The sequence below is a fragment of the Aethalodelphis obliquidens genome, unplaced genomic scaffold (genome assembly GCF_003676395.1).
Source record: "Aethalodelphis obliquidens isolate GAN/ISIS:26980383/991018 unplaced genomic scaffold, ASM367639v1 scaffold5, whole genome shotgun sequence".
NCBI lineage: Eukaryota > Metazoa > Chordata > Mammalia > Artiodactyla > Delphinidae > Aethalodelphis > Aethalodelphis obliquidens.
The window spans coordinates 62,495,992-62,568,080 of record NW_020837949.1 but is presented as its reverse complement, the minus strand read 5'-3'; positions in this window follow the sequence as shown (position 1 = coordinate 62,568,080).

Here is a 72,089-nt window from a genome sequence, read left to right as displayed (position 1 = left end):
AAGTGAAGATTCCAGCAGAGCTAGCTCAGTTAATGACAGAAGAAGAAAAATGTAAAAGAGAAGAAGAAAAGAGATCTTTCAAGAGAGAATGATTTGAATATCAAAAGATGGAGAGCTTTTTGGAATTTTGATGAAGGAAGTCCTTGAAAATTCTTGCAAAAATGACCCTCTGCATCTTTACACTGTTAATTCCAAATATAGTGCTATCATTTAGTTTTGTCAGGAAAATTACTCCCTACAGTTAAAAGTTAGCTTATATTTATAATTATAACCAAAAATATAACAGATAATAGTTAACTAACCCATTTGTATAAATTTTAGTTTTATGCTTCAAATCAACCATTTGGAACAATCAGACATTCACAGTATGTATTATGAATTTTTGATCCCACCCTTGGAAACCTCTCTAAATGTGACTTTTTCTGTACCAACAAAGAGGAATGTCCTGAATCTCAGAAGGTATGAGAGACTCTACCTGCAAAGGCCATATGACTCTTCTGAGATTCAGTCCTACATTTATAAAATCACTGTGTTCTGTTTAATTACATTTATAAAGAAATGTAAGTAATAAACGTATGTATAAATATATATAAACTATAAATTTCCTACACACTCTACACATTTGTTATTGCACACTTCAATTTTTATAATGAATATCTTAGATCAGTTTCAGAAAACAAAAAAAGTGTCATTTTGGAAACTTTCCTTTGTTAGTGTATTTTCAATGCTTTAATGGTTAAAAATCAGCCATCTGGAAAAAAACAACTCATTTTATTGCCTCATTGTATCAGATGCATAATGTGAACATTTTTTTCTGCTTAAAAAATCCAAAAAAAACCCTGTTTTTACACTGTGGAAAGTTTGGAAAATGACAAATAGACAAAATGGAGAAAACCACCATTATCTTTATACCCAAAGATAAAGATGCTTAAAATTTTATCACTATTCCTCTAATCTTCCTTGTGTATTGATCAATTTAAATTATATCTGAGACATGTTCTCAAGACATTGAAAGCCTTTTGTAATCATTTTAATGTCACTGATGCATGTAACATACTAAATATTCTTGTCCTTGGCTATTTAAGTCTTATAAATATACTACTATAAAACAAAACTGTGCTATTGTTGTTGTTTTTAGAATCCCTAATGTGAATTTTAGATTATTCTCTAAGGACAGGTTTGTGGAAATAAAAAGTTTAAATGAAAGACTATGAAAATTTTAAAAATCTGTGTTTTGAATTTCCAGAATATTAAAAAAATAACCTTAGGGAAATACTTAAGAAAAAATGTGTAGGACTAACATAAAGAAAAACGTTAAACACTATTGAGGGATACAACAGTAATCCTGAATAAATAGAAACATATAACTTGTTTTTGAATTTAAAAAATCAAAATTATATGCTTAATTTTAAACCTGAAAGATCAAACACATATGTTTATCTCTGAACCATCCCAAAATTCTACTAAAATGACAGCAATGGAATAAAGCACATATACAGCCTCAAAGACAAAGAGAGGAAGAGTTGACAAAAGTGATTTTGTGGAATATGGAGAGTCAAGGTTTGCTGCTCCACAGACTATATGTGAATGTGGAAGGGAGCTGTGTTAGGGACCTCTGGGAATAACAAAAAGCAGGCTGGTTCTCCAATAAGGGCTCAGGAATTCAAGGCATCAGAGACTTTTGAAGGTAAAGGTACATGGTAGGGCTAAAACTGAGAGGATGTTTGGATGTCTATGGAACAGTTAGACCCTGAGATCTTCATCTGCCCAAGTATCCAGGTTTCTGTTCCTCTCTCATTCTTGCAGAAGACAAGAGGCTTTCATGCTGAAGTTTACGCTGGAGGCTTTGTACTCAGTAAAACCAGAAACAGGTTAGGGAGAGAGAAGACAATTTTCTTACAACAAGGGAATATTCTCCAAACCAAGTATGTTGATAGCTAAACTTAAACTCATGAGGCAGAAGAATCTGATTCATCTTGTGGGAAATGGACTATAAAAGGGGGCAAACCACCCCCCTCCAAAACAGTCAACAAGACCTCTACACCCTAATCCTGTACAAACACCAAGATTATAACATTCTTAATGGGTTGCTATTACATATAAACGGACAGCCAAGGGTCACCAGATGTCTGATAAAATCCTTTAACATGAGCAATAGAAACAAAAGTAATAAATGGAATGAAGTCAGAGGAAAGAGGAAACTCAATAAGCAGAAAAAACTTAGAGGAAAAGTCCTATATATAATGTTACAGATAAGAGAAGATATTGCATTATGAGACAAAACAAAGTACTGTTGAGGGGAAAAGAATATTAAAGCAATGTAGGTCAAGAGAATGTCCCTAGAAATTAAAGATATGAAATTCTAACTTAACAGCTAATAGTTTGCAATTCAAATTTGAGGAAATCTCACAGGAAAGAAATATAGAGGAGAGAGAGAATAAAAGTAGAGAAACATTCTAACAAACTTATCATCAATTTTGTAGAACTCCTCACCAAAAAAAAACAAAAACAGAAAAAACAGAGAGAAAGGATTTATCAAAGGAATAATACAAGAAATAATATAAATAATAATAATATAAAACATTTCCTGAAAACGAGTTTATAGAACAGGAAGTCTCTAGTACAATGCATGAAGAAAGACTAACACCACTACATTATCATGAAGTTAAAATACCATAAATAGAGAAATAATCCTGAAAGTTTATATCAAGAAAAGAGTAACTTCTATATAAAAATTCAGAATTCAGTATAGATTCCATAACAAAAACACTATTTATCAGAAGGAAATATTTCAACCTAGAATTTTAAACCCAACCAAATGATGAATCCAATGTAAGGTTAGAATAAAGATATTTCAGGCATATAAATTAAAACAACTGATTTGTCATAAGAACTTTCTCAGCAATCTACTATAAGGTATTTGTTCCTAAAATAAGACAGTCATCTTAGAAAGAAGATATAAGATCCCAGAAACAGGAGCTTAAACATCAGAAAGTGAAGGAGATTCCCAGGATAATATTGAAGGGAAGTCCCAGAATGCTAGCCACACTTAGGACCTAGAGATCTAGAAGTTCTAAGTGGGTCACAAGGCCAGGGCTCCTAATAAGATGATGAAAAGAGAGGACAGATAGGCAATCCAAGGAACTCAGAAACTACTTGATTTGTTTGTCCATACAGGGAGCTTTATATTTGGGAAATTATATTGTATCAAGCATTTTACGCAGGGATAGAAATAAGCAGAGAAAACCCAAGCAAATGCGAATAAAAGAAGCAATTAGCAGGCTTCCCTGGTGGCGCAGTGGTTGAGAGTCCACCTGCCAATGCAGGCGACACGGGTTTGTGCCCCTGTCCAGGAAGATCCCATGTGCCGCGAGGCGGCTAGGCCCATGAGCCGTGGCCGCTGAGCCTGTGTGTCCGGAGCCTGTGGTCCGCAACAGGAGAGGCCACAACAGTTAGAGGCCACAACAGTGAGAGGCCCGCGTACCGCAAAAAAAAAAAAAAAAAAAAAAAGAAGAAGAAGCAATTAGTAACGCCAGGGGAAACAAACATTTTTATAAGAAAAGTAATCTTAGTATGTTGTCAGTTGTGTGGGAAAAGGATGTTGCCAAACATTGCTAGAGGAAAAAGAAGACCTATTTATTTAGTAATAATCAAAACATAACATGTGAATAGCCTTTGTTCTAGCAATTCCTCTTCTAAGGAATATGACACATAGAAATATTCTTCAGAAATTTCTGGAGTATAGGCACAAAGATTTTTGTGGTAGCAAATCAATACTAGGGTAAGAGACAGAGGGAGAGAGAAAAAGAGAGAATTTAAATATTTAAATACATATTAGTAGTAGTATGGGATACTATATCAGAAAAAAAGAGAGAAAGTTTTATGTACTAACATGGAATTATGTCCATGCCATATTACAAGTGGAAAGGTTGTAAACAATTTTATTGTCTTATTCCATCCATATATATTTATGTAAATAAATACATATACACATGTACTGGTGTGTATATGTGTGTGTAAGAGCCAGCTTATATTCATGAGTGTGTGATCTAGATGTATACATACTAAAGTATTTTCAGTGATTATCTCTGGGACTTAGAAATGGGGAATGGGGCAACTTTCATTTGCACTACTTTTTATGAAGTGTGTGTTATTTTGCAATAAAAATTAAAATACAGAAAATAAAGACAAGTAGAATTCATACCACAATCTGTCTTTGCCTCTGTCAATCATTTATTCTACTTTTCTCCTTATGTAGTTGTCATCCACAAAGTAAGGAGGGTGCAGAGTGAAATATTTATGTCTAAGATCCATGCAATCTGTTATTTAAAAACTGCAGTTTTCTGGGTACATACAAATGTGTCTTTAGTATATACAGAAAGGATATAAAATTAAGGTCCCTGGTATTTCCACATATGTTAAAAAGGCACATTAAGATACTTAAAATAGCGTGATTGGCTATTTAGAGTCCAGATGATTATATGTTGGAAAACATGCGCACGTTCCACTTCCTAACTAATGGACGTTATCATCCAGATGGATCTGGCTATAGATAGAAATGTTCTCCTAAGTGGTAATCAGTGCCTTTTGATAAAACATAAAATTACTTCTTGGTTGAAATAGTTACCTCAATTCTGGGCAGCTTCAGTCTCTTTCCAAAATATCTTGGCAAAAGAGTAAGTAAGAAACATGTAGGAAAATTATGTATTTCTTTTAAGTGGAGCATCTTTGGAATGTAGAATCTAGTGGCAATAGAATTGGATAAGCTGATTGGAAAGCTAGTTGTCTGAGGCACCTCTGGAATGCTGCTTTCTATGATTCATAGGATGTTGGTTTTTCTCCAGATATACATATATATGTATATCTATATGTATATGTGTATATATATACACACACACATATACGTAAAATATATAAATTAGTAATGAGGAATACCACATTAGTAATGAGCAATACATATAACTTTAATTCTATTTTGTCGTAAAATTTCACACATTCACAGTTTCCGGGACTTAAAACATGGAAATCTTTGTGGAAACTTATCCAGTTTATCACAGAAGGCCTCTCTGATAATGTGATATTTGAATGATGAATAAGAGGAGGTAAGGCAGTAAGTCATGTAGTTTTTAACAGAAGAACATACCAGGCAAGAGGGAGAAGAAATACAAGAGTTCTGAGTAGGAGAGTGGCCTGTTCAAGGAATAGTAAGGATGTCAGTGTGGCTTGAGTGAGGGAACAAAGGGAGAGTTACAATTATAGACCCAGACAAATGAATTTGTGGAAGTGCAATCACTGGGGCTGTAAAACAAAGTAAGAACACTGAATTTTACTCCAAATGAGATGGGCAGTAATCCAAAATTTGTGAGCAGAAGAATATCATAAACTGATTTTTTTTACATGATATGAAAAAGTTTGTGAGACAAATCATTGTTAATATATATAAAAGAAAATGTAGCAAATTTTAAAAAGTAGAATTTAAGGAAAAATATGAACTATAACCAAAATAAAAGACTAAAGTATACTGATAAAATAAAACCCTTTAAGACAATTTAATAGACCTGATAATGTATATTTCATACATATACACACACACATCTATATGTATATATCATATATACATATTTCATAGAGTGAAAGGAAAATATACAATTTACAATAATTGTGAAAGACTGACATATTTTAGATATTGACAGAATACACTAAAAATTAAAGATACTTGGGTATTAAGTAATCAATGTAATTTTTAAAAACCTGTTAAAAAAGAAAATAGCATGTTGTAATCAATAAATAAGGAATTTACATTTATTTCAAACATACACACACATACACATATAGACTTGATAGAAAATAACATGTGTACCAAGATAAAAGTACATATATATATACTATATATATACTTTATATATATAAATCATATATCTAAATTATTCAGGATCCGTGTCTGTGGTCTGTCTACGTTCCAAGCGCACCTTTTCTGTCATATGGATAAGAACTGTTTTCAGAAGCAAGCCTCCTTAAAAACCCAAGGCCTTATTGTGCTTTGTGTAGTCTTAGTGAAGCCTGAAAAAAGCTACCCGATGAATTTTCCTCATTATGTGTAAGTAGGGCTTTTTCTTGAACAAAAAACACTATTAAGAAGCCTTTAAGATATTGGGAGCATAGACATCAATTATATTCTGATCTGCCACTTATACAACCAACCTTCTAGCTTCTTTATGAAGTCTATAAACAAGCAGGAAGACTTTGCCCTCAGGGAGACTATTATTTAGCTTGGTAGTCAAGACATAGTCATAAAGAACTAAGCAAACCACAGGGCACGTGAGTGTCCTATAGGAGTGATCAGATATCAGCACTTAGTGCTTCTTCAAGATGTACCACAGTGAAAATGCTTTAATAGATGAACCAACTATGCATCTCCACTTTCCCACCTCCAGGTTTTCATGAAGAATGATTGCTATCTATCTTCCCTCCCTTGTTGCTCTCAGTAGCCTCAATGAAGCATGAAGTCAGTAGTTTCTTCTCAGACACTGACCACCTGTATCTTTATAGTACCTCTTTGACCAATAATTCTCTTCAGATTCAATAAGTCACCTCAACGGTGGAAGTATCGATACCATAATATCTCTTGACAGTAATATATACTCTGTCTGAGCTTCATCTCTGAATATTAGAAGTAAGTCTCATATTCCCTTTTCTGTCATTATGTTTTGGTGAAAGACAAATCATAATGGGGAAATAATTTTAATGAAGAGGATGATTAAAATGATGTGGTAGATAAACCAGAAAGTGCCTGCGTATAATAAATCAATGTCTAACTACAAAGATTTGCCATTGTTGTAAAAATACTCACAGATTCTTCTAAAATAGACAACATCTTATACATTTGAGAAGCCCCAAATTGGTATAAGTCCTCAAAATTTCAACGAGGAGCAATACCTACTCAATATATTAATTATATTTTTTCAAGTTGCATTAATATAAATTAATATTTTCTGTACATTCTCTTTTCCTTCCTAACACATGGGTCCAGATGGCTCTGAAAGATTGTAGTTTTTAGGAATTTAAATAACATTTTTACCACATAACAGAATGTAGTAGGATAGAATCTCTACCTTAAAAAAGTTCTGAGAATATTTTGTGGCAAGCTAAAATAGTGGCTATTTTCAGATTTGATTTATATAATTATAGGCTGATTTAAATGACAGAGAAAGAATTTCAGTAAGGATAGAGTTTCCAGATTATAGTAGAAGCAAGATTTATTTTAAAAAACCCTATTGAAAAACAATAATTAAGAAAAATCAACTTAACACTATGATACCTCGTTATAAAAGTTAAAAAAAATTTTAAACACTGGTCTCTCTAGTAAACAATAAAATTAAAATGAGACATTTTCTCCTTATAAACGTGACTGCTATTAAAAATGTAATACTTAAACATGGTGAATACATGAGTAAATGTACCGTGTTTTATATCTAGTAGAATTATAGGCAGGTAAAATTCTCTATAGTAAAATTTGGCTAAGTATGTTGAACATCATAAATAATTCCAATTCTAGAAATTCATTAAAATGAATTAGTCAAACATTTTCAGTAAGAACTGGTAGAAAGATGTTAATGAAAAATGGGAAATAAACCCTCAACGGAGGGGCTGTTAAATTAAAGAACATTCATTGATGGAATTCTATGAAGCCATAAAAATTCTATTTTGGAAGGATATTTATTTCCAACGTACAGTTTTTATAAAATGTCTATAAATGTATGACTTATAGCATGTATATGATACACATAATATTAATGATGATGTAAACTTAATAGCCACAGTAGATTTCTCTATAGGAACATTTGATTTCCTTTTTAAAATATTTTTGTCCTTGCACATTTTGTAATAAATAATATATTAATTTATAATCAGGAAAATATCTTTAAGATATGCTTTGATTTTACAGACCTCTTGGTATTAATATCTTTTGACCTCATAACAAATGCAAACATACCTAAGTATTTTCTCCAGATCAGAATACATCTACAGTTTTGTATGAACATTTCTATACATTAGGATTATTGCTAGACTGTTTATTCTCCCCTATGATGTGCAGATAGTACGTAGATTTTTCTAACCATTTAAACTATATGTATAACAATTTTTTTCTTAAGGTTTAAGAAACAAAAACACTAGCAAGGTATATATGCTGCATCTTAACTTCCATATGGATAAACAGACCCTTTAAAATCAGTAGATAATAAAGCATTAGAAAAATAGTAACATGTTACAAATAATATAATATAATTTGCAATCTAAGTGAATACATTCAACAAAGCTCTGGATTCTTCAACTGATCTCTAATTTCCAAAAATCTTTTAAGGAACATTGTGCCACTGGAAGATATATCCCTATGCTACTTGATTTCACACCGTATAAATCTCCTTCTGCTTTCTCACAAGGAGCCACCTATATAAATTTGTTTCTCTTGGTAATAACAAAGGTGGGTTAATCCCATCTCAGAAGCAAACAAACCAATCAAAATACAGCAGTGAACAAGATGGTGGGTGAGCATTAGCAATCTTACTAAATAACTACTTTACCATCAAATGGTATTAACACTTTAAAAGAATTCAATTTTGATGGTAATTAGAATTATCAGAACATTTGTTAACGTACAGAAATATTGAATCACTGTGTTGTGCACTTGAAACTAACATAGTATTTTAGGTCAATTATACTTCAATTAAAAAAAAATTAAAAATCAGTTTCTTGTACTAAAGGCAGTCATATTTTTGAATATAAGCCATTTCTGAATATAAGCCATTTGAGCCTAAAATTCTCATTTTAATTAAAACCTGTTTTAAAATAAAATATTAACTTTAACATATAGAAACATAACTTTTCTTTGTCTTGTTTCTCCAATGTGCTAATCTGATTTTTCTTCTACTAAAAGGACTTCCTTTTAAAGAAAATATTAAACATTTTTGCCAATAATCTCTGTTTCTATGTCTCATTTACTCTTTTGTTTTATCGTCTGGCATAGACTCTGTTCTCCACATTTTGTTGACTGGAATTCTGTTTTGTTTTTGAAATTGAGAATGGACAAGGCCTTTTGCAAATGTTATGCCAATACACAGCAAACAGTAATATTGGGGGAGAAAAGAATAGAGCACCATTTGGTATTCTAATGATTATCATAAATGTGCATGTGTGACACAGCCCATTCCAAATCCAATCATTAAAATGAGTAACAGGATGAAATTCTATGGTGTTCTGGGCCAAAGTTGAAAGAATAACTGTTGTCAGCTGCAGTATCATTTGTCTTTTTTTTCTCAGAATTCTGGTGATAAATATACAAAATGAAAATGGAGTTATCACTTTTCTCTAGTAGTGGTTCTGCCACTTTCATCCCAAATGGTAAATGGAAGTTGGTTTATAACCTTGTAGTGATCCACTACTTAAAGTCTTCCTAAGAAGACGTATAACACTGGTACCAAAGAATACATAAGGAAAAGACTACAGGTAAATATAACCCTGAATATCAGGGAAAAAAATAAAATTAATTAAAAAAAACAGCAAGCTGAGTACAGATTTTTGTTAAAAGAATCATGCCCCATGAATAACTAAGACGCCCCCAACTATTCAACATTAAAAAATCATTAATAAAATTAATTGTATTCAATATGTTTTTCAGAAGAATATTAATATGGTCACCTCCACAAAGATAATAAAACACATAAAACTTTATTCTTAGTAAAAAAAATTAGTAAATATATTTTTAAAAACTTGACTAGATGGGTAATTCCTTTGTATTATGTTTAGAAATAGAAAAGAAGGAACAAATATGATAAAGGAATGACTATATAAAAAACATACTTGAAATAAATATTACAAGTAAAAAAGATTAACAATGTGGATATTATCAAAGGAAAGAACTAAAAAGAGAAGTTGCTAATGAAGATTAGGAGAATGAACTTTACATAATTAAAAAAATAGAGATATTAAATAATTAGTTACATAACACTTCAAATTTGCTAACAAGTTTTAAAATTTAAATAAAACTGATGATTGAAAATAAAATTATAGATATTGACTAAACTGAAAAAAAGATCTAAAAACATTAAATAAATTTAATCGGCATCAAAAATTTACCTAATTATAGGTTTACAGCAGATTTTATTCAAACTTCTAGTAATATTAGAGCCTATGTTTAAAATATTCTTACAGAGAAACAGGTTAAAAGGGAAATTTCTACAACTGTATTCCAGTATTAGTATAAATTTAGCAGAACAAGGCATAAATGGTTTAAAAGGAAAATTCATAGAACAACTGTTCTTACTAACAGAACTGCAAAAATCTTTATGTAAAAAAATCCACATAGACACTTAGAAACTTGTCACGGGATGTATATTTTACATGACAAGTTCATCAGCATTCATCTGGTGGACTGCTACACATCTCCTCACTCAGATTCAGGTCCCTGAAGCAACCATCTCAAATCTTTGCAATAACTACAGCAGAGGAAAAAGAGAGTTCTACAGAGTCTTATAAGTTAAGAGTGCCAATCATATCACATCTACTCACAACTGAATTCCTAGAAGAAACCATATGAATGTGCCCAAATACAAGTGGGTTCAGAAATATGGTTAGGAAACACAGATGCGTGCACACACACACACACACACACACACAGAGTTAACAACCCTCAATAAAATAAAAATGTTATTTCTTCTTCAATGAGATTCAATCCAATCACTTGCAGAGAATACTGAGGATAATTTAAAACAAAAAGATTTAAAAGAGTGAATTGCTCTTACTACCTATTTGAATATATTAGTAATCTCCAGAAATATCTAGTAAATAATATAGCATGATACAAAGTCAGATAAGCAGAAAAATAAGTGGACTGGAATAGAGAGTCCAGAAGTAGATATAAGCAAATAAAAGGAAATATATGAGAAAATAAAGTTGACATTTCAGAACAGTGGGAAAAAATAGGGACTTTTTAATAGTGATGAGATGATCAGCTTGCCATTTGAAAACAAAGATTAATGCTTTCTCACTCCTTAGAAAAATATACTTCAGATGGATCAGAAGTATATATTTAATTAAATGAAATCATAAAATCATAAAAAAGTAGAAAAGAAACATTCTTAATAAAAAGTCCTGCAGTGAGACATAATGGTTCAAGTTCCCATATAACCAGCAACTAGCCAAGTGATCTTGTGCTGCTGAGTCTCTCTAAACCTAGTTCTTATATCTGTAAAATGGACATATTAAAAACCACTAATTCATATAATTTTGAGAATAAGAATAGAAAACAATGTGCCTTTCATTTACCATAAGATCTGCCACAAAGTATTCAATAAAAATGATACTAATTATTATTAATATTATAATAATGATTGCATTATTAAAAAGGCACTTATCACATGTGGTTGAGACTTGATTTGGGAAGCTGAATTAGGCACAAGTTTCATGACACCTTTCTTGTCAAATAAAAGGTAATTGAGTGGAATTACTAGAAGTTTTTTAAAATGTAAAGAGCTTCATTTTGTCAATCAGGTTAATGTTCTAAATTAAGCAATTACACATCATTAAATTAGTACTTATGAGATCCAATTAATAATTCATCTCCAACACATTTACTTAAAGTTCTTTGGAATCACTGTATTTATTCAGTGAAGAGTGAAATAATTTAATTTGCTAAGCATTCACAATTAAGGGTACTATCACTCTCTTCATTAGAAAGAAGCATTACATGCAGGCAAATTGAGGTCACTTTGGAGGAAGGAACATCTTCTCTTGGAGATCTGTGAGATTTGGGGATTATTTTTTCTACTTCCTCAACCACATATTGTTTGCCTAAGATAAAGGGCATCAACCTGCCAGTTTTCCTAGAGAAAAACCAGAGGATGAAGCCTGAAATAGAAACCCTTAGACTTCAGTAACATTTTGAATATCTTTCCCTGATGAACGCCTTTCTCTGTGATTAACTATTAAAAAACATTAGAAGATTTATTTTATTGAAACCCTTTTTCATGAAGTTCTAAACATCAGTCAGATGCTTTTATACTAAAATAAACAGCTGTTTGCCATTGAATCACATGTTGCAGATTTAGGAACAGAAAATTACCAAACTCGTACATTATGATGTACTTAGATTGATCTTTATTCTGTTGTGTGAGAGGAACCTCAACAAACTGAAGATACAGAGTTGAAGACATGCCCTAAATCAGTGAGTGATTTTAGTAATCTCTTCAAGATTGGTCTTTGTAAACTGGGCAGAATGAAATTATGTTTTAATATTTCTTTCATGTAACTTTCAGAAAACATAACAATTGATGATAGGCCATGATTTCCTCCTAAGAAGAAAAGTACTCAAGAGAATTAAGGAAATTATATCTTGAGCAAGGTGGAATTTAGTATAGCAAGACTGGGTGGGAAGGATGTGCTGGAACATAGAACCAGCTCTCTCTAGAGGATTCAGTAGGCTTCTGGGGGAAAATATTAAGTCAGGCAGGCAAAACATGAGTAAAGTAACTATAAAGCAACAATGAACTCAGGAAGTAGACAGGGACACAGAACTCAGTTCCCACAGAGAGCCCAGCAGGTGTGAATTAGAGCTTCCCTCATGAAGGTCTAAGCTTAAGGTTTCCAGTGCAGAGATTTGGACAAGAGGAACTGTGAGGCCAAATTATTACAACCAGAATTCATCATAGTTAGTTGAGAAGCCCGAGAGACAGTGCAGAGAACTTTGAATCTCTCAGCCCCACATTTTTTTTAATTAGTTGTGTTTTTATGCATACCTATTACTTGGAATTTTTAGACACTTTGGGAAATGCATTGAGGTATGATTACTAAATTATAGCAGTAGGCTTTTATGGTATTTTCATATTTTTCTCATGCAAATGGGTGCAGAGACATGCAAGAAAAGATGGCTTCTTGCAACTAAAAAGAAAAGAAAAGAAAAGAAAAAAGCAGAGATAGAAAAGCAGGAGAAAAAAGCAAGACTAGACAATGACCAAAGAAGAAAAGCTAATTTTAAAAGAGAGACTCATTTTAGCCACATACACATCTTAATGTAATATTCAATGGTAAGATAGTTTACACGACTTGAAGACAGCTCTGAATATATTTTTGAGGGTAAAGAATGGAACTGTTCTCTTTTTAGTAGGTATCTAATTTGCCATCCCAGAAACGTACACATCTATTCAAGGAGAGAACATTTTCTTTAGGACACGTGCCCTTGATTTTCTTTCAAGGCCACTTTTATCTGAGAAGCAATTTACCTGAAGAAACTGGATTTCTCATATTCTCAATTTGGATTTTCTCTTTTCAGATCAAAGAGGCAATTTCTACTTTCACAAAGGTTTCTTGGTTTATCACCCTGATGGACTTTACATTTATTAAATGCTAATCCTCACAAGTTTACAAATAGCTGAACACATAATTACCACCATTACATTTCATTCAGCAGTCTGCACAGTTGGTGTTTGATGTAGCCAATGCTGCTCTGGGGTGGAGCAGTCAGCGCTTTTCAACAAGACTGAATCCAAAAGAGAGAGGCTGTGCCATACGGACTCCACTTTATAACCCTGCCTTACTAAGCAAACAATGGGAATCCTGATTCAAATATTAAAACTCTTGATTCCTGAGAAACAACACCAACCTCAAAGTGCACATACGGTCTAAGAAAAAAAGGGGGAGGGTAGCAGGTAACTTTGGTTGATATTTTGAAGTAAAGTAGTGGTTAAATAAATAAAAAATATGGAGATCTGAAGGCACTCCTTTTCTGACATGCCAGATAAATCTCTTTATTAGCTGAGTTGTGTGCTTCTACGCATAACCTATTTCCAGTCTATGTAAATTACATGATTCTTTCAAACCAGTACTGTCTCTTTCTGAAGAGAAGGAGAAGCAGAAGGGGAGAAGAGGTGCATAAGTTAATTTTTATTGCTTTCACTTGACTGAGAGTTAAGTTGGAGGCTTTAAAAAATCATGGTCTGGCTGAGTAATATTCCATTGTATATATGTGCCACATCTTTATCCATTAATCTGTTGATGGACACTGAGGTTGCTTCCATGTTCTGGCTATAGTAAATAGTGCTGCAATGAACACTGTGGTACATGACTCTTTTTGAATTATGGTTTTCTCAGGGTATATGCACAGTAGTGGGATTGCTGGGTCATATGGTAGCATGAAAAGAAATGAAATTGAGTTATTGGTAGTGAGGTGGATGGACCTAGAGTCTGTCATACAGAGTGAAGTAAGTCAGAAAGAGAAAAACAAATACCATACGCTAACACATATTTGCGGAATCTAAACAAAAAAAGGTTCTGGGCTTCCCTGGTGGCGCAGTGGTTGAGAGTCCGCCTGTCGATGCAGGGGACATGGGTTAATGCCCCGGTCCGGGAAGATCCCACATGCCGCGGAGCGGCTAGGCCCATGAGCCATGGCCGCTGGGCCTGTGCGTCCGGAGCCTGTGCTCCGCAATGGGAGAGGCCACAACAGTGAGAGGCCCACGTACCGCAAAAAAAAAAAAAAAAAAAAAGGTTCTGATGAACCTAGGGGCAGGACTGGAATAAAGACGCAGATGGAGAATGGAGTTGAGGACACAGCGAGGGGGAAGGGTAAGCTGGGACGAAGTGAAAGAGCAGCACTGACATATACACACTATCAAATGTAAAATAGCTAGCTAGTGGGAAGTAGCTGCATAGCACAGGGAGATCAGTTCAGTGGTTTGCAACCACCTAGAGGGGTGGGATAGGGAAGGTGGGAGGGAGACGCAAGAGGGAGGGGATATGGGGATATATGTATACGTATAGCTGATTCACTTTGTTATACGGCAGAAACTAACACAACACTGTAAAGCAATTATACTCCAATAAAGATGTTAAAAAAAAATCATGGCCTGGAAAATAAACCCACCGTCTTTCATTTAGCCTGTCTTTTATTCACTAAAATTAAACTATTTATTTAAAGAAAGATGTTGCTTCCTTTTTGACCTTCATATTAACTTTACAACCCAATTCCCACATATTCTTTGAAAGTTGCTGAAATAATTTTTTGTAAGTCAAAGTTCAGAAAGCAACCCATAAGTGGGTCTAAATTGCCAAAATAATCTTTAATTATCTGGAAGAATCTAGTTCAATATAAAAGGCTATATGCACGACTGAATGGATGTTCTCTTTCTTGCCCCATCTTACTCCTTTTTGACTGTCACATAATTTTAACCTCTGAAAGGTTTTTTAGTTATTTCTCTTTTTACAACATCTTTTAGTTATTGAAATCATAATTTAGTTTAACAAGTGAGGGAAAATATATATAAATTAGTAATCAGAAGTAGCCCCACCGACCTCCCACCTCCAGCTAGTGATAGGTTTGATAATATTTTGGTATATTTATAGATATTTTAATGGCTGCAAAATATTTTATCCTAGTATGAGCAAATAATTGTTTGCCCATTTTTGCCCTTAAGGATTTTAAGTTTTTACTAGTACATAAAATCAGTATCTTTAGTTTTTGCTATTTCTGTAGGATAGATTTCTTAGAGAATGATCACTAGGTCAAAGGCTGTGAACATTTTTTAAAACTGAAGTTTAAAAAAACTGCTGGTTAGGATGTCACCATATTAATGCAGGGTGACACAACTCAACCTGTAATACCTCTCCATCCAACTGCCCACACACACCACTCCCCACACTCCCCAAGCTGAGCCCTGCTTCAGACTAGCTTTCTGCTGTGAAGGGAGTGTTTGTGTCTTGATCTCTAGTTACTCACTTTGCACTTTTACTTACCCTCCTTTGCCACCCACTAACCTGCATATCCAGGATTGAAGGTGGCAGAGGAGGGAGAGGGGACAAGAGGCAAGAATGTTCCTACTTAACTACTCTCGTCCACAGTTGGCAGCTTCATCCTTGGGTTTGGCAGGTATTTAAAAACAATGACTTCTTTAATTGGATGCTTTTAAGGAACTCTTGGAGATCCACCATTTCCTCTCCACCCCACATTGTTATAAACCTTATCCCAACAGCAGTTTATACCAAGAGTGGAATGGTAGAAATGGTCAAGGGACACATTGTCTATAAACACAGTCAAACAATATTAAAGCCAATTAAAGCCAGTCTGCTTTTCATTATCATCATCATCCACCAGCCATTCTAAACAATGTGTTTGGTAGAGTATTTCTTTCCTTCCTCTCCATGTAAGTTCTAAACAGCTGTTGCCATTATTGTTGAATTTTAATAACATATATGAGAGCTTCAGATTAGCATAATTTTGTTAATTATGCTTTACTAAACATTGTAGTTTACATGGAAGTTTAATTTGGAGTACTCCCAATTATACAGTCATCCCTAACACACAGGCCCAGCTCCATGGATTCATTTGGAGAAAAAGTTCACAAAATTTAGAAATTACTCAAGTTCTCTTTGGGTACAATTTTTGTCTTCTACTCCTATAGTACTGCATTTCAACAGTAGATCCAAAATTAAAATAATACTGCAGTGATAGCAAACATGAGCTTTTATAATTTTGGCATTCTATGTGCCGACTTGGAATTTTCATCAACCTTTTGTCTGCAGAGATGTTTGAAAGCTGTTAGATTGGAACAATATTGCAATTTATGTTTTTCTGTTGTTGGTGTTGCTAACTCTAAATTTTTGGATTTGTCAAAGCTCTTTATTATCTTTCAGACTTTTCCTAACTATTGGCATATTGTTTCCTCATGTGAAAAACAATATTTGAGAATAAAATTAATGAAAAGTATCTTGAATTAATTATGAGTGAAGATAAATGGATATATTCTATTTAACATAGCATAAGAAGATACATTTTCTTGAAATCAATGACAAATTTTCAGAAGTTAAAGGTAAAAAACTACCATGTTCATATTTATATAATGACTGATAAGTCAATCTTTAAAAAATACATTAATGTAATTAAATGTATTCATCCATACAGTAATTAAAATGCATTAATTTATTACACTTTCCCTTTCCATTGTGTAATATTTCCTTTATGTCATTATGTTTTAATGTTTTTATAGGCATGAATACACACACAATTCAATAAATAAATTTTCACTGGCTATATTTCTTTTCTGAACATTATTTTAAATTTGTATAACTTCATGATTTTTCCTGAAAACATTTTTTTTCATACGGAGATTGGGATTTTAAAATATGATCTGTTCCAAGTGTCAAATGTACTAGGCAAATCACTGAACTACACTTTACTTGAAGCAGGCAATGCGCCTCTTTAATTTATTTATGACTTCACCACAGCTTCTAGATACCTGTGGCTTATATAATTTTTTCTTTTGTTTTGTTTTACTAGAGCAACATTATTCCTTCAGGTGATCTTTTTTGACAAGATCTGTAATAAAACCAGGATAATTTAATCTGTGTGTGTGTTTGTCTCATGATTACATTGGATCTACAGCAATATTCATGCATTTTTTGTCTCCCTTATTTTACCATAAAGAGTGTCCTGTTTTAAGGTGAGATCATGCAGGATCCTGTGTAAACCTATACACAGGATATATATAAATCCCAGTAAAAACAAAACACTCACTCTTTCAGTATGAAAGTGATCCTACATCATTCATCTGCTCCCCTCTAGTGGGTCATTTAATCAAAAATGGTACCATATTGAGATCTAAATGTTTATCTTTGTTATGGGTAGATCAGTAAAATGACTGGATCAGACTTAGTGTTGAGCCATAGGACCTATACATAACTTCCATCCCTGCACCCATACATAATCCAGTCAAGGGCTCATTGTGCAAGCACTGGGATGGCCAAGGAGAGAGATTAACTGTCAACAGCTGGATGAGAACCAAATGTAAATGCCTCATCTGTAATGATGATCTCTGGTGGAAAAGATTCTCACATTTTTTTGTTCACTCCCATAGGTCCATTTACATGCCTTTTCCTCAGAACTCCTTATAGTGGATCTTCTAATCCTGTTCCTTCAAGGTCCCTGAAAATATAGCTAGTCCATACTCTGCATCCCAAAAATCAATGTATATTCTCATCTCAGGCCATAACTCCCTCCAACTGAAATTAATTATCAGATGTATTGCTTGAAGTTTTGCTCACAGAGAGGATTTTCCCTCACCGCTCTTTCACTGTCACCCTGAATGCTGGGGGATAGAACATCTGCAGTCTATTTTTGCCTCACACAAACACATGGAGTTGCCCATCCATGAGCCAGGTCAAGTGTGATTCCTTTTTCACCAGCTGGCTATGGAGATTCTCCCACCAGGTCATAGGCATGAGCTGAATGAGAGGTGATAGTGCATTAGAGGCAGGTAACATGAGGATCTGGGCCATCTGTTTGTGAAAATTAATTGCAATCTCTGGACTGCTCAGACAACCTCAAATTTGCCATTCCATTGTGCGCTGGATTGCTGCTCTCATCTTATGACTATGTGGATCTGATGATATCCAGCTATTTGATGAGTACCTCCAGTCTCATGATTACTTAACTTTCTGTTGTATGTCACTTGGTCTCCACTAGTGCCCACTAGCATGCCAGGAGCTCCTTTATGCACAGTGGATAATTTTCTTCAAAAGATAGCACGGTTGTGCTCCAGCGCTCCAAGGATATGCACTAAGATTCTGGTATTATGGCTTTTCAGTTTCTGCATTTTATTTTTATCAACAATGAATACCTTTAGCAAGTGAGATCTGCCAGTTTATATGACTCAATGGTTAGGGCCATTTGCATGAAACCCTGAACCTGCTGCAAAGCTCTCTTTTGCATTGGGACCCACTGAAAACTGGAAAACTTAGTTGAAATGATATCCCCAAATATCTTACATATTTTATCTAAAATCCAAGAGACCTACTAAGAAATGTTGTTCCTCCTTTCTAGTAGTAGGAGGTGCAAGGTGCTATTAACTTGCTATTTTACTTGGAGGGCTTGTTCTGGAATACCCTAGATCACTGGACCTCTAAATTATCCCCATTATGGGAAGCCCTAAATCTTTATAGGGCTTATTTTCCACTATATGACACTCATATGTCTTACTAGAACAATCAGAAAAAGTAGACTTCCCTCTTACCAGGGTACAAGTAACATGATGACATTAACTTAATGTCCCCATTTGATGTTCTTGAGAATGTCCAGACAATCAAGCTCCCTGTGACTGTATTGTGAGAGAGACTAAGAAAATTAACTTAGCCCTGGGGTACACTTATTAATGTCTAATGCTGACTGCATTAAGTAAATGAGAATTTCTTCTGATCCTCTTTCCTGATAGGGATTGAAATGAGTACATTTACCAAATCAATAGTCACAAACCAAAGTAGAGGCTGTATTGGATTTGCTCAAGTGAACAAAAAATCTAGGACAGCAGCTGTAATGGGAGCTATAACTTTGTTAACTTTAAGAAAACTTACTGCCTTCTGCTATAATCTATCTGGTTTTGCAAGGACTGGACTGGTGATTTAAAGGTGGATATGCTAAGGACCCACTACTGCTGCATCTTCTAAATCTCTGAAGGTAGCACTAACTCTGCTATTTCTCTCATGATGAACTACTGCTTCTGATCTACTATCTTGGTCATGGCGTGGCATGTAGTCAGTCAGTAGATTTTCTGGTCTTAAGTTAGTAATCTACTTTAGCACACCCATATCTCTAAGCTCATTGAGTCTTCTCCAGAGCAAGGACATCTCATTTACTATGAGCCACTGCATTTTCCAGTTTCAGGGAGATATCCCAGAATCATGGCAAGAATGACTAAAGGTATCCTCACACGGATATTAACCCCCAAGAAACTAGAGAATGTTTTCGTATCAATAAACTAAGTCTTATATGTTGGAACCCCTCCCTTCCATCTACCACTCTCAAGATCCGTTCCTAAGCATGCTCACTAACGTGTTGTACATATTAGTCAGATCTGACAGCTCTTCTGATAATTAATTCCTTTCCTTCTAAAACAAGGATAGTACTTGTCTGGTTTGGTCAGGTTGAAATTTTATCAGTTTAAAAGTCAATAAAGGGAATAGGTGGAAACAAATCTTAAGACATGCAAGTATCATTTTGAAGGAAATTCACATGAAATAATCTGTGAATGTTTTTCAGGCAAGGGAGGCTACTACCTTCTTTCCTGGAGATACAGAGTCAAATCAGAACATTCAAAGGGTCCAGGTGTCCTATATCCAGTGTCAACATACCTCCCTGTCAGGACCCTGATTCTGCCACTGAAAACTTGCCGAAGCAGTGAAAAAAGCCTTCTCTGCAAGTTGATTATTCTTACAATCAGTTTCTTACCTCCAATTGCAGAAGATCAGGGTCACTTTAAACCCTGTTATAGAGGAATACTGGGTTCACACCATGCTCTAAGTTGGTGGTCAGCTGATTTCAGTATGCCATTTTCTTTCTTGAGCACAACTTCATAGTTCTTGTAATTACCATTGCAATCATATCTCTAAAATGCTAGAGGGACTGCATAAGCCAGTTCATGCCCTCCACTTTCTAATTTACCACATGCAGTAAAGTTGCCAACTGCTGGGCAATTATCCAATTCCAGAATCTCATCCTAAGTATCTGCTTCCTAGGAACTATTTTGACATCAACTTTCTTAGTTTACGTTTCCCCAGGAGATCATATGGAATGACTCTGAGTGCAGGTAGTTTATTTGGGAGATACAGGGTACAACAGTAGGAAAGTAGAGAAATGAGACAGAAAAGAGAATGCAGCCAATAATATGGATGTTATTAAGCCAGCTTCAGTGGTGGGACAGGAGCTTAATCCTAACAGGATATGGTGCAAAATACACTCCCCTGAATTATTCTATCCAAGGAGAGAGGAAGCCTGGATACTGATGTACCAACTCCTGAGAATCATTGGGTATAGTCTAATACTGGGGGTTGTCAACTTTCAAGCACTTTCGGCCTGTCACAGGTCTGCAAGAGGCACTTCCTTACACAATTGTGTAAAAGGTTTTCCCAACTGGCAGTTGAAAGTTGGCAAAAACACAAGAACATGGTAAGGTCTGAAGAAAATGATTGGGAGTATAATATTGTCTGCTACAAAAAGCTGTATAATTTGCCTTTCACAATTTGGATTTTAATCCACTTGGGATTGATTTTTTTTTTTTTTAATGTGACATTTGGAACCAATTGTATTGGTGGGTTTTTTGTTTATTTGTTTTATTTTCTTTTTCTTTCCTTTCCCCTTCCTTTTTTCCCTTCCTCCTTCCCTCCATCCCTTCCTTTCTTCTTAAATATTCTTTTACATTTTATTCGCAAATGGATAGCTAATTGTCTCAGCAACATGTATTGAGACCATCTTTTCCCACTCATCTGCAATACCACCTTGACCATATACCACATGTCCAACTAAGACATATATTTGATGCCGATATAAATAGTATCCTTTTTAAAACTTTCATTTTCTATTTGTTATAGGCTAACAAAACTTCAACTGGTTCTGTAAAATATTAAGTTAGTATCTGACAGATAAATTTTTGTAATTCATTTGTATATTCTCTTGATTGTTATGTATATAATGATGCTCTTCTTGAACTATGAGTTTGTTTTTTTTCTCTCTCTCTTTTCTACTCCTTATTCTCTTCACATGTTTTTCTTAGCTTACAGTGCTGACTAGAACTTTTAGTACTAATGTTGAATAGGAATAGTGGTAGTGACCATTATTTTCTTATTTCTGCTCTCAAAGAAAAAGCTTTCTGTGTTTCACATTAATTATGATATTTGTTATCTATTCCTCCTCCCTTAATATGGTTTTAACGAACATCTTTCTTACTATTTTTCTAAGAGTTTGCATTTGTTTAAATCATGAACACATGCTGCATATTATCAAGGATGTTTTCTGCATCATTAAGATGTTCATGTGATTTTTGTTCTTTATTTTGTGATTGTGATAAAATATAAGAAATGGAGTTTCTTGTGTTCATTCAGTCTATAGATCATGATGCATCATCTTCATTATCTTTTTGATATGTTATTGCCTTATTTTTCAGTGGAGGGAAGAGGGCTGCTCTCTATGTTCTGAGTGAGGATAACCTTTTGATACTGTTCTTTTTAGAGTTTGGAATCAAGGCAAAGAAAGATGAGAAGCCTGCTCTTTTTTTCCCTTCTTATCTGAAATTGTTTACATAAGACTGGAATTATTTGTTCTCTCAAATTGAGAATTCACTGAAGAAGTCATGTTGATTTGTGTGTTTGTGGAAATTTATTTATTTTTACTACTGATTGAATTTATTTTAAATTTACAGGGCTATTCAGGTTCTACTATTTCTTCTTGAGTTTGTAAATTATATTGTCTAAGAATTTATCATATCATAAATTTTTAATTTATGGCCATGTTTCTGATAAGTCTCATTTCTTTTTTAATAAAATTATTTCTTTTCACTTCAGGATTTTATTCTTTTGTTTTTTGGTGTTGATTTTATAACAGCTAGAGTGCAAGGTGTACTTAAAATTATCAATTAGTGAATTAATTTGATAAAACAGGCATTTGAGATTTATTAGTCCTGGTCTCTCTACTGACTGCTTAGGAGACGGGAAAATAGAGGGCTTTAAGTAAGAAGAAAATACTTCCATTATGTCAAGAAGGCCCAGGTTGTCTGAGCATTTTAGAACTGGAAAATAATGGTTAAATTTAAGAGGGTATTGGGACTTTAAAATGTCTGGCAATAAACATTGAAAAGCAGCTAAGATATAGAATTTGTTTCTAATAAGGGATGCACACCTAGTAGGGTGTGCTTACATGGAATAAGCAAGTGAAACATTAGGGAAGATTGCGCAGATACCCACTGAAAAGGAATTTGAAATGGATTTTATAGGCAATTTGGTGTCGTTAAAGCCAGTTGAGCAGTGTTGTGATTTATGAGGGTCCTTTTTTTTTTTTTTTTTTTTTCTGCAGTACGCGGGCCTCTCACTGTTGTGGCCTCTCCTGTTGCAGAGCACAGGCTCCGGACGTGCAGGCTCAGCGGCCACGGCTCACAGGCTCAGCCGCTCCGCGGCATGTGGGATCTTCCCGGACGGGGGCACGAACCCGCGTCCCCTGCATCGGCAGGCGGACTCTCAACCACTGCGCCACCAGGGAAGCCCCTTTTGTGAGTTTCTAATAGGCTTTTATTCATGGAAATATCATACAGTTCACCCAGACTATAAAATATATTAGAATGTAGTAAATTCCTTGGTAGTTGTAGGTATATCCACTTTATTTTCTTTAATTTTGTTACTTGGGGAAGAAAATGAATACTTTCAAGTTATTGGTTACAAAGCTTTCTCTCTCTGTCTCTCTGTGTCTCTCTGTCTCACTCTCTCTCCTCAGTTTAATGGTGAAATTCCATAGGGATAAAAGAATTTAAAGAAGTGAAGTAACACCTGTGGAGAGATAAGGCAGTTTTGATCTGTTGTATGGGAGGGCTGATGGCTGCCTTTGAAAGGAGAGTGGAGAGTCAAAGGAAATGTTTGAGGAAAAGCTGGAGAAAGCTTTGAGAGATGGGCCTCACTGCCCTAAACAGGTCATTGCAAGACACCTTGGAATTTCAGGGCAGGAAAGTCGAAGCACCAGTTCTCACTGAAGGGACCTGTGGAATAACCTGAGGAGAGTCTTGGAGTCCAGCCCATGTAACTACATTAGTCTTCTAATGTACTATTTTACATTTAGTACCTGAGCAATACACCAAGTGATATTTTATTTAGGTTTATTAAAAAATAGTTTACATTTGATAAGTTTAGCTGTGTATAACCTAGAATAGACTTTATCAGACTGGCAAGGAATTTGCGGCTATTAAATCTTTATTAAAATAATAGAATGTAGTGTTCAGTCTGTCTTTTGTGTTAGAAAACTGAACAGAGACCTTCCAAATGTTGCTAATGATCCTGTTCAATTATTTTTTTATTTAGTTAACATATATCACTTTCTGATACTGACAATCTATCTTAATTGTGGATGCCCTATTAATTCTAAGCAAAGAAATGTAATGATAATACCATGGTTGAGTTTATGAGATTATGAGAATGATATTAAAGCATATTTCATTAGTTGGTCACAAACATTCCTTCCTCTACATAGTTAGTTTAGGGGAGTGCAATGTCTATTATTTATTATACTATTTCAAATAACCAAGCAGGAGTCTACAGGCCTACCAGTTATATGGATAACACTAAAGTTCAATTGAACAGAAATTTATTAAGTGTGCTAGGAATTGAACTAGGCATTGTGGTACAAAGCAATCTGCACAAAGTCACTGTCTTTGATGTGTTAAACATAACTGATCAGATTTCCATTTCCTGTGACCTGAATGGAGAAATGGAGGAGATCAAATAAACAGCCCATGTGAAGAAAGGAGAAAAGTTATGTGCAACTATATTTATCAGACTATATGAAATCATTGCATAATTTGCACTGCCTTCTGTTTGATTCTAAAATGAGATTGCAGTGGGGAAAAGGAAAAGTTTTTTAAATGGCTGAGTCATTGTAGTTAAACAAGTATAATTGTCCTTTTCATCTCTAACTGCCTGAATAGGCACTCTTTCAAATCTTAATATTCTTTATAAATATGGGTGTATTTTCTTCCCCCCTTTACATTTGGATGTTTCTTACTGTGCTCTGATACAATATTTATATTTCTCTTTGCATATTCAAACTTAAAAACAACTATGTATATATTCCTGCATGCTTATGATTCCAGTCACCATAAACATGATAGTATATATTTATTGAAAATAAAGATTAAACCAGATCTTACTCTTAGGATGACTGTATTGAAATAATCATGTGTTTAAGAAAACAATTAAAAAATAAGTATTACAAAAGTCTATTTAAGTAACATCTAATTTTAGACAAAATAATCTGATACTGCAAACAATTGGCTTGTCGGTTAACATCTTATGATACCACATTGTGACTCAGTACCAATAAACTCAGCCTTGGAACAAAGAGGAAATTTAAATTCATTTAATTTTCACAGTCCAAACATAGATCTTTGGGGGCAGACTGCCAGCAGTTTCCTTCTGTCAAAAAAAATAAATATTGCATCACTCCTATCACAAAGACAAAAAACACAGCCAGCATTTTGAATACCGTATCTACTGGCTTTTATTCAAATATTCAAATAAGCAGTATCTTTTTCCTGTGGAGAACGAGTTCCCCCTCTAATTAGAGTATAAAAAATGTGATGGATATAATGCAAAATGTGACCATCTGCATTTCTCAGTCTTGTCTTTCCCAGTTAGAACTCGCAGGTGTCTCTTAAACAATGATGAATTAGAAGGAAGGCTCTTTTTTTACTCATTTGTCTGTTAACTACCTTTATGATAATAATGCATTTGCATTTTTAATTTCTTCAGCTGTAAATGAGCACCTCTGAACCACTTCCTAATTATTTTACAATTTTCTTGTATTGTTCATTATTCATGCTTTCTATTTACTAAATAAAAATGACTTTTCCTCTGAAGGACATTTGCAATTCTTATTATACCAAACATAGATCATTTGGCTTCGCATAAGAAATAAGGAGTAAGAGAAAATATAGAGACATGGCAGTAAACAAAAACAATTAAACGGGCATACCTGTTCACCTCTACATATAGAACAGAGTATAGGACAGGGTATATAATCTGGTGTATTATAAGTCATGCTTATTGATTTCTAATTGATGATGTAAAGGTTTCTACTCAACTCATTTCAGAGAGTGGTACTACAGAAATGTGAAGACATTGTTGACTAGTAGTCAATGAAGATAGGAACCTATGTAAATATTTTCCTGCAGACTATGTACATAATTCTTTTTTAAAAAGCAGAGTGATGTTGTAAATGATATGGTGAAAGAGCTTACCAGCTACCTGGTGTATGTAAAGATTTATTCTAAGATAATCTATAATGTGTTGGAGCCAGTTCCTACGGGCTTATGAGAACCATGGCTCACATCTCTTCCAGTTTTTTTTTTGCGGTACGTGGGCTTCTCACTGTTGTGGCCTCTCCCGTTGCGGAGCACAAGCTCTGGACGCGCAGGCTCAGCGGCCATGGCTCACAGGCCCAGCCGCTCTGCGGCATGCGGGATCTTCCCGGACCGGGGCACGAACCCGTGTCCCCTGCATCGGCGGGCGGACTCCCAACCACTGCGCCACCACGGAAGCCCTCTCTTCCAGTTTATACTTAGTGAAATCACTGGTGGCCTGAAATTGGCGAGGGTGAAAATATTTACACCATGGAACTAATTGAATGCTAAAAATTAGGACTAGTCGGTTTACTAGCACACAGCTAGTTATGAGGCTTTTAAATTCCTTCTGCTTAGTAAAAGAATATAAGCACAATAATAGCTGATGGTATCACTTTACCAAGACTGTGATGATACAATTGAAATCAGAAATTGAAGAGGTGGTAATTAGAATGAGGTTGAAGGAAAGGTGGATGGCATTGTCCCTAGTGATAGCTCTAATTGACTTGCTTTCTTTATATGTTGACATATACAACTGCTAAGAGGAATCCCATTGTCTCCTTCTTAGGGGACTAATATGATCAGATAAATTTATATTATAGAATGCAACTTTTTTTTTTTTTTTTTGCGGTACGTGGGCCTCTCACTGTTGTGGCCTCTCCCGCTGCAGAGCACAGGCTCCGGACCCGCAGGCTCAGTGGCCATGGCTCACGGGCCCAGCGGCTCCGCGGCATGTGGGATCTTCCCGGACCGGGGCACGAACCCGTGTCCCCTGCATCGGCAGGTGGACTCTCAACCACTGTGCCACCAGGGAAGCCCCGTATTTATATTATAAAATAATCCTGTTGCTCCTTTTTCTCTTACTTCCCATGGTATGTCCATGTAAGAGTAAATCCATCCTCTATAATGGTTATAATGCTTGTGTTATGGTGAAAGTTGGTAGCAGTTCCATTAAGCTCCTTGAATTAGAAGGAATGCTTATGTAGGAAATTAGCAACCAAAGGAAGATCAAAGAGTTGAGTGAACTGTTCTAAGGAGATATTTATTTATTTATCTATTTATCTATCTATTTAGCCTCTGGTGGGAGGAGGAGTTACTATTTGTGTGTAGTAGTTGTATGTACTTAACATATATATTCTCTGTGAAAACATTTTTTACTGAGCTTGTCACTTATCTCTCAAGAGCCTATTCTTATCAGCATCCATTTAGTACAGAGGGATGGATCCAGGTTTTGTGAAAACTGAAGCTTAAACAATTTGGGGATCTCTTCTTCAGGAAAATAATATAAAGCTATGAATATAAAATTAGGTGTAAACTTGAATATTCAATTAGAATACAAAAGGAAATTACAAAAAAATATACACTTTAAAAGTACTGACAAATACCAGCAAAATCACAAAAGCCAGAAAATTATGATAAAAAATTGAAAATAGTTTTTCCATAGAGGAAAAAAAGTAATAAATTTAGTCTTTTCTTAGGTTGATCAAAGAGTGTTTATTATCACTGGTATTTTGATGGGTTTTGATGATAACTGAAGCCTCCATTTCCAGGTTTACACATTGGATGATTTTAAGAATTTTTCAGACCATCTTCTGGTCCCACATATCTCAAACCTCAGTTCTTCTTTATCACCCTCATACTTCAGATACCAGACCCCATAGAACATGTTCATTCTCTAATGGCTCTTTATGAGTGACAAGATTTGAAACTTGTTTCATACTTAATGACAAATTTGCCTCTGGATATGGAGTAGGTAGGTGGAGTAGATTACAATTTAAATATCAAGCCACACTTCAAATAGCAAGTATACTAAAATGCTTTTAGCAATAAACAAGTACATAATTTGTACATTTAGCTCCTCACCATCCAGTAAAGAATTAAATGTTTGTGTGGTACGTGGTACATGGTCTAAGATCCCTCCCTTTCTCCCTCTTTCTCTCTCTCTCTAACTTTGCACCACTAGCGGTACACTGTAACTAGAAAATAGTTGGGACTATATGCAGACTCATCATGGGAACCTGTTTAATGTAATTTAAACTTGATTATATTTATGAACCAAGCCAATGATATACTTTTATTTTGCTGTATTGCATATTATCATTCTACTTATGTTAGCATACCTGACTAAGAAATAAAGATACGTGACATCTCTTTTTTCCTGAATATGGTAACATGATTTCTGAACATACTTTGAAATGTTTCTTTATCTACTAAATTTAAGTTATAATTTTTATATACTGTGTCAATTACATTTATTTTTTCGTGTGTGATCTCTCACATTCAAATTTCATGAGTTAACATTTCAGAGGTACTTATGTTATTTAAGAAGTGTATTAATTTTTTATTATTTAATTTCTTTGGTTTATACTATGCTTTTTTCCTAACAACTACTAAACTTCCATATTTATCTAAATAGTTTATATTTGCAACATATAATTATGAAGCCTTCACTATAAAATATGTACTCTGCTGGACCCTAAGAATACAATGATAAAAATAAATTTCTCATGCTTTTGATATTATTAAGATATATAGTTATATTAAAATAATTGGTCTTTGAACTTTTCTTTTCTATGATTCCTTACATGTGATAGGTTTTTCTCATTCAAAAGTGTCCACAGAACTTGAGGAATGAGTATTGTTTTAACGGGAATGTAAAATTTTAAAAGTAAATATTTAGTTTAGTTGGATTATGTTTAATTTAACTTCCAAAATAGGTTCTTGGAGCCCAGTCAGAAATTATAATTTCGTCTTTAATTTGTTTTGTTAAGAAAGGAAACAAACAAAAAATATCCCCCCAAAATTAAACGGCAAACTTGAGGCTTGCAAATAGTGTCCCTTGTCTCAGTTGAATCAGACAGAATAAGAGAATAGAGTGGGTACTACCATAAAGGAAGTTTTAAGGCCATAGAAGAGAGGCAAGACAGGGCAGTGGAATAGTATCATCAATTGTATGGTAACTTCTGTGAGCTGAACGATTTACCCACAGTAGCACCCAGCCAAGAGATCTGCACAGGTGAGCTGTGATGAGGAACCATATTAACTTTTCTTTTCCGATAACACCTTGGTAAAAGCCTTAAGTTGAGAATATCATCATGCCAACAGCAACCACAGAGAAAATGTGACACCTATCTACATAGGCAGACTTTGCTGAGCCCTATGAAAATGTCTATTTTGGACAGCATTCTCTACAATGGCTCAGGACACTTTCAAGTTCCTAAACAGAGATTGAAATCCTTAAGAGAACGAAGTGAAGGATAAAGCCCCCAATGCCTATGCTTGGAAGTGACAGGCAAATGGTGAAGCTCCTGCTGGTGCATGATCTAATATGGAAACATGCACATGGTTATAATTGAATGAGGTCATTCAGTTAAATTTGAGCTTAGGACAAGGAGCATATTAAATTACTTTTGTTATATGCCTCACCATATTATTGCTATATGATTATAAGTGATTCAGTCAACAGAAATTATTGACCACTTTTGGGTGCAAGGTAGAGTGATGAAACATGTAGAAGTACAATTACAATCCCATTTAATCCAAAGCCCAGGATTTAATCATCTTAAATTATTAAAATTTCACCAGAAGCCACAAAAATAAGCAAAATTCATCTGACCCACTTAAATGGAAGCATAGACTCATATACTCTCAAACTTAGCAAGAGTCTTAGATGCCATGCTGGAAAACACATATTGCACATACAAATTTTTTAAATCAACCAAGACAATTAGTTCCTACTTCTTAGAGAAGCTTACTCAATTATTGATGATCTGTAAATATTCATTTTTTTAATGAATAAAATATGCTTACTTATAACTTTAATATTCTGGTACTTATTCTGTTTTCTAAAACTGCACACCATGAGTAGAATTTGTCTTCTAGATCTGTGGTCCTTTCTTTGTTTGTTTTTGCTGGCACATTCTGGACAAAGTAAATATTTGAAGTAGTCCCACAGGCATAACTAAATTTTTTAATGTGCTGTGGCATAAATGATATTGGCCACGAAATTTCTAGTATTACCTAAAAATAAATCCCTTTCTTTTCCAGCATGTCTTTATTTTCTACTGCTGTGGAGAACTGCTACTCTCTGCGAGAAATAATTTTTTGAATATGTGAAGATGGATTTTATGCTACCAGCCCTAAAACTTTTTTCTTTTATGTGAAATATAATAATATGGAGGGACATATAATGAAAATAATTTAATGCGCTCTTGGTCCTGAGCTTGAATTTAACCGAATGATCTTATTCAATTTTAACCATGTGCACGTTTCCACACTAGACCATGTAACACATGAGCTTCACCATTTACACATGACTATTTACAATTATTCTCTTTTCCAGACTGTACAACTCAGATTCCTTCAATAACATCTCATATCTCATGTCACTGACTCTCATCATCATAGTGATTATTTTTCTCATTATAGCAAAGAATAATTGAGATCTAATGTACAGTAAGCACTGATACGGATCAAAGATGAGCTAGTTTCACTTCTTGGTCTCCAGGAACTTACAACCGAGTGAAGCGTAGGTAGTTAGATGTAGGATGCAGCGAGTTTCTATGATTAAATATATTTTAGAAGGGAGTTAATGGAAATGAGGAAGAGGCTTTGCTATGTGTGTGTCTGGAAGGAAGAACGTTCAGGCAGAGCAACAACAGGTGCAAAGGCTCTAAAGCAGGAACCCTAAAGCAAGGAGGTTTAGTGGGTCTGGAATAGAGTGAGCAAGTTTCATGGGGACCCGTTCAAGCTAAAGTGACTTACCAAAGTCCCACTGCTACATCTTTTAGCTATGATTTTCCAACTATACTTCAAGGTATCTCACTGTGTGTGACAGGGAGTGGGGAACTGGGGCGGTGGGGTGGGGATTCAAAAATTACAGGCTAAAGAGAATGTAACTTCTTAAGAGTGTTATTTGAGTGGAAGTTTAGTAATTACAACATTACAGTTATTTTAAAAGCAAATATAATTATGGTGTTTATCAGCACTTTTCAAATTTGATGTGCACATAAATCACCTGAAGATCTTATTAAAATACAGATTAGGATTCAATACTCTTGAGACTTATATTTCTAACAAGCTCCCACATTATGCAGATGCTGCAGGTCCAAAATCATATTTTGAGTTGCAAGGTTTTATAATACAATACGTATATTATTTTTCAAGATAAAAGTTAAAATACTCATGGGGGAACTCTATAGAATAAGTTCACAAACCCCAAGCTGTATGTTTATTTCTCTATTTTTTTCCTCTAGAGATCTTACACCTTATTTGGACTGCACCCACCAGATGGTAATACTCTGTGCTTTCAGTTACAGCACACATAACCAATTCAACTCTATAACACAGGGCTCTGGGAGAAACATTAGCAAGTTAATCTGTCTTTTATGAGCTATCTTTAATAAGCAAAATTTGCAGTTCTAATTTAAAAATGAGTTGCAAAACCAGTTCTTCACAAGAGACATTTCAGAAATTATATTAATATCTATAATTAAATGAAAAGAACAAAGTACCCATTGATCAGCCTTCTACAGAGGCAATCATTATCAACTCTATTAAAAAAAATCTGGGTTGGTAGAGGGACATTCACTACTGTCATGGTGTGAAACCAGTGCTATACTTTCTGGCATGAGTCTTAGCTTAGAACAGCTCATATACCCCAACTACCTAAGGGTCAATCATCCTTAATTAATTTATATGCCTCATCAGTGAGAAGCATCCATTTGATTTATTAATACGCCTCTAGAGAGCAAATTAGCTTCCTTGGCAGTTCCTGACATGCTTTGAAACAAGTACAAACAAATTTCTCTTGCTAGCTCTCTATCTGGCTTTGATAAACAAAATCCTTTAAAGCTAAGAAAAGATTTACACAATAGCATGGGTATGGTGACAACTGCAGAACTGAAGAGATTTTAGTCATAATCCAACTCAACATCAGCAGTGTTTCTATTAAGGAAATGGCAGCCCAAACAATATAAGTGGCATACACGAGTTTCCACTGCTGGCTAATGGTTAAACTAATTATGACACCCCAGATTTCTGGACTCATTGTTCCATAAGAGCCACACCCACCCCTCTCACCACTTTTCTAAACTAGGTTCTCTTAACAAAACTGACTTGTGACACACTCCCTAATATATCATAAGTATACGTGCCTACTCACTTAAAAGTATAAAACATATATATGCCCTGTGAACTTTATGAATTCAACAAAAATATAATGTAGAATATAAATAATTAATACTATTATTATGACAGCCATGGCATCTTTCACATAACATGTTCTAATTCTTCTAAAGAAAAGTATGGTCATGAAAATTGATTCAGTGTATTTTACTAACTGCAAATTCTATATCAATTTACACAGTTCCCCCCTCTTTACACTAATGTTCTAAGAGAAGAGAAGGTGATACTTTATTAGTAGTATATTTCTGGCTACATGACAACTACATCAAGTGCTGTATCAGGGAAATGGCTCAGTCTTGACTTCTGAGCCTCTAGGACAAAGTTAACCAGGAGTCTATGGCAAAAGGACCAGACAAGGGTCAGACACTTAAAAAGGTATTCTGTGGGGTGAAGCAAATGAGGAAACTGTAATTCCGGCAGAGTAAAGCAGAGGTGTGGGTGAGGTTTCCATGGTAAAAACAGCCACTGGAAGGACAATGGACTCCAGCTCAGCCAGCATTAGGTAAGGCTGGAGAGGCAGCTCTCCATCACATAGGGATATCCATCTGTATCTGACAGTGTCATTCCCTCTAAACTCACAGGTTAATTTCTTCATGCCCAGGTTACATACTCCTCACTGGATTTATCCATGCAGCAATGGAACTTAATTTTCTCCCAGCAAGTTACAAAGTTATTTTTAGGGATCTTAAAGTTCATTTTCAAAATAATAAAACAGAGGCACAAAGACACTAAGTTTCTTGCCCAAGGTCATGCAGTGAATTAGTGGTAGAATAGCTACTAGACTTGGGTCTCATTATGTACAGATTATGTAATTGGAATATATCTGAAAGTCCACAAGTGAGTTTTGGGGTTTCCTAACTTCAACTTACTAGATCAGTGTTCTAACTAGTACAAATAGGATCTCAGATTTGTTTGTTTTTATTTTTAAAGGAAAAATTCAATTCCAGTTATATAGCCCATTGTGGTTGTATCTAGAATAAAACATGCCCTGTATTGTCCATCACTTAATATTTATTAAGTACTTATTCTCTCAATATCCTCAGATTGTAAGTAGCATTGAGGAGACACATCTGTTTTATTTACTTTGTAACTTGCATCTAACCCTAATATGAGATGGTACATATTAGGAATTCAATACATTTTCAATAAATGCGACAATAGTATTACCCCACACCTATTAGAATGGTTACTATTTTTTTAAAAAACACTAAAAGATAACAAATGTTGATGAAGATGTGAAGAAAAGGGAACACTTATGGGAATGCAAATTGGTACAGCCATTGTGGAAAAAAGTGTAGAGTTTCCCGAAAAAATTAACAATGGAATACCGTACGACCCAGCAATCCTACTTCTCAGTATAAGTCGATAAGGAAATGAATTCAGTATTTCAAAGTGATATCTGCACTCCCATGCTCATTGCACCTTTATTCATAATAACCTAAGATATTGAAACAACCTGTCAACAGATGAATGGATAAAGAAGATGTGATTTATAAATATATAAATTATTCAGCCATGAGATGGAACATCCTGCCATTTGCAACAACATGGATGGATCTTGAGGGCATTATGCTAGGCAAAATAAGTCAGATAGAGAAAGACAAATACTGTATGATATCACATGTGTGTGCACTCTAAAAAAGCCAAACTCATAAAAGCAAAGGGTAAATGGTGGTTACCAGGGCATGAGGGTAGGGGGATAAGACAGATGTTGCTTAAGGGTACAAACTTGTTAACTAGTAGTAAATAAGCCCTACAGATCTAATGTACAGTATAGTGAATATAGAGAACAATATTGTACTATAATCATCAAACTTGCTGAGAGACTAGATCTTAGTCATTCCAACCACTAAAAAGAAATGGCAATTATGTGACAAGATAGAGGTGATAATTATTGCTTCAAAGGCAACATATTACAATATACAAATGTATCAAGTCAACATGTTGTATACCTTAAATTTACACAATGTTGCATATCAAATATATTTCAATAAAATAAAATGCTCCTCCCCAAGGAAAAAAAGCAGTGCATCTAGATGGTGTTTGAGATTTTTAAGTGACCCTTCTAAACTTTATCTCAGTGGAACTGAAACTGACTTTAAAACCAAAATCCAAATGCTGATGCCATGGCTTACATACTTCACTTGTCTTGATTACTAAATGGTTCGTAACCCAGATGACACATTCAACAAAGCTTTATTTTATTTCTACATGTAATACTTCATTTATGTAGTTTCTACATAAATTCCCTTAGATAATATTGCACTGATTACTAGTCAGTTGAAATATCCTCCTTCTCCTTTACTAGTATTGGTGAAAATACTACAAATATAATCAAATAGCTTTGCACATAGAATTTCTTTAGGAGATTTATTTTAAAATATTATATTACATATTAATTATTCTGTGAAGATTTAATCTGAATATTAAGAATCCTTGGGTTATCTTAATCTGTAAATGCATCACTTTGCCTGTAAGTGTAAAACATTTTCTATCCCGTAGGCTGGCAGTTGAGTCTTATAAGGGCAATAGTTTCTCTCCTCAGTCTCCTGAGTTTCTCAGCTGTCTTTAGACTCTAGTGTCTGTGCCAACTTTGTTGTCCTTTACTAAATAATATATATGACCCATCTAGTGCTGACCCCAACATGTAACCTGCATGGAGTCTTTGAGCTAGCAGGAGTACCCTCTCTGCTCAGTGCAGCTGAACTGCCTTTCTAACATCTGTTTTATACTCTCCAAATTGCTTAATCCATATTCTACTTTGTTTCTGGTCTTCTGAGATCACAGAGGCCAAAGCATATTTGCTGCTTGCTCATCCTAAATGATGCAAAATTCTCACCATATTTTTTTCCAGTCACATAGGGGATTTGATTCTCTGATTTTACAGGTGACTTTTGTTTCTCTCTTTCTGTGGTTTTCCTTTCTTTCACTAGAAAATTACTGCCAGTTTCTCATTACCTTCCTTTCTCTTTGAGTGGTTTTCCGACCTTCATGCTATTAACTCCCTTCCTCTCTCACAAGCTGTAAATTTTTTTGTTTATTATTACCCTGGTTTCAACCATTATTGGAAGTGCTACCTTAAACTGTTATAAGAAGTTCCACCTTCAAAAAATATGAACTCATGCTCATACTTAAAAAGTAAGAGAGCTAAAGTAAGACAGAGAACATTTGCAAGAAAAAAATAGTTCTATATATCTGAAATTATTTTTGTCAGAACACAGGTACAGTACGTGCTGTAAACACTTTCCTATAACACAATATGCACTGAATTGCCCCTTTTATTGCTCACAAATGGAAGAAAGAAATAATAGTGAGGGAATGAAAATTACTGACCCATTGTGTTGATTATATATATTTGCTATAGGGTATTCTACATAGTGCCTGATGGGGAATCCACCCAACCATTTCATTCAATAAAGAGAAAAAAAATTATAAAGCCACCGTTTCCAAGATCCTCTAAAGTTTTAAAATAGAAATAAATAGATTTTATAAATGTTTTTCTTAACCCTGATAAAATAAAATGTTCATAGCAGGGTGTCTGGTAACAAACTGTCTTCTGAAATTGCGACAGGACATTCTACATGCCTACTGGCCATTTAATTTAATGGGATTTTTATTAGTAGTACACACACTGGTTATTTAAACCGCAGGGGTCTTTGCAGGTATAGGCACAAAGACAAGAGAAAAAGAAAAACCAAAAGCTGCAATTTCGGTTTGTAAAATTAAATATTTACATTTTGTATTCATTTATTTAAATTATATTCCTACTAACTTGTTTTTCCAAAGCATGGGGAAGAATATCACTTTTAAACAGGTGCAAATACCCAATATAAGGGATTTGTTTTTTTGTGGTACGCGGGCCTTCCACCGCCGCGGCCTCTCCCGCTGCGGAGCACAGGCTCCGGACGCGCAGACTCAGCGGCCATGGCTCACGGACCTAGCCGCTCCGCAGCACATGGGATCTTCCCGGGCCGGGGCACGAACCCGTGTCCCCTGCATCAGCAGGCGGACTCAACCACTGCGCCACCGGAGAAGCCCAGGGATTTGTTTTTAAACCATTCATTTCTTTCAACTCCCAAAGCTAGTAGTATTATAAGCAATTTGCACCTACATTTTCTTTAAGCCTAGTAACGGACAACTCAAGGTAAACAGAAATAAACCCGTATTTCTAAAATGAGTTTATTTTTTATAAATGTTACCATATTTTTCTTATGAATCATATATAAAATGCCAAATATGTATATTATGGTTTAATATCACACATCTAATTATAGATTTAATAGTCCACTGTTTCTATAATTTAGGAATTCTAGAATTCCTAAATCTATGCAATGAGATTCCATTTAGTTTCAGTTGAATACATGTGCTCAATGAGGTAATCTAAAGAGACCATATTACCATTAAACCAGCATGTTAGTGATCAAGGATTCTTTGAATTTTTTTCTTTTTCAAACACTTTCTTAAAGTTCTGCATAAATGTTTTACTTGAACTAAGTGTGAAGATCATTCAAAGAACTATTGTAAATCAGAATATAACTGAAAGGTCATTTTTGTGGTGTTATCAATTTTAATTTTTAAAAAACAGTGAAGATGTGTTAAGAAAAATCATTTTATCCTTCTTAGAACTAGGATATATTCCAACACTTAAAAAATTAATTTTAAAAAAATGAGAGGAAGATAATGAAGAGGAAAGGGAGGAGAATAATGGTGATGAGGATAATGAGGAGATTTGATTTTGGAAAACAGAGGATCTATTCTGACTCTAAATCAAAGTTCTTTGTGCTTTTCTGTGTCCCCTCCAAGTTTGGATAGTTGCTGAATGTTGAATTTCCTGCGTTGTTTGAGTCGTCAATGTTTCTGCATTACTCTTGATTCACTATTTGGTGAAACTAGGTTGACAGATATCATCCAAACCAAGACACTTCTGAAAGTTGAGAGCAGTGCAGTTTACATTGGCACAACAGATATTAACTAAGATTATCTTGAGAAAACGAGGAGGGATGATCAATCTTAGCTTCAACCATCAGACTTGTGACTTAGCTCTACCAAAATTGTATGATATGCAAGTGCTTAAAATCAAAATAGGTAAAATAGTTTACCCAAGAAATATATGTGATAATATACAGTTAATTAAGTTCAAAAAAATCTGTGAAAGATGTGATATGAACTAGATTTGAATGATAGGGAGGTTTTATACAGAGTAAAAGAAAATAAGAAAAATGAAAGAAAAAAGAAATGAGACTGATTCAGAGATAGGAAAATTTCACTTACTTATTTTTCAGGTTAGAAAGGACTTCCAACATGTTTCTTTTTATAATACAATTAATATTTGCCCTTTTAAAGCTGTCACAATAACTTTAAAACTGCCATTATAAGGGCCAGTATTAATATCCTCAATATTCACTGTGAGAAAGGAGGAGAAACAGCAGTTCTGGATGAAGTTTGCCCAAGACCCAGGAAAAAGACATGGTAAGTAACTGTCAGATGTTTGGTCATAGGCTTTTTTTCTGCATGAGTGGGCAGGACAATTTGAAAGCTGTGAGCTGTGCAATTTGGATGCTTCTCTCCTTGGTATGCGAGTCAATTGATGTAGGGTGAATGATTATAACACAAACTCTTCCAGAACTCTGCTAGTCATAAAGACAAAGAGTTTGGCTTTATTTTCTTTGTGGTCTATCAACCCTGTACAAGTAAAGAGGGAAAGTTTCAACAAAATATCCAAATTGTCCAATTAGATTTTTCAGCTTGATTATCAAGAGAGTAGAGAATACACCCATAATTCTGAAAAGGCCTGCTAGGGAGAATTTTACATAAACCAAAATCTGATCATGTTCTACTTTATTAAACAAGTACAAAAAATTCTGTATTTGCTCTTTGTTTATAGTAAACTATATATGGTATTTAGGATAACATATTTGTCATAGTGTAGAATGTTCTGAGTCCATGCTTTAATTAGGGTAGTTTATTTTTGTTGACCAGAAAACTTAGGAAGTAAAGATACATGATTTTCATTGAAATTGAGACTTTACCAGTGACTTGTTGGTTATATATATTGTAGTTAAGTGTTTGGGACAAAGTGCACAAAATTGTTATCTAATATTGTGATTATTTAATGGCAACTAATAATCTTATAAAGGATTTACTCTTCTGTCCAAAATGGAGTAACAGAAGACTAAATTTATTTTCCCACCTGCAACAAAAACGAACAAAAGATGGACAAAATATATGAGACAATGGTTTCAAGCCATAGAACACTAGGCAATGAAGAATAATGATCACTGATAGAGGGGGTGGGGGAGGGGTGGATCGTTCATGCGTCCCAGATTTAGAGAGAGTATCCAGGCAAAATGTAGCACAAAGGAACATAGACAAAGTCCAGTGGAATCTTTGAGTTGAAGAGATGGAGTTGAGAGTCCAGAGAGATTAAGACTACTCGAGCTCATAAAACAGAACACTAAAGGAAGCAAGTTGCACAACATACTCTTGAGATCTGAAGATGGTCCCTTTTGAGTATTTAGGTGAGTACTGATCAGTTTATATATCTGAGGAAATAACCTAATGCTGTGTAAAGAACCTCCCAAGTGGGTTAAAGGTAGCAATCCCAGCTGCCACAAAATGTAGTTTGTGTGTATCTCCACAAGCCAGACTGGAAAACCTCATACTTCACAGGTGTTGAGTAGTCAGAGGATATTGAGAATAGTATTGGTATTCAGAAGAATATTTAGAAGTATTCAAAATAATGCCTCAGTAATAGGGGAATAAGGAGCCATAGACTAAACACTGCTGTGTTCCTACTTCTAGAAAAGGACAATAACTAAGCTGCAACCCAAATAAAACTCCAGAATATTTATAGAAATTAAAAATATCCAGCAAATATAAGATTAAATATACAGTGTCTGGAATTCAACAAAAAAATTACCAGGCATGCAAAGAAGAAGGAAAATATCATCCATAATGAAGATTAATCAAAGCCAAACCAGAACTGACATAGATAACAGAGTTAGCAGACAAGACATTAAAACAGTTATTATAAAAGTATGTATATGTTCAAAAAGCAAAGTGGAGATATGGACATATTAAAAAGACCAAAATCAAATTCTTAGAGATGAAATGTACAATAATTGAAAAGAAAAATGTACTGGATGAGATTAATTGAAGATTAAACAGGGAGAAGAAAAGATCAGTTAACATGAAAGTATAGCAATAAAAACTATCCAAAATGAAACAAAAAATCAAAAGAGAACAATAAAGTATGAAGATAGCATCAGTGGACAGTGGAACAAATTCAACGGCTTTATATGCATACAATTTGTCACAAAAAGGTATGAGAAAGAAGGTAACAGAAGATAATTCTGAAGAAATAATGACTGAAATTTTTTTCCAAATTTTATGAAAACTATGAAACCCCCAGATTCAAGAAGCTCAACAAGTACAGGATTGTGAAGAAAACCACATAGAGGTAATTTACAGTCATATCACTCAAATCAAGTGATAAAGAAAAATCTGTAAAGTAGCCAGGGAAAGAACATATGTTATGTATAAAGAAACAAAGATAAGGGTAACAGTAAATTTCTCTTCAGAAACAATAAAAATTGAAAATGAAAAGATAATGGTGCGATGTCCTTAAAGTATTAAAATTTGCAGAAACAATCAGCCTAGAATTCTATACTCAGCAAACACATTTTCAAAATACAAGGGCTTAATTAAGGTTTTTCTTCAGGCACATAAAAGCTGAAGTAATTACTCATAAGCAGATGTGCACCACTCTAAGAAATGTTAAGGAAGTGTTAATGATACTGGATGTAAATACAGATCAACACAAAAGAATGAATAAGAGCACTGGAAATAGTAATCATATAGGTAAACATATGATATTTTCTTATTATTTATATCACTTTAAAAGATATTTGACTGTTTAGATAAAAAGTAATAATAATGCAATATGGGGATTATAATATATGTGATTAGAATATTTAAAAAAATAGACTAACATCTGGGAGCGCAGAAATTGAAGTATAGTATTTAAGATTCTTATACTAAATGTTAAGTGGTTTACTATGGCTTGAAGGAAGACTGTGATAATTAGAAGATGTATAATATGAACCCTAAAGTTGCCCTAGGGACTTCCCTGGTAGTCCAGTGGTAAAGAATCTGCCTTCTAATGCAGGAGAAGCAGGTTCGATCCCTGGTTGGGGAACTAAGATCCCACATGCTATGGGGCAACTAAGCCCACACGCCATAACTACTAAGCTCACAAGCCTCAGCTAGAGCCCATGTGCAGCAAACTACAGAGCCCACACGCTCTGAAGCCTGCGCACCACAAGTAGAGAGCCCACGTGCCTTGGAGTCTGCGTGCCACAACTAGAGAAGAGAAAACCTGCCACCACAACTAGAGAGAAGCCCGCACACCACAACAAAGACCCAACGCAACCAAAAAGACAATAATAAATAAAATAAATATTAAAATAACAAAAAAAAGAGGCAGAGCTCCTTTTAAAAAAAACAAAAAATGAAATAAAGTTGCCCTAAAACAATGGAACAAAGAGTTTTAACTAAGACAACAAAGATTCATAAATATAATCATAAAAATAGCCAATACAGAAGACCAAAAAAGAGGAAAAGGGGAACAAAGAAAAGATAAAATAAATGAGAAACAAATGAGAAGATAGACTGAAACCTAACTCTATTACTATTCACATTAAATGTTTTAAACACCACAATGAAAAGGCAGAGATTGCATTATTGGATAAAAAAGAAAGACCCGAGTACATGCTGCCTATAAAAATCACACTTTAAATTTTAAAAATGCTTAAAAGTAAGAAAATGCAAAAAGACATATGATTCTAACATAAATCAAAAGCAAGTTGGAATGGTTATATTAGTATCAAAGTAAATCTGAGAACAAAGAATATTACCACTAATAAAGAAGGTTATTACATAATGTTAAGAAGGTTACTTCATCAAGATGACATAATGATCTTTAACATTAATGCATCTAATAACAGAGTTCCAAAATAAAGGAATCAAAAATTGAGACAATGGAAAGGAGATCTAGACAAACTCACAATTCAAAGGTTGTGATCTTCCCCCTCTCAAATGCTAATTGAAGAATCAGAAAAAACAAAAAGCAAGTAGTTTTCCACAAAACTATCTTGCAACTTGACCCATTTGACCTATAAATCACTCCACCTAAAAGACAGCAGAACACATTCTCTGCAAGTGCAATGGAACATTTAACACAATATATGACATTCTGATCTATAAAACTAAGTGCAGTGAATTTAAAGGAATTCATATCTATAAAAGTATGTTTTCTGATCACAAATGAGTTAAATTAGAAATAAATAACTGAAAATCTCTGGAAAATCTGCAAATATTTGGAAATTAAATAACACATTCTCAAAGAAAAATCATAGGTCAGAAAATAAATCAAAGTTGAAATTAGAAATTATTTTGAATTATACATGTCATCTAAACACTTGTGGAATGCCAACAAAATAATGCATATGGGCAAATTTATAATACTATTATTCTCTATTAGAAAACAAGAAAGTTCTCAAAATAATAAGCTAAACTTCCACCCTAGGAAATTACTATTTAAGGGTAAATTAAACACCAAGTTGCAGAAGAAAGTTAAAAATAAGATCATATTGGAAATCAATGAAATACAAATCAGAAAAACAATAGAGAAGAAAGATTAGAGAAGAAATAAAATTTTCTTTATTCAAATATGACATGACTGTCTATTTAGAAAATCTGTGGGAATATAGTTTTTAAAGCCACTTGAATGAATACATGAGTTTAGCAACTTGTCAGTACCATACAAAACTAATTGTAGTTCTATATACCAGCAACAATCATAAATTAAAATAAAATAACAGTTCTTATATTATCACATATAATGTATTAAGTATTTAGGGATGGAATCCACAAAAGATGTTTAATACCTGTACAGAGAAAATACAATAAAAATTGCTTAGATAAATTTTGTTTAAAAAAAAAAAAAAACTACATAATTGGGGAGCTAAAACAAGACCCTGGGCAGGAAGACTCAATATTGTTATGATCCCAGTTTTCACAATTTGATCCATAGATTCACTGCAATGTAAATCAATATTCTTAGCATACTTTTCAGTTCAAATTGTAAAGCTAACTCTAAAATGCAGATAGAAATTCAATTTCCTAGAATAGCCAAAATAACTTTGACAAAGAACAAAATTATGGGAATAATGCTGCTTACTTTCAAAATGTATTTTTAATGCCTCATTTTACAGAGTGTGTGGTATTGACGTCAAGATTGGTTAAATAGATCAATAGAACACAAAAATGAGTCTAAAAGCAGACCCAGACATATGTGTACAAATGATTTTCAACAAATGTTCAGACATTTCAGTGGCGAAAAGATAGTCGTCTCCTCAATAAACGGTGCTAGAATAATTGGATGTTTGTAAGTTAAAAAAAAAAAAATTCGATCCATACCATGAGTACATACAGAAATGAATCTGAATGGATCACAGACATAAACGTAAACCCTAGAACTATAAAACTCACTGTCAATATTTCTAGTAATAACTTTGCATTAGGTGAAGATTGCTTACAGATGACACCAAAAGAATAATTTATGACTGAAACAAAAATGATAAACTGAATGTCAAATTTAAAAACTCTGTTCTACTAAAAACATTGTTAAGAAAATGAGAAGAAAAATAAGCAGACTGTAAAAAGATATTTGCAAGGGACATATTTGAGATTGGACTCGTATTCAGAATGTATAAAAACTCTCAAAACTTAATAAAATAACCATTCAATACTAACATTGGCAATGTATTTGAACAGATATTTCAGCAAAGAAGATAGATGGATAACAAATGAGACTATGGGGACTTCCCTGGCGGTCCAGTGGTTAAGAATCTGCCTTCCAATGCAGGGGGTGTGGGTTCGATCCCTGGTCGGGGAGCTAAGATCCCACATACCTCATGGCCAAAAAACCAAAACATAAAACAGAAGCAATATTGTAACAAATTCAATAAAGACTTTAAAACTTTTCCTCATCAAAAAAAAAAATCTAAAAAAACAAAACAAAACAAATAAGCATATGCAAGATGCTCAACCTTATTAGCTGCTAAGGAAATAGGAAGTTAAACAAAAATGAGATAACACTACATGCCTATTAGAATGTTTAAAAATACAAAAACTGACCATACCAAGAGCTGGCAAAGATGTGGGAAAACTGGCAGTTTTATACATTTCTGCTGTGGGTGAAAAATTATGCAACCACTTTGCAACACAGTTTGGCACTTTCTTAAAAAGTTAAACATAACATCTACCACAAGATACAGTCCATCCACTCCTAGGTTTTTAACCCAAGAGAAATGAAATCGTATGTCCATACAAAGTTTTACGCACAGACAAATGTGTCTAGCAGCTTCATTTTTTGTAGTCAAATCCTCGAAACTAGCTAAATGTTCATTAACAATTGAATGGATAAAGAAATCGTGGTGTGTCCTTACAGTAGAGTGCTACTCAGCAATAAAATGTGAAGATCTCTTTATACTTGCATCAACATTTGCTGAGGAAAATAAACTAGACAAAAAAGAGTACATGCTTTTAAATTCTATGTATATAAACTCAAAAATTCAAACTTATTTCTAGTGACAAAAAGTAGATCAGTGATTTTTGGAGGGTGGATGGGGATGTAGGGAGGTGTGGAATTTGGGGACTACAAAGGAGAGCAAGGGAAATTTTGGAGGGATGTCTATGATCACTATCTCGATTGTGACCATGGTTTCATGTGTGTATACATATATCCAAAGTTATTAAGTCACGTATTTTAAATAAGTACAGCTTACTGTATTCTAAATTAAGCTTCTAAATATAAAACAAAATAAAACAAACAAAAATATATGACATATATAATAAAACAACATATTAAAATCTCTTCAGTCCCATCTGGAAAGTCTTGTACTTAGGATTGGCAATGCTCGAAGAAAACAGTACATATGTATGAAAAATTTCCTAGACAGGTATCACCTGTAACATTTTATCTTTTAGAAAACCTCCTTTTAACATAGCTCTTTGAATCGTGTTGACATTTACTTTCAAATAAACCCATACATGTTGCTGTTTTCCATTTCAGACTATAAACTGACAGTTGCTTTTATAAAATTTCTGATCATATCAGCCTTAATAATTTTTAAAGTTTTTTGTTATGAAGATAATTTAATCTTTATAATTCTCTTGAGTAGAACACAGTGATCTTTCTAGGCTCTACTATGTCCAGAAGAGTTTACACTCCTTTTAGTATATTCCCTAAATTTACTTACTATAAAAACATTGACTAAATAAATCTAAACCTACATATCAATTTTATAAAGAGCCTTAAGAATTTTGAAACTTTCAAAACTAATTAATTTCAAAAAGAGAAGCTACATGGACTAATAATCAAAGCATATATAGCAAGGAAAAGGTATTGATTTTGAGCCTGTCTTAAAATTTGAATTAGAAATAATCTCTTAAGATTTGTGACTTCATGCTTATGAAGCATGTTCTATGTTTTTCATAAGGAGGATATTATAAGACTAGCCAAGGTCAGCTGACTTGATTAGTTCGGTTGGAAAAAAGAGGTCATTTTTATAGAAAGAGTAATTATAAATAATCTTATTTCAAGGGAACCTCATCATAATGCTAGATTTAAAGGGTAGTATTACCTCCTGCCACAGAGGTTAACGGTTGTTGAGTTTTTATTTTAAAAGTCTTTATAGTCTGAAAAGCATATTTTTAAAATATATGAATATAAGTAATGAAGAATTATGTTGTAATGATGGTCTTCAACTTGTGGAACACTGACATTATACTGAAACTTTAAGTACATGTTTATTGAAAAATAATAACAGCCTCTCTATATCACCTCTTTTGAAATAGCTTCCTAACTTTTATCTCTCCTTTGATACCCTCTCCTCTTAAGAGAGCTTCTTTATTTCTGTCAACATGATGATTTTAAAAACAAAACCTGCTCATATTTATGTCCTCAAAAATATTCAGTCTGACAAGATAAAGTGCATATTCTTTAGCACAGGCAAAAAGCCCTTTGAAATATAAGCCATTTCTACCTTTAAGCCTTATTGTTTACCTTGACAAAATTTAAGGAAATTAAAACAAGCATGGCATATGAATCAGAATAACTCAAGAAGAATGAGAAGACAAGGAGAGAGAAAATCAGTTAAAGAGGCTTTTTCAAGAGTCTAGGTGAGAAGTGGTAACTTAAGCTATGACAGTGGGAGTAGAGATTAAAGTTTATATGCAACTGAGGAGTTATATTTGACTGGAGTTGTGGGGAGTGGGACAGAAAGAGTTTACTATGAATACAAAAATTTATCTAGGTGACTGGATGTGCACAAAAAGGAGGAGAAAGTTTGGGATGGGGGATCATTTGTCTTAAACATGTTGATTTTGTTGAGCTGTGTGTGGCATTTTCAGATTCTGACATTGGCAAAACATGAGGATATATGTCAAAACCTGAGAAAAACGGCAAAAGTCAATGACACATAATGGAATTCATTAGAAGACAGATATTAAGCCAGATAAAGTAAGTGAATCACTTAGCAAATATTTTCAGTCTAAAAGAAGACAACTGAAAAGAGATTCCTGGCTTGAATGGAGGACCAGGAGATGGAAAAGGAGCAGTTAGTGTGCTACTGTAGCAGTTAGTGTAGTTTAAAAACCAGGGGTAGCAGAGATAAATAGTGCCCTCCAAATATGTCACCAAACAATTCCTTGCAGTTAGATGGGGCCACATGTATAATTCTGGCCAACAGACTCTAAGCAACAGTGACCTGAGGAAGACAGGAGCCAATATGTTTCCTCCTTTATTCTCTTTTCTTGTCATTGTAACCTGGGAGACCAAACGCTCCAGATGATGTAAAACCAAGATGGAGAATACTGGGCTTCCCTGGTGGCGCAGTGGTTGAGAGTCCGCCTGCCGATGCAGGGGACACGGATTCATACCGCGGACCGGGAAGATCCCACATGCCGCGGAGCGGCTGGGCCCGTGAGCCATGGCCGCTGAGCCTGCGCGTCCGAAGCCTGTGCTACGCAATGGGAGAGGCCACAACAGTGAGAGGCCCGCATACCACAAAAAATAAAAATAAAATAAAATAAAGGAGAAAACTCGCCAAACAACCCACATTGAAACTGACATAAGCAAACATAAATCTGACCATGTTAATCCACTGAGATTTCAGGGTTCACTTGTCACTGAAACATGGCCTATCTTGTCCTGCCTAAAATGACAGTAACTAGTAATGTCATACAAAGAAAAAGTGGATTGCAAAAAAGGGAATTATTATATATAAACCAAGCACAATAAAATCCAATATAAGTCTACTGTAATTAGCAATCATGTTGTAATTGGTGATGTTAGTATTAATTTTTCCTGTGACTATCAGAGGCTGAAGCCAGATAGTTATCAGTTGTAGGATAAAAGGAGAGAAACAAGTAATCATAAATTGTTCTTTCAAATGTTTGATGATAAGTTGAAGAAAATACAGTGGTTGAAGGTGTGGCAAAATAAGTAAATTACACTCAAAGTTTTGTTAAATTAAAATGGGGTTGGAGGGATTTTAAAAATACTCTGAGATAGCAATGTAATTGAAAATGTCATCATTATAGTCATTGCATTACTCATATTTACTCTGTGATGATAAGAAAGTATACTCTTAAATTTCATATGGAAAAATAACAGGCAGTTCACTAACGAAGGAAAAGTAATAACCAATTGCTTTGATGTGGATATGGAAATTCTGGCATTTAGAAGTTATTATTGCTGATTTAATCTTAGTTCTAAATCTCATGAGTCACTATTTAATACAAACAATTTTTTTCTAAAGTACCTTACTTTTATTTGTATGAAAACAGCTTTGGAATTTTTATATAACCATGAAGTCTAAGTCCTCAGTTTTATGTTTTGTTTTGATCAAGAAATATGATATACTGATGTACCTTAAATCTTACATTATATGCATTAGGCTAAAATATAAAAGTTTTCCAGATAAAAAATTTGCTACTTAGAAATTGGATATTAGAATCTGTTGAGTACCTATTGCTTTTACTTAAAACTGCCTGAGTTTACTGAGTAAACTACAATGTACTTATTTTCACCTTATTAGAAGAAACAATCTACCAGAAGTTAATTCGGTAGGAAGAAAATTCTATAAGGGTTAGAACTTCACACAAGGGTTCTAATTGAATTTAGCTGGAGCAAGACTAATGTACTCTTTTAGCAGATCCAAGTGAGTTTCTTGACTCTAAGGAATATTCCTTTACTATTCTGCTCTTGCCCAGGATTATAAAAGAATGAGAATGGGCATGGATTACAAAACCAGCTTCAGCCTTTCTCCTAGTAGTGTCAGTTTCCAGAGGGAGGTTAGGTGATTACTGAGGCAGTGATAGAAGTGACTGTCCAGGGGCTTCCCTGGTGGTGCAGTGGTTAAGAATCCGCCTGCCAAAGCAGGGGATACGGGTTCGAGCCCTGGTCCGGGAAGATCCCACATGCCGCGGAGCAACTAATCCTGTGTGTCACAACTACTGAACCTGTGCTCTAGAGCCCACAAGCCACAACTACTGAGCCTGTGTGCCACAACTACTGAAGCCTGCATTCCTAGAGCCCGTGGCAACAAGAGAAGCCACTGCAATGAGAAGCCCGTGTGACGCAATGAAGAGTAGCCCCCGCTCGCCGCAACTAGAGAAAGCCCACTCACAGCAACGAAGACCCAATGCAGCCAAAAATAAATAAATAAAATAAAAATTAAAAAAAAAAAAAAGAAGTGACTGTCCATGTTCTGTGAGCCCATGATGCTACAAGCAGGTAACAATTATTATCTTGACAGTTATTCTCCCCTGTTCAAAGAACCTTTCTAACAAAACGGGTCTATAGAACTGCTTGAGCTCTGCTCGCATAAATAACATCACTGGAGCCAACCATTTTAAGTTAAACTAGGACAGGCGCCATCAATAATCCATGTTTTGTATTTGCACACTGGGGCACTCTATTATGTCCCAATGACAGTATCCCAGACATACTCATTACACATACATTCACTCATTTGTTCATGCATTAGCCTAGAATCCATTGCCTACCAATTTGTGTTAGGAACTGTGCTAGAAATACAAAACGTAGTAAGACAGAGTTCCAGTCCTCATCTGTTCACAGTAAAATAGAGACAGATGTATGAAAAAAGATGAGTGCAATAAAATGTAATAGGCACTATGATAATATTCTATACATGGGGCACAAAAGACAAAGGCAGCAATTCAATCTTGAAGGTCAGTAAGTACTTTACAGAAGTATTTATGAATGAATCTTAAAGTTCCATGCTTACTAGGAGGTGCCATAGCAGAGGCTAAAGGTAAGGATAAAGATAACATGCCATTTTAGGTATGATTGAGGCAAAGATGCAAACAGAAGCAAGTTGAGAGGTAAAGCTGGAGAGGTAGAGAAGAGCCAGGACTGGGAGTCTGGTTGCCTATGTAGAAGAAGTGGACATTATTTATATAGTCATTTGAGAGTCAACAAATACACAGATGCATCAAATACAATCTCCAACTAATATAATGTATTGTTATCTCTGTCAATTTATTTTAAAAAGTTATTTCTATATTTAAAACATTATCAACAAAACAATCAAGGCATTGTAGCATGGTAGCAAAGAATGTGGACTCTGGAAACAGATTGCCTGGGTTCAAATCCCACTATGGTACCAAATACCTGTAGTTTCTGTGCCTACTTTCTCATTAGTAAAATGGAGATAAATATAACAGCTAACTCATGGGGCCATTGTGAGGATTATATGATTTAATATAGTTAAAGAACTTAAAACTGTAAATAGAATTTAATCAGTGCTATGTAAGTGCTAAATTAGCCAATAAAAAGGTCTTAGACCATATTTCTATAAGATTGACCCTTTGAGAAAGAAGCTTACACAGCTAATAAAATTTTTGTCTCAGTCCCTAAAAATATTTACTTATTACATAATGAAGTGCACATTCTTTAACACAGAAAAAAAAATTTCTTCAAAAGCTAACCACTCGTAAGTTTACAGCTTCTTCTCTTGCTCCAATGCAACTTATGAAAAAATAATACAAGTCTGAAATGTATGTATCAGTTATAACTCAATATTTTCCATCCAAAGATAAGTATAATTAAACTCTCAAGAGTTCAACTAACCAACTTTCAGAGTTGACCATCATCAAAATATACATACAGTTAATGCATTCCCTTCCTAGGATTGTAGATGTGGGGAATTGGATTGTGAGTAGTAACAAAATACATAGAAGGACAACCACTCAATATTTATGGCCCAGCTGAGGTGAGAAAGGGCAGTCTGCACTGTGGAGTAAATTACCAATAATTAAATAAATAGATGTTCAAAGGAATGCATACCTTATGGCTATATATACTATAGGACTGTCATGCTGATGAACATATTGTATAAAATGTACAATATCTAATATTGTGATAAGTAATTAATTTCCCACGAGAGAGACCTGTCTCTGGGAGAATTGGTAACATAAGTGATTTTCATGTATGGTTTCCCCAATACATTTTATTCATTTAAAGTTGTACTTCATAAAATAATTTATACTGTAGTTCATGTTACAGTTTGGTTAAAATGAAAAAATATCACTTGAGAGTATTGGTTGTACATATGCTAGTAGAAAATTATACTGAGGAAGGTATGATGTATTTTTTTAAAGTCTAATGTACAATACTTCAATTATATTATTCAAAGATGGTTCATTCAATAGATATTTGTTAAGTAGTTTCTTTTTACTAGACATTGTCCTAAGTTTTAGTTAATCGGTGATGAACAAGATTAATATGGTTGTTGGCAGGAAGAGTTGCAGGTTCAAAAACCTAAAGAGTTGAGAGGTCTTGGCATGTTTGAGCAACTAAATGAAGCAAAGCCTGAAGGAGGAGTGTAAGGGTATATGAGATGAGTCAGTCAGGTATGAAGAATTTTTAAGTCCTACTTTGATTTGAATCTTATCCTAAAAGCAATGAGGGATATTTGAACTCCCATATTTACTCCACTCCTTCAAAATCCCACTGAAATGAATTAAAAATGGGAAAATATGACCAAAAGAAATGTGTAGTCCTGAAAAATAGGAAATGGTGAAATCAACCATCAAACAGGTGCCTGCCTGTTTAAGGAGCTTTTGCATATGTAGCAGAATGGATTGTATTGTAAGAAGAAGCAAGACTGACTAGCCAATGTTTCAACTCTGAGCTATGGATCATAGAACCTCATGAGGTATAAGTATAGGAATTTTTCAAAGTAACTCCAGGCTCAAAGAAAGAGATGTAAACATGAGGTCATGGGGCATTTCATAACAAGTGGTTGGGGGCAATCTAACACCTGTAGAACTGAACCAGGTGCTTTACACAGAGCAGGGGCCATCTCCAGATTCCGCACCTTCATATATCAACAGTGACCAACGGCAGAGATCAAAGAGTGATATGTAGAGGGATGGAGGAAGAAAGAAGGGAGCAGAAGCAAAGTAAAGAATGCAGTGTTGTAATAGGTTCCTAATGGTCTGTTCTGCTAGAGAGAGAAGCTGTACAGTGTGTGATGCAACTTTGTGTCATTTGCTATGGCAACAGCAAATACAGAAAGAGGAGGCTCAGAGCAGGAATCGATTCCTATTATGTCATTGTTCTCTCCAGTATAAGTATACCGTTTTAAAATTACAGGTGAAGACTGATACCCATAAAATTCCTGGGAACCTCTGAAGCATCTGATCCACCAAAGAAAGAATTCTTGCCAAGCTGCCACCAACACCCCAATGCACCGAGATAAAGTGTTTTTTAGACCCTCAACCACTTGTTCGGCCCTAATGATGATTTGCCCTGATTACTAACCCACAATACTAACCAATGAGTATATTTCTGACCTTGAATGATCCTTTATTTCACCTTTCTTATCTCAGATATCAGATTAAAGAAATCTCTATTTACTTCTGACACAACATCCATAGTATCTTTTCTCTGTTTTAATCTTATGCCTAAAAGCCCTATGTATTACAAGTTATCAATTCCTTAGTGAGTGAGAAGTTGACAGAATGTATCACCATTTCAATAACTATGACTCTTTTCCTCAAGGACATGAGAGTACAGAAGTAAAGTCAGGAAAGCCTGAAACTTCAAACAATTACCCTTTAGGTATTCCTGTTTTCACCAGCTTGGGAATCATTTTATATTTAATGAATGATTAATAGAAATACAGATGTGGTCTGGTTTAAGAAACTCAGAGTATATAAAATTCAAATGTTCAGAATAGATGGTCAGTTTCATTATATTTATGTTATGCTTCCTTTAGTGAGCACTTTTAATGCATTTAAATTATAATTCAATTTACCAGTGAGATGAGTTTTTCCTAACTTTGAAAATACCTGTATTCTGAAAAGGAAAATAGAGGATATATAACTTGCATTTGTTTTCATATAGAATATGAAAATAAGAAGCAAATGACACAAAACTGTTTTTTATTCTCCCAACTTTCTTGTATGTAATACAGCATTGTTAACTACATTCAAAATGCTGTGTATTAGAACCTCAGGACATATTCATCTCCTAACTGGACGTTTGTATTCTTTGATCGATATCTCCTCATTTGCCCCACCCCACCCCAGCCCTTTGTAACCACGCTTCTACTCTCTGTTTCTATACGTTCAGATTCCACATATAAGTGATATCATACACTATTTGTCTTTGTCTGACTTACTTCCCTCAGTATGGTGCCCTCAAGCATTCCATCCATGTTGTCACAAATGGCAGGATTTTATTCTTTCTCATGGTTGAATAATACTCTATGATATCAATCTATCTCTATCTATCTATCTATCTATCTATCAATATCACAACTTTGTATGATACCACATCTTTATTCATTCCCACATTAACAGACACCAGTTAAATTGTTTCCACATCTTGGCTATAATGAATAAGGCTGCAATGAACATGGGATTACAGATATCTCTTTGAGATTCTGTTTTCATTTCCTTCGGATAAATACCCAGAACTGGGATTGGTAGTTCTACTTTTAATTTTTTGATGAACCTCCATACTGTTTTCCATAGTGGCTATACCAATTTACATTCCCACCAACAGTACACAATGGTTCCCTTTTCTCCACATCCTTGCCAACAACTGTTATCTGTCTTTTTGATGATAGACAGCCATTCTAACAGATATGAGATGATATATCATTGTGATTTTGGTTTTCAATTCCATGATGATTAGTTATGTGTGAAATATCTTTTTCTATCCCTTCACTTTGGGCTGTGTCTGTTCTTAAAGCTGAGATAGTAGTCTCCTTAATCTACAAATTGTCAATAATTATCACTGGTCACAGCATACTTATTTTATTAATTTTATTTACCCCTCTTCCTAAAATACAAATATGCCTGTTTGGCAGATGAAGTGCAGAACAAGAATGATAACTTAGTTTTAAAGCATTTGCATTCATAGAAAATATTGTGACTAAAAATTATCATTCAAAATATAAGATGTTTGGGAAATATTAAATGGAATATACATATGAATTCAATGCTTCAAATCTGAGGTAGTTCACCTATATCAGTAAGTGCCAACATCGCTACCCTCAAGGACTTTTCTTATGAAAATATTCTCTTTTAAGTCCATAATTTTAAATGTATTATTTGCCAAATGGCTTTTGCATCGTTATTTTGTCCATGGAGCCTCATTACTACCATTGAGTCTATAACAGTAGGTAGGTCTTGGGACTTCGTAAAGTAACTCACAAAAACAGCCTTAAGCAATTTCTAGACTAATGAGTTTTAATGACTGGCTTTCCTCTTATGTATTTCATGACAATGTAACTGAACCTTAAATATATTTTTGTATTATTAAATACTCTGAAACAGATATTTACTTGGAAATTTTCAGAAGCTTTACACAGATAGGTGTAGTTCCTGAGCTTCTAAGAGGAAGACATCAAGTAATGAATTATTGCCTCATTACCTGCATAATAACTGGTGATCTTTTCAGGAAATGTGTCAAAAGAGCCCAAGGCTGCATCTGTGAAGCAGAACTCATTACACCTACTTTATCAATGTAAAATGTTCAGTAGGCCCAGGACAGACCACTTTGTGGGGTTTATCAAGAAGAGTGAAAGTGATCTTCCTAATTAATAGAATAGAAGGTCATATCCTTATGACCAATGATGAGGCATAATTGCTCTGGATACGTTACCTCGGTCTACTCTCTAACAATGACTAGATAAAAGTTAATGTTGATGATATTTTACTAGATTATCCTGCGGAAAGAACTAATACTTAAAATTTCCTCTTTTTTAAATTTTTTTTTTAAGATTTGTTTGATGGGGGCCATTTTTAAAGTCTTTATTGAACTTACCACAACACTGCTCCTGTTTTATGTTTTGGTTCCTTGGCCCTGAGGCATGTGGGATCCCAGCTCCCCGACCAGGGATCAAACCCACACTCCCTGCATTGGAAGAAGTCCCAACGACTGGACCACCAGGAAAGTCCCCTGCTTACTTTAACTGAGACATTTCCTTTGTTAAAAAAGCATTAATATATATGAATTATTTTGAGGACTTGCCTTTTATTCAGAAGCCTTGAAAATGGCATACAACGGGCAATGTGCTGTTTTTAAAAATTGCTTTTTAAACCCTGTTCTTAGTTTTTTTTATTTTTAAGTGGTAAACTTTACTCTCTAAAATCAAGAGACCATTTTCTTTCATTACAGTTATTTTTTACCAATCTTTCATGTTAGCAGAAAAGTTTAGGTTCACTCTGTTTTGATCCATTTTTTGAGGGATGTAATTATAATAAGAAAATGATTCCATAGAGATACTTGATGTGGTAAATAATTAAAGAAAGCATACTTTTTCCTTTTTTGGCAAAGAGACATGTAAAATTCCATTCGTATATTAATTTATTTTCTTGGATTTGGAAACCAATAATAGGCTCAGAATAGAAAATATTTCAAACTTAATTATTTGGTTAAAAAGTCAGAAACATAATATTTAAAATCTCTTTACAATGTACATCAGAAAGAGATGCTAGAAAAATATATGTAGTGACCATCATTCAGGATCAGGGAAAAGGTGTACAAAAAATGAGATATCTGTGGTAGCACCTGTGTCTGACTTAAAATTAGTGGTGAGCTATTACTTCACGACTCATGCTAAGCCCAAAATATGTGATCTGAGCTCATCCTTACTCTCCCACTAACTAGTTTTCCTTTTTTGTCGTATTAGAGCCAAGAGGAATGCCTAGAACACAGCTTTCAATAGAAATATAAGCAATATAAGTGATTTTAAATTTACTGGTAGCTATATTAAAAAGAATTTTTAAAAAGTCACATTATAAAAGAAAAAAACTTTAACACATGAATGGATAAAGAAGACGTGGCACATATATACAATGGAATAATACTCAGCCATAAAAAGAAATGAAATTGAGCTATTTATACTGAGGTGGATGGACCTAGAGTCTGTCATTCAGAGTGAAGTAAGTCAGAAAGAGAAAAACAAATACAGTATGCTAACATATATATGGAATCAAAAAAAAAAAAAGAAAAGAAGGTTCTGAAGAACCTAGGGTCAGGACAGGAATAAAGACGCAGACTTGAGGACACGGGGACGGGGAAGGGTAAGCTGGGACGAAGTGAGAGAGTGGCATGGACTAATATATACTACCAAATGTAAAATAGATAGCTAGCAGGAAGCAGCCACATAGCACAGGGAGATCACCTCTGTGTTCTGTGACCACTCAGAGGGGTGGGAAAAGGAGGGTGGGAGGGAGACGCAACAGGGAGTGGATATGGGGATATATGTATACATATAGCTGATTCACTTTGTTGTACATTTACAATGTTGTACTAACACAACATTGTAAGGTGATTATACTCCAATAAAGATGTTTAAAAAAAAATAAAGTGACCTTAATTTTAATAGCATATTTAATCCAACCTAATAAATATATAAAACAACACATGGAAAATATTGTGATTTCTACATGTAATCATTACAAGTATATACATTTTATATTATTTTCTGCCAAGGAAGGCTTTGAAATCCAGAGTATACTTTAAACTTACAGCACATCCCAACTTGGATGTTAAATTTTCAACTGTTAAAGTAAAATGCAGTCCCATAAAAGGATAAAGTTACATTTAATAGAAATACATTTTACACTGTGTATTAATTTCCTAGGGCTGCTATAAAAAAGTATCATAGAGTGAGTGGCCTAAACAATGCAAAACTTTGTCTGCTCACAGCTCTGGAGGCTAGAAGTCTAAGATCAAGGTGTTAGGAGAGCTGGTTTTAGTTTGAGTACTCTTGTTGGCTTGTAGATAGCTGTCCTCTCCTTATGTCTTCATATGATCTTCCCTCTGTAATGTGTCTATGTTCTAATCTCCTCATCTTATAAGGACACTGGTCATCTTGGATTAGGGCTCACCCATATGACCTATTTAACTTAATTTCCTCTTTCAAGATCCTGTCACCAAATACACTCACATTCTGTGGTACTGGGGGTTAGGATTTTAGTATATGAATTTTGAAAGAACATATTGTAATTGGGCTCATAACGCACTGCTTCAGTTTTTATATTGTAAGTAAAATTGATTAAAATTAAATTAAAAATTTTATTTTATCATACTAGACATATTTCAAGTGCATTTTTTTTGCTAAATAAAAGTATTACACATAAAATTTTTAAACAACTGCCAAAGTCTGAACACACACAGACATACACACACATACATTCATATGTCTACTTCTCATCAAGGCTATTTATGCACATCACATCTATAAAATCCTTCATGCTAGCTCAAACTGGTGTTCAAGTAAGAGCCATTGTTTTTAAAAAGTCAATGACAGTTATTGTGAGCTGAATGTTTTCTTTTACAATTCTGCTATTAGGGAACCTATTCACTATATTCATTTTCAATGTTTTGTGTGACTGTTTTCCACTGTTCTTTAACTAAGCAAATTGAAATAAGATATCAAATTTTCTTCTAGTAGCTCAGATGTATTTCCCTGTTGTATTTATACTCGATAGCAGCTATAAAACATTTATATTGGTGGACCTTCAAGATGGCAGAGCAGTAAGACGTAGAGATCACCTTCAACCCCACAAACACATCAAAAATACATCTACATGTGGAACAACTCCTACAGGACACCTACTGAACACTGGTAGAAGACCTCAGACTTCCCAAAAGGCAAGAAACTCCCCATGTACCTGGCTGTGTAGCTGACAAGATCTTGGTGCTCTGGCCTGGAGTCAGGCCTGAGCCTCAACATAGGACAGCCGAGTTCAGGACACGGGATCACCAGACACCTCCCAGCCCAACGTAACATCAATCGGCAAGAGCTCTCCCAGAGATCTCTGTCTGACCACTGAGATCCAGCAACACCCAACAGCCAGCAAGCTCCAGGGCTGGATGTCCCATGCCAAACAACTAGCAAGACAGGAACACAACCACACAAATTAGCAGAGAGGCTGCCTAAAATCATAATAAGGTGACAGACACCCCAAAACACACGACTAGATGCAGCCCTGCCCACCAGAAAGACAAGTTCCAGCCCCAGCCACCAGAACACTGGCAGCAGTCCCCTCCAAAATCCACTGAACCAACCTTACCCACTGGGGGCAGACACAAAAAACAACAGGAACTATGAACCTGCAGCCTGAAAAAAGGAGACCCCAAATACAGTAAGTTAAACAAAATGGGAAGACAGAGAAATATGCAGATGAAAGAGCAACGTAAAAACACACCAACCAAACAAATGAAGCGGAAATAGGCAGTCTACCTGAAAAAGTATTCAGAGTAATGATAGTAAAGATGATCTAAAGTCTTGGAAATAGAATGGAGAAAATACGAGAAATGTTTAACAAGAACCTAGAAGAACTAAAGAGCAAACAAACAATGATGAACAACAAAATAAATGAAACTGAAAATTCTCCAGAAGGAATCAATACCAGAAAAACTGAAGCAGAAGAAAGGATAAGTGACCTGGAGGATAAAATAGTGGAAATAACTACCACTGAGCAGAATAAAGAAAAAAGAATGAAAAGAACTGAGGACAGTCTCAGAGACCTCTGGGACAACATTATACACACCAATATTTGAATTATAGAGGTCACTGAAGAAGAGAAAAAGAAAGGGTCTGAGAAAATATTTGAAGAAATTATAGTTGAAAACTTCCCTAACATGGGAAAGGAAATAGTCAATCAAGTCCAGGAAGCAAACACAGTCCCATAAAGGATAAATCCAAGGAGAAACACACCAAGACACACATTAATCAAACTATCAAAAATTAAATACAAAGAAAAAATATTAAAAGTAGCAAGGGAAAAGCAACAAATAACATGCAAGGGGATCCCCATAACGTTAACAGCTGATCTTACAGCAGAAAATCTGCAAGCCAGAAGGGAGTGGCAGGACACATTTAAAGTGATGAAAGGGAAAAACCTACAACCAAGATTACTTTACCCAGCAAGGATCTCATTCAGATTCAACAGAGAAATTAGAATGTTTAGAGACAAGCAAAAGCTAAGAGAATTCAGCACCACCAACCAGCTTTACAACAAATGCTAAAGGAACTTTTTGCTTCAAGAGAAGCAAAAGCCATACAAAAACAAACCCAAAACAATTAAGAAAATGGAAATAGGAACATACATATCGATAACTACCTTAAATGTAAATGGATTAAATGCTCCACCCAAAAGACATAGACTGGCTGAATAGATACAAAAACAAGACCCATATATAAGCTCTCTACAAGAGACCCACTTCAGACTTAGGGACACATACAGACTGAAAGTGAGGGCATGGAAAAAGATATTCCATGCAAATGGAAATCAAAAGAAAGCTAGAGTAGCAATTCTCATATCAGACAAAATAGACCTTAAAATAAAGACTATTACAAGAGACAAAGAAGGACACTACATAATGATCAAGGGATCAATCCAAGATGAAGATATAACAATTGTAAATATTTATGCATCCAACAGAGGAGCACCTCAATATATAAGGCAAATGCTAACAACCATAAAAGGGGAAATCGACAGTAACACAGTATTACTAGGACACCTTAACACTCCACTTTCACCAATGGACAGATCGTCCAAAATGAAAATAAATAAGGAAATACAGCTTTAAATGATACATTAAACAAGATAGACTTAATTGATATTTATACGATATTCCATGCAAAAACAACAGAATACATTTTCTTCACAAGTGCTCATGGAACATCCTCCAGGATGGAATGTATGTTGGGTCACAAATCAAGCCTTGGTAAATTTAAGAAAATTGAAATTCTATCAAGTAACTTTTCTGACCACAATGCTATGAGACTAGATGTCAATTACAGGAGAAAACTGTAAAAAATACAAACACATGGAGGCTAAACAATAAACTACTAAAGAACCAAGAGATCACTGAAGAAATCAAAGAGGAAATCAAAAAATACCTAGAACAATGACAATGAAAACATGATGACCCAAAACCTATGGGATGGAGCAAAAGCATTTCTAAGAGGGAAGTTTATAGCAATACAATCCTACCTCAAGAAACAAAAAACATCTCAAATAAACAACCTAACCTTACACCTAAAGGAATTAGAGAAAGAAAAACAAAAAAAAACCCAAAGTTAGCAGAAGGAAAGAAATCATAAAGATCAGATTAGAAATAAATGAAAAGAAATGAAGGAAACAATAGCAAAGATCAGTAAAACTAAAAGCTGCTTCTTTAAGAATATAAACAAAATTGATAAACCACTAGTCGGACTCATCAAGAAAACAAGGGACAAGACTCAAGTCAACTGAATTAGAAATGAAAAAGGAGAAGTAATAACTGACATTGCAGAAAAACAAAGGATCATGAGAGATTACTACAAGCAACTACATGCCAATAAAATGGACAGCCTGGAAAAAATGGACACATTCTTAGAAAAGCACAACCTTCCGAGACTGAACCAGGAAGAGATAAAAAATATAAACAGACCAATCACAAGCACTGAAATTGAGACTGTGATTAAAAATCTTCCAACAAACCAGGACCAGATGGCTTCAGAGGTGAATTCTATCAAACATTTAGAGAAGAGCTAACATCTATTCTTCTCAAACTCTTCCAAAAGATAGCAGAAGGAGGAATACTCCCAAACTCATTCTACGAGGTCACCATCACCCTGACACCAAAACCAGACAAAGATGTCACAAAAAAAGTCAATATCACTGGTGAACATAGATGCAAAAATCCTGATGAACATAGATGCAAAAATATCACTGATGAACATAGATGCAAAAATCCTCAACAAAATACTAGCAAACAGAATCCAACAGTATATTAAAAGGATCATACACCATGATCAAGTGGGGTTTATCCCAGGGATGGAAGGATACTTCAATATACACAAATCAGTGTGATACACCATACTAACAAATTGAAGGATAAAAACCATATGATCACTGTAATAGATGCAGAAAAAGCTTTTGACAAAATTAAACACCAATTTATGACAAAATTCAACACCCATTTATGATAAAATCTCTCCAGAAAGTAGGCATAGAGGGAACTTACCTCAACATAAAAAAGGCCATATATGACAAACCCACAGCCAACAACATTCTTAATGGTGAAAAACTGAAAGCACTTCCTCTAAGTTCAGGAATAAGATAAGGATGCCCACTCTCACCACTATTGTTCAAAATAGTTTTGGAAGATTTAGCCACAGCCATCAGGGAAGAAAAATAAATAAAAGACATCCAAATTGGAAAAGAAGTAAAACTATCACTGTTTGCAGATGACATGATACTATACATAGAGAACCCTAAAGATGCTACCAGAAAACTACTAGAGGTAATCAATGAATTTGGTAAAATAGCAGAATACAAAATTATTGCACAGAAATCTCTCGCATTCCTATACATTAATGATGAAAAATCTGAGAGCAAAATCAAGCACACACTCCTATTTACCATTGAAAGAAAAAGAATAACATACCTAGGAATAAACCTACCTAAGGAGACAAAAGACCTGTATGCAGAAAACTATAAGACACTGATGAAAGAAATTAAAGATGATACCAACAGATGGAGAGATATACCATGTCCTTGGACTGCAAGAATCAACATTGTGAAAATGACTGTACTACCCAAAGCAATCTACAGATTCAATGCAATCCCTAGCAAACTACCAAGGCATTTTTCACAGAACTAGAACAAAACATTTTATAATTTGTATGGAAACACAAAAGACACCAAATAGCCAAAACAATCTTGAGAAAGAAAAACGGAGCTGGAGGAATCAGGTGCCCTGACTTCAGACTATACTATAAATCTACAGCAATCAAGACAGTATGGTACTGGCACAAAAACAGAAATATAGATCAATGGAACAAGATAGAAAGCCCAGAGGTAAACCCACACACATATGGTCACCTTATCTTTGATAAAGGAGGCAAGAATATACAATGGAGAAAAGAAAGCCTCTTCAATAAGTGGTGCACGGAATACTGGACAGCTACCTGTAAAGGAATATGATTAGAACACTTCCTAACACCACACACAAAAATAAACTCAAAATCGATTAAAGGCCAGACACTATAAAACTCTTAGAGGAAAACATAGGCAGAACATTATATGACATAAATCACAGCAAAATCCTTTTTGACCCACCGCCTAGATAAATGGAAATCAAAGCAAAAATAAACAAATGGGATCTAATGAAACTTAAAAGCTTTTGCACAGCAAAGGAAACTATAAACAAGATGAAAAGACAACCCTCACAATGGGAGAAAATATTTGCAAACGAAGCAACTGACAAAGGACTAATCTCCAAAATATACAAGCAGCTCATGCAGGTCAACAGCAAAGATACAAACAACCCAATCCAAAAATGGGTAGAAGACCTAAATAGACATTTCTCCAAAGAAGATATACAGACTGCCATCAAACATATGAAAGGATGCTCAACATCACTGATCATTAGAGAAATGCAAATCAAAACTATAATGAGGTATCACCTCACTCCCATCAGAATGGCCATCATCAAAGAATCTACAAACAATAAATGCTGGAGAGGGTGTGGACAAAAGGGAACCCTCTTGCACTGTTGGTGGGAATGTAAATTGATACAACCACCATGGAGAACAGTATGGAGGTTCCTTAAAAAACTAAACATAGAACTACCATATGAGCCAGCATTCCCACTACTGGGCATATATCCTGAGAAAACCATAATTCAAAAAGAGTCATGTACCACAATGTTCACTGCAGCTCTATTTACAATAGCCAGGACATGGAAGCAACCTAAGTGTCCATCGACAGATGAATGGATAAAGAAGATGTGGCACATATATACCATGGAATAATACTCAGTCATAAAAATAAACGAAACTGAGTTATTTCTAGCGAGGTGGATGGATGTAGAGTCTGTCATACAGAATGAAGTAAGTCAGAAAGAGAAAAACAAATAGTGTATGCTAACACATATATATGAAATCTAAAAAAAAAAAAAAAGAATGGTTCTGAAGAACCTAGGGTCAGGACAGAAATAAAGACACAGACATAGAGAATGGACTTGAGGACACAGGGAGGTGGAAGGGTAAGCTGGGATGAACTGAGAGAGTAGCACGGACACATATACACTACCAAATGTAAAATAGACAGTTGGAAGCAGCCACATTGCATGGGCACATCAGCTCCGTGTTTTGTGACCACCTACAGGGGTGGGATAGGGAGGGGGGAGGGAGACACAAGAGGGAGGGTTTGTATGTATACATATAGCTGATTCACTTTATTATACAGCAGAATCTAACACAACACTGTAAAGCAATTATACTCCAATAAAGATGTTTAAAAATTTTACATTAACTTTATATATTTTGTTCCATTTCTCCAGATATTTCTATTCAATGTTAAAAAATACTATGACATTTAACAGATATAAAATTATTACTCCTTATAACCACAGTACATATTGAAGCTTTATTAAAAACACTTTGTCCCTTTATGCACAGGAATTAGTAGAAGAATATGCCACTCCAAAATATGCTGCTTTGGTATATTATTTTGAGCTGTAGGCACTTGAAAACTAGCAAATGGAGGCAGAAGCTTTCTCTGAACTCCCATTATCTGCTTAAAGGCAGATCTTTCTTTCTTTGCAATTGAATTGTCCAAAATCCCTTCCCTGGAAATTTCATCAACCAGGAAAGACTGACTCTCATCACAGGAGAGGAAACTACAAGTTGATACCACACGCAGACAAACTTTGTCACGAACTGTCATACCTTCCATCTATTCTGCTGAGGGCCCATTCATCTTTCCTGAAAATCATTGACTCTTCCCCAAGAGACCTACATTTCTCCCTTCCTTTTCCTAATTAAGATGATATTTAATCCTGAATTCTAAGACATGTTAGGGAGTTAGTCACATGTTAATAAACTTCTGTTCGTTTTTCTCTTGTAAATCTGTCTTTTATGATAGGGGATCTCAAACAAGCATTCAGAAGCCTTTTCTGGGAGAGGTTTTCCCTTAGTTTAAATTATGTATATTTGATAATCATCAGAAGCTATACTATTCTCTTCTAGTCTAATCCACAAATCCTTCCAGTGCAATCAATTGAAGAGTAAGCATTTTCAACTCAATTACCTCCACTTTTCATTTCTCCTATTCCTTTTCATTTGACTATATGGTAATCAAAATACTGAATGAGCCTTAACAGTTAAGATCCGATAGTATGAATTGACTTTAGGAATCTATCCAACATTACACCTATATCTTTTATGTAAATGTAAAAGTAGGGCTGGTCACATGAGCGAACAAAATAGGTGACCTGCTTCACCTGTGAGTCAGCTAGTTTGTGGTAAAGTCATCCAGCTGTTCCAAAACATCTCTGAATATTTATTATGATCTACTTATTTACACCATTAGAAAATCAGTCTTGTACACTTTAAGGCATTTCAGAAAATGCAGGTCGCAACTGATAAAGGGACACATAACACCTTACTTATTATGTGCTAACAACTAGATCTGAAAGAGAATGCGAAGAGTAGAAACTAATACAGGAGTATCTGGAAATACATTAATGCTTGTTTCCCTCCCACACAAAATCCCATCAATTGTTCCTGCATCAGTTTTGGAATCAAATCATATTTTTGGCAAGTCATAAAACACCCTCCTCTTTCTTGCCTTAGCTTGTTATCTGTGTTTCAAGTAGTAATTTACATGTAGTTGCCCTAACTCCCTTGAGTTTGCAAACAGAACCATTCTCTAACAATGTTCTTAGCTTATTCATTCATTCTTCATCTGTCTAATGCCAAATAATTCTTCATAAGTCAGCTCTCAAGTTACCTTCCCTGCCCCAGAGCACATACATCCCATTTGGGGATTCAGAGTTCCAACAGGACTTTGGGTTTTCCTCTATCATAGTGTTTATGTGATTGCTTTCTCTTTTCTGTCAGTTTTCCAGGCCACCTGACCATGCAATCTTGTAGAGAAAAAAACGTAATATTTTGGTGCTCAGAAAAATGTCTATAAAAATTGGTAAAAGTGCAAAAGATGAGATAGGAACAACAGGCGTTGTTTATTGTGGGTTCGCAAAAACGATGTAGAGAGAGATCAGGGTCTATAAAGGACAAAGCCTTCTTAATACTTAACTCTTTAATTTTAGCTTTTCCCTGTGTTTGCACTGGCCATATAGGATGTCCAGCAATTCTGTGACTTATTTTGATCTCTAACTCAACAAAGACTGATATAAAGGTTGGAGTACAGATATGTTTTTAAGTTTTAGAAATCTGATACCTAGACATAATGGTTAGAGTTTTCAATTTTTTTTCTTTAAAAATATCTTAGACTGTAATAAACATATTGTCATTTGGGGGAATACTCGTGCTGATCCTGGGATCCTTCTGAGGACTAAAATAGTTTGTCAGGCAGCTTTATATTTTCTAAACGTAGCCTCCAAATAGAATTTTAAAAGACATAAAAGTCCAAGGAGATTCTTTGGGTTGGCTGATTACATTTCGGTCCAAACACTTTCTTCATTAAGACTGACCGCAATGCTGTGAATTAAGTATCTCTGTGAAATGCTTTGTAATGGAGACCCCCATTTGAATAAGACAGTGTATTTTACAATAAAAATACATTTGTTTTCAGAATTTGAAATGCATAGACAGCCAAAGGTAGAAACAAACCATTCCTTATTCAAAATAAAAATCAGAAGACAACTGCTTTGCCAATCTCACGTTATTTAACTTATAGAAAATACAGAATATTTTATTTCAATAGGAAAATTACAATCTAAGTATATGGTATATTTAACAACTAATTACATTGGTTATTAATAAGCATAAACAAATATTTATATGAGGTCCCCATAAATGTCATTAGTTTCAAAAGAGTCCTGTTATTCTTTTTTTTGGCCACACCACGTGGCTTGTGGGATCTTAGTTCCCCAACCAGGGATCAAACCCGGGCGCTTGGCAGTGAAAGCATGGAGCCCTAACCACTGGATCACCGGGAATTCCCTAAAAAGCTCTGACATTCTTTTCACTTTAATGGTACATTGCTGGAGAAATGCACATTCCCTCCAAAGGACGAAGTATATTTTTGGAAGTGCAAATATTTACGTCCTAATATTCAATGTTTTATTTATTATGGTAGAAAAAGCACAGATTTTGCAGTCATGCAGACATTAGTTCAAATTCTGGCTCCACCTTCATTTATTTTGAAACTTAGGCAAACCTGTTTTCTGAACCAATTTCCAAAAATTAAAAAATTATATATGTAGTAGTATCTTTCTTATAATGGCGTTTTTAGGACTAGTACAGGGCCTACAATACAGCAAAACCATGTAAATGATATGGCATCAGCACCAATATAAGAAGCATCGTATTTGTTTTTCATTGCACACTGCAAACAGGGGGATGCTCAAGGCTTTTCCAATCATTTAATATCTGAGCAAGTGAACCTTGGAATGAAGTTTTAGGGTCCTAGAGATGCTATTAAAACTCTAGAGGGAGAGTATTTTAATTATTTTATTTTGTAAAGATTTTTTAAACATTAATATTTAAGCATAGCATCCATTTGGATATTTGCGTCTTTGGATTACTTCCTTCCATGTAGCTGAAATGCTGCTAAGCTAAGCAGCTTGGTTCTAGGGAGTATCTCCATCTTTCCAGCATACAATTATTAGTCTGAGGTAGACTGCCTTGACCACTTGTGTTCTCAGATTTTAGTCATCATTGGCCAAAACTATGAACAAAATAATTAGAAACCAAGAAAGCATTTTGGAGTATTGTCAGGCTAGGCCTCTGTCCAGAAGAACAAAGATCTCTTGTGACTCATGTGTGGTTAACAATGCTTACTTGGGTTATGGGTTCTACAAGGGGGTCTGAGGCCAAATCTCCATAGTACTAGGAAGTCTGCATAAGCTTAATCTTCTTTATAAGGATTCTAGGATGTGGGTTTTTGGAACGTACTTAAACCATCTTTCAATATTGTCATGATAAAAAATTTAATATCATTGTCATTGTTAATAGCACCAAATGAAAGACCCAGAGACAATGGGGAAACATGAGACTAGGAGAGGTGATGGGTCAGATCATGGAGCTCTGACAGGAAGGACACCATCAGGTAAATGTACTGTAAATAGGTTGTAGACATTGGATACCTGACCTAGAGTGGAGCTGGAGGGAGGGACAGGGGACTGATGTGCTTGATTTTACCTTCCTCATGTGGCTTCTATATAGGGAGATCACTCTCTGACATAGTCACATTAAAATCCAAGTTCTATAGGTTTCTATATATCAAATTACATCAAAATTAAAATAAAACAAATATTTTGTTAATTGAATAAAGAAAAGATAGATAATATGCTACCTTTTTCTTCCAACTTTAATATTTAATTAATGTAGGTAAAAATAATATATAACCTTTTGCAATCTGTTACCATTTATAGATTACCTAGAAAATGATATGGTTTATCACTTCATTAATGCAGTCATTCTCTCTACCATTTTTCTATATCTAGTGTACATGCTTTTTAAAAGTCACTTAAGAATATTAGTAAAGAACACAAAAATTTTACATTATGTCTACAAAAAACAACCCCTTTCCTCTAAAGAAAACACTCATAACGGGCTGACATACATTATATTTTAAAGCTTTGATTTTAAATGTACACTCAGCTTGGATAGAATGATTTTAGGGATGAAAAATAGTGCTTCTGTAACAGAGATAGAGTAAATTTCTCATTATAAAGGAAAAGAAAGTATTTTATCCAGTAAATCTGACTATCTTACATTAAATATAAGGTACTTTGAAAAACTCTGTTCTTACAATTCACTGTAATGCTACAGTGGTTTTATAAGTTTTTTCTTTTCATTTATTTTTTTTTGTAATTCATGATCTTTGAAATAAACTGCAAGTAGCTTTCTCTGAACACCGATTTTGTTCCCGTATGTAATAAATGTATTTGCTTCTGGGTATATTTTACATTTAAAAATAAAAGTCATTGATATGTCAGTAGAGCATTTACTTCTTTATAACTCAGATCCATTCAGTTCATGTCTTTAAGCTGAGGAATATTTCTCTTCCACTGGAGAGGGCAAAGCCTTCCAGGTAGTTAGGTTGCATGACCATTTCTAAGAGCAGATCACAGCTGGAATAGGTGGATGGCAATACACAGCAATCTGAGGCATGTCAGTGTTAGCTAAACACTTGCCACTTTGATCCACGAAATTTGACCAAAAGCAATCTGCTAAGTGTTCTAATTCTATTAGTCCACTTTTTAAATTCAAATATACACATTTCAAGTAACTTCAAATTGAGAAAAATAAATTCATATTTAATTGTACATGAGTAGAAAAGAAGGAACATTAGATGTATAAATGAGGAAGAAAATGTACTTAACCTTCAGAAGGCTGTGAACCTGAAACTTCTCTAAAAAATAACATCTTTAAAAAATAGTATATTTAACATATTATATATAGGTGGAAGATACTACAATATTTGATTTTTTGACAGGTATGTCAGAGAGGAAATTCAATTTGTTTTTAGAACTGCTGGGAAAATAGTGTCAATAGAGGGTCAATGTTTTAAAGAATTTAAGCCAAATATATATACAAACTGTACTTTTTTTCTGTAAGGAAATAATGGCTAATCACTATTCTCTTTTAATATTTAATTCTTTGGAAAACACTGATTTACATTTTATTGTGCAAATATATTATCTCCCTCCTCATCACTTTTGTTCTTGAACATTCTTTTATATACTACAGCTTCACATCAGAATCTCACGTATCGTCATGCAGTTTTGTGTATATCTCTGGGTGGGTTACAGATGACCTGGGTAAAGTTGAGAACCCATGAAGATAAGTCCTTTCATCAAGGAATGACATTAACGGCATTATATGGAATAATAAACTTTGGTCAATGATAATAAGAAAGCATACATACTTTGATTCTGGTTTATTCAATGTATAAACACACAAACACCATATGAAAAGTTAAGGACAATTCTCAGAAAATCAGTTTTTGCTAGTGATTTCATATTGAAATTCCATATGTGGATGCTCAAGGGAAATCGATTAAGGACTTTTGGGGATAGCACTAGCCAGAAACAATTTCGGTCATACAATTCTAAGGCCTGATGAAGTACACGGTGATTTTATTAATTAAAATATAATAAAGTTAGAGACATGTTTAAATATTAATTGAAATTCATGAAGTTAATTAAAATACTCTGCAGACATCTCTAGACTAATAAAAATCATAGGAAATTCATTATTAGATAGGTTTAAATTGACCCACTGAGGAAGCTGACTGATGGAAATAATAGAAAAACAAAATCAGTTTACCAATATGCTTATTTCACATGCACTGAATTTACATGGTTAGTATCGCTCTCCTTTTAATAACAAATGTAACACATTCGGTAACGTTACATATTTAGAAATGTACTTTATTTTGTTCTCTTGGATTATTAGAAAACCAAATAAAACTTCTTTTCAAAGTACCTCTGGGCTTAATTTTTAAGATTCCCTGATGGAGAATTACATTCATGTATATGTTAGTGCCAAATATTACACTGTCAGAGTCAAATCATGAAATACTTTACAATGCCATTTCTAAATTCTGACAAGGTAACATGAAGCCTCAACTTTCCCAAGTACTAGTTAAATGATATGGAGCAAGTTACTTTACATGTTCAAGCTGAAGCATTTTTATAGGTCTATTTATTATAGATAATGGATAATAAATGTTAATCATTTAGTATGGTGCTTGGCATATAATAAACACTCCATAACTTTAAGCTTTCATAATGATCACCATCTTTGTAAATATTACAATCTGTAGTTATTGCCCTCAATGCAGTTGCGCTTGGTGAAGTACTTTCAAAGTGTTAAAAGGAGACTGTCTTTGCGTATAATGATGCTTATATTATGCTATTAAAAAATAGGAATGACATTTTGGGAGTGGTTCTTGAGGACACAGCAACAGATCAGTAAAAAATTAATTATAAAAATAAAAAAGGGATTATTTTTGCAACATAATCCCCTTAAGGAAAATTTATTAGTATGAAGTTCTTGATTTGATTAGTTTTGATTGACAACTGTTCAGTATACATACTAAACAAAGTATATCTAAAGTGGCCCAGTTTAAATTTACATTGGAGGAAATCTTCTAAAGAAAAAATTTTAGATAGTAGACTAGTACTATGTTACATGAAATTTTCAGGCATATAAATTTAATATTTCATTCCTATAGATAATTTATATATATTGTTATGCAAAGATTAAATATATTACCTTTTCTCCCATATTTCAATATTGTAGCTGAAATTTCTTTTTAGATATTAAAATTTCATGCCAACTTTGTATGACCTACAATAATTTTATTGAACCACTCTTTATATTTTGGTATCTAATCTTGACTTATGTATAGAATGTTTAGATGCCTTACATGAATAATAATATCGCCAACCTTAATTTTGAGTTTAGAATTTATCTGTGTAATTTTTAAGGTATTTTCACATGTATGGATAATTTTTGTTGTGGTGGTTTTCCCATATCATTTTTTCTGTCGATCTATACTCTATGGTAAGGGAACAGCTTTCTTTATATCCATGTAGATTTCTTCATCTTTTCTATAGAATAAATTTTTTTCCTTTTAAAACTTATGACAAATTAATGATCTATTGAGAGTAGATCTTAAATGTTCTCACCATAAACACATAAAAATTAATTATGTGAGGTAATAGATGTGTTAACTAACCTTATTGTGGTACTCATTTTGCAATATATATATGTATCAAATTATCACACTGTCACCTTAAATTTACACAATGTTATACATCAATTAGATTTCAATGAAGCTGGAAAAAATAAAATAAACCTGTTATTAACATGTTAAAAAAAGAGTTGACAGGATGAGAGTTTAAACAAAAATCCATAATCTATAAAATAATCAAATACAGCTTAAAAAAATTACAAAAATGAAGAACTCAAGAGATCCTTTTTAAAGTAGATCAGACACAGAAGATAAGAAGATATTTAAACAGGAAGAAATATTTTTTGAAAATATGCAATTAGAAAATATCCAGAGTGAAGCATATGGAAGAAAAAGAGATATCGAAGAATAGAAGAGATACATGAGATCCAGAAGAAAAGCCTCAGAATGCAAGTAATTCTAGTGGTAGAAAAAAGGGAAAAACAGTGCAGGGGCAGTAACACAAGACATGTAAGCTAGAGACACTGCAAAATTAATGAGAGGGGGAAAAAAACTATCAGAATTACTGAAAAGAAAATCACACATGGGAGTATCATTTTAAAAAATACCTGAAAACCAAAGACAAAAAGCTTAAAAACACCGTATGTTTAAAATTATCTTCTAATACACAATATTATAATACACATATTATCTTCTAATATGCAATATTAAGAGAGCTGTTTGTTAACAGGAATGATGGAACGTTAAATACAACGATTAAAAACTTTCAAGATGTTGAAAGAAACTTATCCATGTAAAACTCTAAATTTGTAGAAAATATCCTTCAAAAATGAAGTCAAAGTGAAGACAACTTTAGACAAATGAAACTTGAGAGTTTATCATCATTAGAACAAAATTTTTTAAATATACTAAAAATAATCATCAGAGGAAGGAAAATTATTCCAGAAGGAAGCATGATACCTCAGGAAGAGATATCATGTCATATTAAAATACATAAGAACAATAACACAAACCTCAGGTATAGTCAGGGGCAGGTGTATATATTGTCTCAGAAGAGGTAAAGGTATAAATATTGTAAGAAGTAAGAGGGCGTCTGTGAAATGAAAGAGTGAATCCAATCATAAAATAAAATTGCATTCTTTAATTACGTAGCCTCAAATCATATAAAGCTAAAATTGACAGAACTGAGAGACAAATTTACAATCATAATTAAAGATTTTAGCCTAGCTTTCTAAGTAAATAATAGAAAAAGAGACAAAAATTTAGTGAGTATGCAATACTTGAAAAGCACAGCTAACAGTTGATTTAGCGTCCTATACCTACAATTGCATGTGGTAGACATAATAATAGCCCCCATGATATCCATGCCTAAATCCCCAGAATCTGTGAATGTGTTACCTTATATGGAAAAAAAGGACTTTGCTGATGTGATTAAATTAAGGACTTCGAGAGGAGATTATCCTGAATTATCCAGCTGAACCCAATGTAATCACATGGATCTTTAGAAGACAAAGAAAGGAGGACCAGAGTCAGGAAAAGGCAAAGTGATGACAGAAGCAAAAGGAGAGATTGGAAGAGTCTACACTGTTAAACTTTGAAGCTAGAGGATGGGCCCTGGACACACGTAATGCAGGCAAATTCCAGAAACTAGGAAAGACAGGGAAACAGATTCTCTCCTACAGTGTCTGGAAGAAAGTGTATTCCCACTGACACATTTTGGATTTCTAATCTCCAGGATTATAAAATAATACATTTGTGTTGCTTCAAGCCACCAAGTTTGGGGTAATATGTTACAGTGGTAATAGGAAATAAATACACTATGGAATACATAAATTTTTGCCAAGTACTCATAACCTATTTTGCAGAACTGATTATAACACTGACTATAAATTCAATCTCAACAAAAGTAAATAAATTTGAATATTTTAAGTTTTTCAGAGTGTGCTCTCTGATCAGAGTGAAAATAAGCTAAATTAAGCTAAACCACTAAAATAAATAATAACTACAATATACTAAAATATTTGAAATTTAGGAAACATAATGATAAAATTAATGTGTCAAAGAAGATATGAAAATAAAGATTAGAAAATATTTTGAACTAATAATAAAAACATATGATATATCAAAGCTGTTGAGAAACAGGTAAGCCATGCAAAGGGGCAAATTAATAGACAAATTCTCTAATTCAAAATGAAAAGACTAATAGTCAGTAATATAGTGTTCATCACAAGAAGCTAGGAAAAATAACCTCAGAGAGTTAAACAAAAAAGTAGCAATAATCAATGTATAATGATGAGTTTGAAAAGTTTGTTTTCAAACTTATTTCAAAGACAAGTGTTAGAAGTTGGTTGAGTGTCCTATTAAAAAAATAAATGTTCAAGAGAAGAAATGAAAGGCTAAATTTAGTTTTTTGAAAAGACTAATAAAATTGATAAGTGCCTAATGAGATATGAGACAACATACAGCATACAATATCAGGAAAGAACAAGGGGTCATCAATTCCAATCCTAGAGACATTATAAAAGATAATAATTCTAAATCAGTAGCATAAAGAAGAAAAATATTATTTGGTGGGGCTAATGGTGGACTCCAAAAGGGCTCATGCCAAGGAGTACTTCTCAGAGCTTCTGCTGTCAGTGTCCTTGTCCATACGGTGAGCCACAGAAAACCCCTGCCTCTGCAGGAGACACTCCAACACTAGCAGTT